The sequence below is a fragment of the Lactuca serriola genome, chromosome 1 (genome assembly GCF_051521515.1).
Source record: "Lactuca serriola cultivar US96UC23 chromosome 1, Lser_US96UC23_V15, whole genome shotgun sequence".
In the NCBI taxonomy this organism is placed as follows: Eukaryota; Viridiplantae; Streptophyta; class Magnoliopsida; order Asterales; family Asteraceae; genus Lactuca; species Lactuca serriola.
Window position 1 is genome coordinate 71827170 of NC_136408.1, and position 72089 is coordinate 71899258.

The 72089-nt window shown below is 37.4% G+C and overlaps 1 protein-coding gene and 2 long non-coding RNA genes across 3 annotated transcripts; 2 read left to right on the forward strand and 1 right to left on the reverse strand.

Moving 5' to 3' along the window:
* Positions 1-25879: 25879 nt before the first annotated feature.
* On the forward strand, positions 25880-27988 carry LOC145069347 (uncharacterized). The gene is made up of 3 exons (XR_013689458.1): positions 25880-26454; positions 26657-26740; positions 26810-27988. It is a non-coding gene; the product is annotated as an uncharacterized LOC145069347 (long non-coding RNA).
* A 2254-nt stretch (positions 27989-30242) lies between these two features.
* LOC145069354 (uncharacterized) lies at positions 30243-31825 on the reverse strand. The gene is made up of 3 exons (XR_013689460.1): positions 31089-31825; positions 30826-30989; positions 30243-30693 (listed from the first exon to the last, which is right to left on the reverse strand). It is a non-coding gene; the product is annotated as an uncharacterized LOC145069354 (long non-coding RNA).
* A 2582-nt stretch (positions 31826-34407) lies between these two features.
* LOC145057058 (uncharacterized) lies at positions 34408-50239 on the forward strand. The gene is made up of 4 exons (XM_079004826.1): positions 34408-34620; positions 34704-34862; positions 34962-35121; positions 50115-50239. Exons 1-4 carry the CDS (start codon positions 34408-34410, stop codon positions 50231-50233), a joined length of 651 nt encoding a protein of 216 aa, XP_078860952.1. The 3' UTR covers positions 50234-50239.
* Positions 50240-72089: the final 21850 nt, after the last annotated feature.

The window sequence follows — 72089 nt, forward strand, 5'->3', positions numbered from 1 at the left end:
GTTTAGCTGATTTGGGGCTGTTATAGACTGGGAGCGTCAGTTGGTGATGATACGAGACCCTAGTGGGGGAGTACTTACGGTGTACGGCGAGGGAACCCGATGTGGGTCAGCGTTAATTTCGGCTGCCAGAACGAGGCAGAGTTTGCAGCAGGGTTGTAGTGGGTTTGTAGCCTATGTGATGGACACACGAGTGGCCGCTGGGAGGCCAAGTTCAATTGATGAGGTTCCGACAGTGCGCGAGTTCCCGAATATTTTTCCTGAGGAGTTGCCGGGTGTGCCTCCCGAGAGGCAGGTAGAGTTCCGTATCGATTTGGTTCTGGGAGCAGCGCCTTATCGCCTTGCACCATCAGAGATGCAGGAGTTATCCTCGCAGCTTCAGGAGCTACTGGGGAAGGAGTTTATTAGACCGAGTAGCTCACCATGGGGAGAGCCGATCCTTTTTGTCAAGAAAAAGGATGGTTCACACCGGATGTGCATTGATTACCGGGAGTTGAACAAGTTGACGGTCAAGAACCGTTATCCTTTACCAAGGATCGACGATCTGTTCAGTCAGTTTCAGGGGGCGTCTTGGTTCTCCAAGATAGACTTGAGGTCGGGATATCATCAGATGAGAGTGCGGGATGAAGATATCCAGAAGACAACATTCAGAACTCGTTATGGGCATTACGAGTTCGTGGTGATGCCTTTTGGGCTCACCAATGCACCGGCAACGTTCATGGATCTCATGAACAGGGTGCGCAAGTCGATGCTGGATCGGTCGGTGATCGTGTTCATTAATGATATTTTGGTGTATTCGAGATCTAGAGATCAGAACGAGGAGCATCTGAGAGAGATTCTAGAGGTATTGAGGTCGGAGAGGCTTTTCACCAAATTCTCCAAGTGTGATTTTTGGTTACGAGAGGTCCAATTCTTGGAACACCTTGTTAACCAGAATGGGATATTGGTCGATCCGGCCAAGATTGAAGTGGTTATGAGATGGGAAGTTTCGAGATCACCCACCGAGATAAGGAGTTTTCTAGGATTGGCCGGCTATTATCGAAGATTTGTCAGGGATTTCTCCAAGATCGTCGTGCCTCTCACTAGGTTGACCCGGAAGGGTGTTGCTTTTTCATGGGGTCCAGAGCAGCAGACCTCATTTTAGATACTTCGCCAGAGATTGTGCGAAGCCCCGGTGCTAGCCCTTCTAGAAGGGATGAAGGATTTTGTGGTGTATTGTGACGCATCGATATCGGGGTTGGGTGCAGTACTTATGCAGAGGGGGCATGTGATAACGTATGCATCGAGGCAGCTGAAGCTTCATGAGACGAGGTATCCCACCCACGATCTGGAGTTGGGGGCAGTGGTGTTCGCCCTCAAGATCTGGCGTCACTATTTGTAAGGGGTTCGATGTACCATCTACACAGACCACAAGAATCTGAAGTATTTGATCGCCCTCAAGATCTTGCTTGGAACTCTTCCATGTCACTGCTCCTCCATTCAGGGTAAAGACCCAGCCCGACTGCGAACGGTGGTTGTCCCTGTCGGTCTGAAAGCTGGCGTCACTATACCCTCGCACCTTCAAGTCATCACTCCCTCCGAGGACTAAGAACCATTCCTTCGTCCTCCGAAGGTACTTAAGGATATTCTTCACTGCAATCCAATGGGCTCTGCCAGGGTTCCCTTGATATCTACTAACCATGCTCAAAGCGAAGGCTACATCAGGGCGAGTACAAGTCATAGCGTACATGATTGAGCCAACTACGGAAGCGTATGGTACTCGGCTCATTTCTGCTATTTCAGCTTTGGTACTCGGACTTTGAGTCTTACTCAACATGGCATTACTTTGTATCGGTAATTCTCCCTTCTTTGAGTTTTCCATACTAAAACGTTTTAGTACCTTCTCTAAGTAAGTGTTCTGACTAAGTCCAATTAGTCTCTTACTTCTTTCTCTTACTATCCTTATTCCCAAAATGTAAGAAGCCTCTCCGAGGTCCTTCATAGCGAAGCACTTACCGAGCCAGGACTTAACTTCCTGCAGAGTCGGGATGTCGTTTCCTATGAGTAATATGTCATCGACATATAGAACGAGGAAGCTTACTATACTCCCACTGGCTTTGACGTATACACATGATTCATCTTCGCTTCGTACAAATCCAAACTCTTTGACTTTCTCATCGAAGCAAAGATTCCATCTGTGAGACGCTTGCTTAAGTCCATAAATGGACTTCTCAAGCTTACACACTCTATTCGGATGCTTCGGATCCACAAACCCTTCTGGCTGAGCCATGTAAACATCCTCAGCCAACTTTCCGTTAAGGAAAGCGGTCTTGACATCCATTTGCCAAATCTCATAATCATGAAATGCGGCAATAGCTAGCATCACTCTAATAGATTTTATCTTCGCAACTGGTGAGAAGGTCTCATCATAGTCAACTCTGGGAGTTTGAGTAAAGCCCTTCGCAACCAATCGCGCTTTATATGTGTGTACGTTTCCATCCACATCGGTCTTCTTCTTGAAGATCCATTTGCACCCAACGGTCTTACGTCCGGGCACATTATGAACCAAATTCCAAACTTGGTTATCATGCATGGATTGGATCTCACTATCCATTGCCTCTTTCCATTTTGCAGACTCCGGGCCTGCCATGGCTTCCTTATAGCTATTAGGTTCATCAAGGTTTATTAGTGTACCATCACTAATATACGTGTCCCCTTCGGTAGTAATATGAAAACCATAAAACTAGGGTAGAACTCTAACTCTATCGGAACATGTAAGAGGTAAGGATTCGTCAATCGGTTCAACCGGAGTTTCCTCCTCGGGTTGAGTGCCAGCGGTAGAGGTTCCTTCATCTATCAACTCTTGAATCTCTTCAAGTTCGATTTGCCTCCCACTGTCTCCTTGGCTTATGAGTTCTCGCTCTCGGAAAACTCCTCTTCTCGCAATGAAGACAACATTGTCCTTCGGTCTATAGAAGAGATATCCAAAGGATTTCTGCGGGTAGCCGATGAAAATACATCTCTCACTATGAGGTTCAAGCTTGTCGTGAGTATCTCGTATTACGAAAGCCTCGCAACCCCAAACCTTGATATGTGCCAACGAGGGAGCTTTCCCTGTCCACATCTCGTGAGGTGTTTTGGCAACCTTCTTTGTAGGGGCTCGGTTAAGGATATGGGTGGCAGTATCTAAGGCATACCCCCAAAAAGAGATAGGTAGTGAAGCACGATTCATCATAGAGGTAACCATATCCAATAGGGTTCGATTACGCCTTTCTGCCGCACCATTCAACTGCGGTGTCCTAGGAGGCGTCAATTGTGAAACTATTCCACACTCCTTGAGATAATCGTGGAATTCAAGACTTAGGTACTCTCCTCCTCGATCGGATCGAAGCATCTTGATTTTCCTGCCCAATTGATTCTCCACTTCATTCTTGAACTCTTTGAACTTTTCAAAGGTTTCTGACTTTTGCTTGATTAAATAGATATACCCATATATACTATAATCATCGGTAAAAGTCACGTAGAAGCGGTTCCCATCCTTCGTGGTTGATCTAAACGGTCCACATACATCAGTATGTATTAGGTCCAATAGTCCCTCACCCCTTTCACACGTACTCGTGAAGGGTGATTTAGTCATCTTTCCAAGCAAACAAGACTCGCATGTGTCATCTTCCCTAAGGTCGAATGACTCCAACACTCCATCCTTTTGGAGTTGGGCTATGCGTTTCTTGTTGACATGTCCAAGACGACAATGCCACAAGGATGCTCTATCCATACTATTGGAAGAATCTATGTTCAAAACATCATTTCCTAAGTTATCAACAATCATAACAGTTTCATAAATTCCATTACATGGTATAGCTTCAAAGTAAAAGACACCATTTAGATAAGCCAAAATAGAACCATTCTCATTATTAAAAGAAAATCTAAAACCTTGTCTATATAAACCATGAAATGAAATGATGTTTCTAGCCATTTCTGGCGAATACCAACAATTGTTCAAATCCAAACATAAATTATTCCTAAGCACTAAAGAATACACTCCAATCTTGGTCACAGGCGACGATCTTCTGTTCCCCATGATTAGATTGATTCTTCCTTGCTCCACATCGCTACTTCTTCTTAGTCCCTGCACATTAAAACAAATGTGGTAACCACAACCGGTATCAAGAACCCAAGAAATAGCATGATTAGAATCGTTAGATTTAATTGTGTATATACCTGTGAAAGATGGCTTGATATTTCCTTCCTTGATGGCTTGCAGGTATTCTGGGCAGCTTCTCATCCAATGTCCTATCTTGTGGTAGTGGTGGCACTCTGCCTCCTTAGGGTTAGGGCAGGGCTTAGCGGGATCAACTTTGGTCCCACTAGAAGAGGCACCATCTCGGGATTTAACCTTGCGATAGTTCTTAGACGAAGCCTTCCTCTTCTTTCCCTTTCCTTGACCAATAGCCAAGACAAGAGCAGCGGGTGGATTAGGAGTTGGTGCAACAGACTTGTCTTTGAAGTTGCTCTCAGCGACTCTCAAGAGACCTTGGAGTTTGCTTAGGGTGACCTCTTCTTTGTTCATGTGGTAGGTCATCCTAAATTTATTGTACATCGGAGGCAAAGAGTGAAGCACCATGTCGATCGCCAAGTCTTCCCCAAAGTCAACATTTAACTTGCGAAGGCGGTCGACATACCTTTGCATCTTTTGTAGGTGCACGGTAAGAGACTCTCCATGACCCATCTTAGCGGAAATCATGTTAGTGAAAATCTCATAACGCTCTTGTCTCGTGTTTTGGTGGTATCTCTCCAATAAGTCTTGATGCATCTCGTACGGGTACATGTCCTCGTAGGACTTTTGGAATTCGGAGTTCATGGTGGCTATCATGATGCAATGTACCTTCGTTGCATCTCGCTCATGAGTTTCAAAAGCGGTAATTTCGGCCGGAGTAGCGATTTCAGGGTTGATCTTCTCGAGCTTCTCATCGAGGACATACTCTTTATCCTCATAGCGAGCAATGGTGCGAATGTATCTTATCCATTCGCTAAAGTTCGTTCCATCGAAGGTGACCTTTTGGCAAAGGCTCATCAACATGAAAGAACTAGCAGCAACGTTGTTTGCGTTCGACATCTACAATTAGAAAAAGGACAATGGTAGATTAGAATATGAATCCCTAATTATCACCCAATAGGAAAAATTAGGGCTAGGATCCAACAACAACATTTACATATTAGAAAAGGGATGCCGTAATCTAACATGCAAATAAATTGAAGGTAAGTGAATGACGATTCACTAATTCTCCACCATAAAAACTAACTTTAAGTCCTAAATATATTGAGAATTCCTAGGTTCGGATGAGATTCATTGAAACTATTCAATGGCATGTTTAAATCTCGATATGCCCCTCTTGTTTGTGACTGGGATACCGAGGATCACAAAGCGGGTGTGAATTACCATGCAAATTCACATGGTGTCTTCATTGTAACGATCACCTATTTGATGTGCCGGTAAACCACACACGCTCCATCGAACTATGATAAACAATGAATCACCCTTTGCCACCTTTGCTTAGAACCAATTAGTGTGCCGGTAAACCACACACGCTCCACTAACTTCTTAGCAAGGGTGCAAAGTGTAATTTCATGGGATTGCATCAATTCACTTTTCCTAAAGTAACTAAGATTGGGAAATTTAAAATATGTGTAGTTACTTTGTATTACTTATTATACTTTTAATGAGAGGATGAGGTTTCCCTATCCTACCCGTTCGGCTAACGACCCTCCACCGATCAAGCAAGCGGTGGGTGTGAATGTACACCCATTAAGCGCCATTTTATAGGCCGCAACCTTATACCCACCTTATAGATCGGCTTCGTGAATGAGGCCTACTAACGGTAAGACTAGCATTTTAGTTATACATACATACATACATATATATATATATATATATATATATATATATATATATATATATATTAATCTTGTAATATTATATTAGTATAGGTTTGTATTTTAAACATTTTAAAATCTAGGGTTTGAAATTCAAATTGTCTAAATTAAAACCTTTAATCACAAAATATAAATTTCAAAGCTTGAGGACAAGTTTTAAACATTTAAAACATGGAGGATCAAATAACAAATAATTTTAATTAACAATTAATTTCCTAATTATCTATATTTGATTTATTCAAGATTTCTTGCAAGATAATTACCAAATTAATCAAAATAATTAATTGATTATCATATAAGGAAATTAAATATTTTATTAGTTGATAAATATCTTTAATTAGATCAAGATAATAGTCATAAATATCAAAAAATCGGATTAGGATTGATCTAATATGATAACGGTAAGTTTCCATAAGATAAGTATGGAAAAATCCCAAATCTGGCCTTTCCTGACGCTTGAACTCGTCGAGTTCCCAACTGGACTCGTCGAGTTAGGCCAACTCGTCGAGTCCACCATGGGACTCGTCGAGTCCACCATGGGACTCGTCGAGTTTACGACTCAGAAACCCAAAATTCGAATTTTGCAAACAAGTTTCAAACAAATAAGCAACAATTTAATGAAAACCAAGCTAGACTCTAATACCACTGATGGGTTTTAGCCATAAGAACTTTCCTATGTGCGCATGCAAAACCCTAATGCTTGGATCTAGGCTTTCTAATTAAACATGCTTTGAATCCAAGACTTCTAATGACTATTTAGGTGTAATAAAAATATTGAAACAGATCTAGAATCATACCTTTGAATTCCTTGTTGATCTTGTTGTCTTGGAGCTTCTAGAGTCACAATTGTCACTCCTCTAATGGCTTACAAACACCAAATAGCAAGGAGGATGATTTGGGAGAGAGGAAAGGGGAGGAATTCGGCCAGGGCTTCTCTACTTTTGGTGAAGTGTTGATTTCCTTATGCCATAGGGTCTATTTATACTTGTAGACTCCTTAAGGGTTACAACCTGAACCCTAATTGGATAATCTTCTCTTAAAGCCATCCAAATCCATTCCTTAGATAACCCCTTGGACGATTTGAAGCTATCCCAAGCTTCTAGAATCCGTCCAATACATATCTATATGGATTTACAGTCTAAAGTTTAACTATCAAACAATTGACAGTTTATACCCTCTTATTTAATTAATCTCTTTAAGTCACCAAATTAATTCCAATTAATTCTATGACTTATATTAATCAAATAACAATATATTATTATTTATATTATTCTCATAATATACTAATAATATTTACTCTCTCTTAATAAATCATCCTATCAAGTTGCTATGGTGAAGCTAACCCAAAAGGACCATGCACAACCGGGTCAAAAATTTGCTTAATATAGTTGCAGCCTTAGACACTATTCCAACAATGCCTCCCTTCGATTTGTTGTATGGGAGGAGGTGTCGGACTCCCATCTGTTGGGGAGAGGTAGGGCAGCGAGTGATGGGCAACACTGAGATAGTGCTTCAGAAAACAGAGCAGATACAGCAGGTTAGGCAGAGGTTGTTGACAGCTCAGAGTCGCCAGAAGAGTTACGCGGATAGGAGACGATCCGAGCTCGAGTTGCAGGTCGGAGACTTCGTACTCCTGAAAGTGTCTCCTTGGAAAGGAGTGATTCGATTCAGGAAAAGGGGCAAGCTGGGGCCCCGGTATATTGGGTCGTTCAGGGTGACCGCGAGGGTGGGCAGGGTAGCATATCGGTTGGAGCTACCCGCGGAATTGGGATAGATACATGATACCTTCCACGTGTCTAGCTAAGGAAATGTATAGCCAATGAGTCGGTGGTAGTACCTCTGGAGGATATTCAGGTGGATGCGGGCCTGAATTATGTAGAGAGACCGATCACAATCTTGGATCGTAAGATCAAGGTTCTGAGAAACAAGGAGGTGCCCCTGGTTCAGGTCCAGTGGCAGCATTGGAGGGGGTCCGAACTGACTTGGGAGCCGGAGACGGAGATGCGGGAGCAGCAACCGGAGTTGTTTTCAGCATGAGACTTCGAGGGCGAAGTCTGGTTCTAGTGGGGGAGGATTGTAACATCACGAAACTCGGGTACAACTATTTAACCCTTCTCTTTTATCAAGTTGTCAAGGTTAGCCCTTGAGTGGGAAAGTGCTGCAAATGAGTACGCTGTGCGTACTCATGCGCTGAAGTTGGACGCGGACTCGCCTAGGTACATTGGGCGTACCGAGGGTTACGCTGCGCGTAGCGGGCCCAGATGCAAACCCTAATTTAAGGCTTGTGCACTATATAAGGAATGCTAAGGCCTTATCCTCAGCCTCCATTTCAGAGAGTGAAACCCTAAGATAGTATTTCCTTCATCCTAAAGCTAGTGTGTGAGTATTTTGAGCTAAAGGTGCCTTGGTGTGTTAGTAAAGAAGGAGGAGAGGAGCTTGTGGAGGCTAGAGTTTGAAGTTCAAGCTTGGATCTGAGTTCTCCAGAGGAAGGAGCTTCACTTTGAGGTAAAAAGCTCAGAACATTCCTCTTTATTTTGGTTTGGTGTTTTATGGTCCGTTTCTAGGGTTTATGTCCCAAAGGTGGAGAATTTATGAGCAAGAGGGGCTCCATGGACCTAGATCTATCCCATTTCAGTGTTATGAGTGATGTTGATTTTCGGTTGATACGCGCAGCGTAAACCTGAGAGTTGACTTTCGGTTAACTTTTAGGGTTTGGTCAATGTTAGGGTCTTTGAGCCTTGAGAGGGCTAAAATGGTCTTTTACCCTTATGATAGTGCTAAGAGAGGGATCTAGTCTAGCCTTTAGAGTTGTATTGATTAGAGTGCTTATTCCATGTGATTAGGCGGAGGCTAGACCAGGTTTTACCGAGTTACCCGAGGTGAGTCTTCTCACTATACTGTACTTGGAAGGGTACCTATGTGTGATCGGATGGTCTTATATTCTATGAGATGTATGTGCTATATACTGATATGTGATATGTATGTGTTATGTCTGCTATGTATGATAAGGACCGGAAGGTCTACCGAGATTTGGGACGGAAGTCCCCTGAGATACTCGGATCGGAAAGTCCCACAGAGTTATGGCCTGGAAAGGCGTATGTGTTGTATGTGGTATTTTGGGGAACTCACTAAGAATTTATGCTTACAGTTGTTGTGTTGTGTATTTCAGGTACTAGCGAGGACCGTGGGAAGGCGTCGGCATGATCTGTACACACTGAGAGAATTTATGTATTTGAGATCTTTTGAGATTCTAGGATTTGTTTGTTATGATGACAGTGGATACATATGTTTGATATTGTTTTGATGATTAAAAATATGATTTAAAAATGAAAAATTGTTTTGAAAATTTACGTCGTTACAGAAATGCTCTACTCTGTCAGCATACTCATCTGACTAAGGTCACTTCCTAGGCCCTTCCTAGGTTCTCACACTTCTCCGTCATCAGCTACTGAGAAACTCCTTATGGTGCCCAGTTATCTACCTCCTGAATATCGTCACATTCACTTAGTAGCTAACTCCCATCATCGGGAGTTCCACAAAGAACGAAGCAAGCAGCATTCAAGCATCGAATAAACATACAAAACCCACTCTAGGTGATAACTCCACTTGCTCTACTTATACTCAAAAGATATCATCGAACTCAGCAACTCTACCCCTCGCAGGTAGCTAACTACTCTCTCAGTAGGCTCCATAAATGCTCATCTAGGTATCTCTCCTAGATTACTCATCTACGCAAAATCCCTCTCTAAAATGATTCATGCTGATACTCTTAGTCAGCACATACTCGAAATCATATCACAGATAACAACAACTCATAGCTAAGGCATCACAAATCAGGCCACTCTAGTCCTAAATATGAATACCTAGCCTACTCTAGCATGCATAATATCTCATACACATAACGTAAGGGTATTTTGGGAAATCACCGTTCGGGCGCTGGCTGATTGTACACACTTGCTCTTTTCCACTTTCTCTTGAAATCTTTTACTCGTTTTGGAAAGAAAAAAATCGTTTCTTTTGAAAACTTTTCTCAAATTCTCAGTTTGAGTCCATATATGCCCGAAGGTGTATCCGAATCCCTCAAACCAAGGCTCTGATACCAACTTGTAACAATGTAAATTTCCAAACAAAATTTTCATTTTAAAACCGCATACTTTTCATAACATATTGTATAAAAATCTTGTTTATTCAATTTCCAAAACACAACTCCATTAATAACCAAGATCCTCAAAACATAACTCTTTCTCTAGTGTGTACAATCAACTCGGTGCCGTCCTGCGATCCTAAGAAACCTACAACACATAACACATAACACGGTAAGCACAAAGCTTAATGAGTTCCCCAAAATACCACATACAACACATATGCCACTCGAGGCTATAACTCGGTATGACCCTCTGGTCAATGTGCCTCAACGGGACCCTCCAAACCCGTAGCTCGTTGGACCCTCCGTTCCGGTCTGATCGAGGACCCTCTGGCCTAATGAGTCGTTGGACCCTCTGGTCCGGTCTATATAACACATAGCATACATATAACAAAATGCACAAAAATCTCAAACATACTCATACACATAAGACCCTCCGATCTGCACATAGATACCACTCTAGGTAACGTATAGTAAGAAGACTCACATGACAAGCACCAAGAAAAGACCTCGCTCCCGAATCTCGAACTAGCCTCCGCTTAACATAAGGAATGAATATCTCTAAGTGATACTCTAATCACAAATCTAATGACCGAAGGCTATTCTTTCTCTCATTAACTCTTTTGAAGTGGATAAAAGTCCATTTTACCCCTCCATGGTCTCTACTACTCATGTTGACCAAAACCCCAAAGTCAACAGAAGTCAAACTCAAGTCAACAGTCTATGTTTGATCTGAATCGCCGAGTGCACCAATACGACTCATCGAGTCCACTTATTTTCCTCAAAAGTCTCGTGACAATCCAACTCGGCTCGTCGGGTTGACCCCCAACTCGTTGAGCTATCGCATGATTCAGCTCTTCGGGACAAACCCTAACCAACTCGTCGAGTCGGCTCATTGACTCGATGAGTTCATTTGGACCAAATGTTCATTCAGATGATCTCAATCAAATCTATCACTCCAAACACTAGATCTATCATCCCAAGGCCCAATAATCACGTAAAGCTTCGATCTTTCCGTTCATACATGAGGTTATTGCTCCAAAATGTTAATACATGCCTTTCATGAATGATTAAGCCCAAAAAACCTCTTAAAGATGAAGAAAGTTGGGACATCTATACTCTAAGGACCTCACAAGGTCCAGATCTGAGGTCTAGTCTTCTTGATAACACATGCTACTCAAGAACCCAATCAAAATGAGAAAAAACCCTAAATCTCCATATATATGAGATCCAACTAAATATATGAGAAAGGTGTGGGCTTTTTACCTTCCAGAGAAGCTCTTAGAGAAGAAATGCTAGATCCCACAGCTTCATCCCACTCCTTGCTTGAAGCTCACTCCTCTTCTTCCAAAAAGATCCATCAAAACACTTGATACAAGCTCAAGGACTCTCTCTTAGCTTCCATGGCCGCCTAGGGTTTCATACAGGAGAGTTGAATAGAAGATGAGCCGCAAATGAGGCTATAAATGCCTTTAAATAGGTCGCAGGCCCGAAAGTTTAGGGTTTCCTTTGCCAGTGCTGACTCGGCGAGTCGAAACACAAAATCATCGAGCCAGCTCATAAATCCTCGTCACCCAACCCGACCCTACTCGATGAGTTGAGGTATCAACTTGTCGAGTCGCCCATGAAACTCATTGTAACTATAGAAATGATATACCCCGGAACCAGGATGTTACACAATTTTAGAGAAGAGAGGAAAGATTTACAACAAATATGAGCCTTAAAATGTGTCTTAATCACTTAAAAAGAGAATTGAGGATTTTCTCGTGAAGAATTTGAAGAAGATACACATTCTGTCATGCTCCAAAGCTCACGATGTGAGAAATATCCTTCACGTCGTGAGCTCGATAAAATCACAATTTAGAAGCTAATTGATCCAAGCTCACGCCGTGGCTCTCTAACTCATGATGTCAGATATCAACATCATGTTTCTGCGCTTTCTTTCAACCATAAAATGTGTTGTAAGATTTCCCACATTATGATGCATTACTTTGAATATTTTATGCACCGCACTTGGTGAAGATGCAAATTTTTTGTTCATATTTTATTCGACACATTTATGAGTAGCTGCCAAAGTCTAGTTCCAGTTAGATATTCAAGATGTTCAGACTTTCCGCCAATGATCAGAATTCGGTCTGACCACTACTACCCTAGGGGAGTCTGTTCATTTTTCTCCCGTTTATTTGTTTTTTTATTGCATTCATTATTTTAACATACAATGAGGGCATTGTATGAGATAAGTGTAGGGCAGGGGTCGAAAAAGGATATCTAGCATATAATTTATTTATAAAAATGTTAGAATTTTAATTTAAAAAAATAATAGACTTGCAACAATAGTCTAATAAATCTAGTCATTTTAAAATTTTGGTATTATTGGATATGGGCTTGTCTGCTAGTATTATGTGAGATGAGTCGATGAGAACCCTAAGATTTAGTAGATCAAATATGTTATAGTGTATTTATGGCTTCCCAGTCCTAGTGAATTCGTGGGACAAAAACGCAAGCCTATTTAGTTTGAGGGACATAAAAAGTTTAGCATCGTGTATCAGAAATGTATCCAGGAGAGCTTATGTAGTCATTGCACTTTAGATTAATGACTTTAACCAATAAGGGTTGAAGTTAAGTTCCCTTGCTTAAACATATGTTTTTATTTTTAGGATTTTTAGTTTATGAGTGAAAAAAGTGAATAAGATTCTACAAAGTCTTGAAGATTAAGAAATATTATGAAGAAAACTTCATAAAATGACCAAAAACGACAAAAATTGGAACTTGGAAGGACTGGAGCTGAAGTCGGGAGCTTAAAAAGAAGAAAAAAACATGAAAATACAAGTCTCACGACGTGGCTTCGGTTTAAATTTGATTAAACATGTCTAAATCTGATGTTTTTGTGTTCTTATTTTCTGCCATGAGTAGCTAAATATTAGACTTTCATTTAGTGTAGATGAACCCTAATACTATGTGCTAGTTTCTTATATTTTGCATTTATGAAGTTGGTTAATGCATGTGTTTTACTATCATTACCTAGCATGTTAAATCTTGCATCTTTGTTGCTTTGATTCAAGTTAAGTGTAGTTTAATGATCATTTGAATTACATGAATTTGTTTATCTAGTAGGTTATGAACATTAAATTGCTAGAGCTAGGATTAATCACATCTTAGATTAAGTAATAAATGTGACAACTTAGTTGTGTTGGAGAACATAATTTGATCATAATTGTGTTTAATTAATTGTCTTGATCATAGATAATTAACTTAGATATATCTTACATATCCCAATTATCTTTAATAATCAATTCTGTGTTTGCTTGTGTATGATCATTACATAGTAGTTCATGAATTGGTGAAAATATTAGGAGATCGAATCAAGACTGCTAATTACATCTAAATTGGTAACCAACTGAATAAATCCATATTAGAAACGACACATAGGAAAAAGGGGGATTCAAAGCTAAACGGGAGTGTTTTCTTAATGTTGTTTACAATCGTTTTTAATTTAGTGTTTAGTTTAAGTTAATATTAACTTAAACTAAATTGGAGTAGGAGTTAATTTAGGAGTTTTGGGATTTTTTTTAGGTTCATTTTTAGTAATTATTTTATTAGCTAAATATGTTCCCTGTGTTCGATATCCAGCTTACCTAAACTATTCTATAAATTAGTACAATACTTAAGTGCAATTAGTTAGTTAAGTAGGTTAGGATTATAAATTTAAAACTATATAGTAAATAAATTGCACATCACTCGTCCTCTAGTGTTCCCTACATTTCCCCTCAACTTTGGACAATTCTTCCTTATATGCCTAACCTCCTTGCACTCAAAACATGCTATACCTTCTGATGTTGTTGTGGTTCCTTGATTTGTTGGAGTTCTACATCTATTGGCAAGCTGACCTTTTCTGCCATAATTTGTACATATCCAACAAGCTCTTGTATGTTGATACCCACACTAATTATATTTTGGACTACCTCATGTGGTAATCCCTGCTAGAGTTGTTGTAAACATATAAGCCTGAACTGCTTCACGTTTCTTAGCCCTTATTTTGGAATCCTTTTGAAAATTTCACTTTTTACCCTCAACCCTTGGGAGATCAGCCTTTTGAACTATTATGCCTCGACAAATCTCTTGATTCTTCAGGCTAAAGGAAAGTCTCTTAGCACTGTCATACATGATTGGTTCTGAGGTGGTAGCTAAACCCTTAATGGGATGAGGCAGACCCCAAATGTATCTTTACACCTTCTTATATTCCAGAGTAACCATACCGGGACATAACGTGGAGAGATTGTTTAAATGGTTCGTTTATAAGTAGCAATATCAACTTCCTTCATCGCCAAATCCCAAAACTCCTACTCTAGCTTCTTTACTTCTTCGCGAGGGCAATATTCTTCGATCATGAGTTGCTTCAACTTGCTCCAAGCGATGGAATTCGCAACACTAACTCCCATGGTCTTCGTATAACTAGTCGACCAGTTCATAGCTGCACCTGTCAACGTACAAGCGACAAATTTTACCTTGCAATCCTCCGCACAAAAAGCTTATCTCAAAGATCGATTCCATCTTCTCTATCCACCTAGTTAAACCGACTATACCTTCATTTCCAAGGATGGATTTCAGATTACAGTTCATAAAATCCTTATGTGAACAAAATCTGGATGGATCTGGGTCTTCTCCATGAGAACTCTCCCCACCATTACCTCCCAAACATTTTTCCTAATGGTTTCTAATTTTACGATTACATCGGCGCTACGTTGGGCAACTAAGGCCTCAATCGCAACCGAGTTCATGGGTTCAGTGTTAGGGTCTTGTGGTCCTGGGTTTCTTCTTGTGCGTAGCATGATTATATATTTAGGGTATGTGTTAGTTATTATAATCCTTATAATTAGTCGAGATTTGTTTGAGAATTAGTTAAATGAGTTAACTGTAACAATAAAATAAATCAAGTACACAACAAATTTCACAATGCAATAGGATCATTTGTGAAATACATATATTTCCATTTATTTTGGTTATATTTTTACATCAAGATTTCAAAAGTATACAAAAGGGGTGGTTTAAATAGGAAAAGTTCCTATGTTACATACAAAAAGACTTAGCAGCATCCTATAATCTGCTAACTTTTCCCTCTTTCAACCCCAAAAAATATAGTTCCCAACTTTCCTAGCTCAAACCATCTACCATATACAAAAATAAACCACTATCAATGTCATTAACAGTGCCATTTGGTGGTGTAGGTAACCAATCATCACCTCCATAGTAACCGCACCGATCTCAAACACTACCACTTGCTACTCCAACTCTCCCACACACTGCTCTAAACTCTCGTTCTCAATTGGTTGAAACTGAACCAGAGAGTGAGTCTCCTCCAAATTATAATAGGCATAGAGGATCCACATCTCCTCTACATCCCCACTCCTCTCTAGCTCCTGCACCCTATCAGTTAACATCCTCGCATCTCCTCAATTATATCAAATACAACTTTGTGTGATGTATAATGTCATCGTGTCGGGCTACCCATGGTACTGATATCGAAATCGCCCTATTAGTAGGATCCTCTGGAATGTGGTCTCATAGTGGTGCCTGTGAGGACTCTTCAACCTCATAAAATTCAATTCTCTCTTCCCTAATCAATTCATCCACTTGCAGTGTCCACATATGATTATGGTAGGGCTTTGATGATGCCCTAGGTGATGATAACGGCGAAGCTGCTCTTTTCCAGGATGGAATGGGGACAAATTTTCTTAGAGTGCAAATCATCCTAGGCCCTGAAGCATGAATACCGAAAGATCGGCTAGCAGATGAGGGTAGTGGAGTCACAATCTCTAGGGATGGATCTTACTCAGCGGTGTCCTCCTCATGAGTCTTAGTACGCTCGACAAGATCATCATGGGATGACGAATCCGAGTAAGGTGAGTTGTTTGCTGGTTCCCCGCCGAACTCCTCATCACATTGTTCTTCCTCCTTAACGGGACCCTCTTCGTCCTCAAACGTCTCATCATCCTCCTTGACTGATACTAGGGTAGAGGGTAAAGACATTGTATGCTCATATTCACTCTCTGTCTCTGGCGTATGTGGCACAACCCAATCCTCTTCCGGTAAAGGATACGACATCCAAGCCCATGTGTCCTCCATATCACTCTGATACCCTGCATAAGACATCAAACATGAAAGATCTTTATGAGAGATAGTATGAGAATCATTGAATACAAATAATTTCTTATTATAAGTATGTAGTAGATAGTACCGTATCTCCTGTGATTCTCTATATGCGGGTATGTCAGATACCTTACTCTAATCCTTTAATCCGGGTATCCTCAAGGTGTATCATTCCACACTAAGTGTTGAATCCTCTAGTAATAGGTCTTGAACTAAGTCTCCAGTCCTCAAGAAGTCGATCTAGGCCACCAATCTGAAAATCTTCAAGCTATAGGTCTTGGTCTAACTCTTAAATCAACTAGTCGAACTAAGCTATTGATCCATAAATCCTTAAGCGCTTAGATTGACAACTACGACATCCAGGTTTAGGTGTGCATCGATCGAACCATAATAAAACTTAGTTGCACATTCTAGGTCTAGTTGTGGTACACCACAATATTGTACTAACCCAAGGATTCATTTTTGACCTAAAATCTTAAGTTTGTGATTTAATTGGATGATCTTTATGATATATAGTTAATATTTATAAGAGTTTATATAACTCTTTATCTTATTATTGTTTGATTAAGGGTATTTTATTAATTCTATGTTTTTGTACTTCAAGATTATCAAGTAAGGATTGGCCAGGTGAGAAGTGCTGGAGGGCATGACCATTTTAGCATATAGTCGTTCTGAAATCCAGCAACCCAAGCGACAGTTCAAACTAGACACCTCTCCCGTAAGTGATCTATCTGTATGGTAATTGATAATAATTCTTTTTATTAGATTAACTAATTTAGAATGTATGCCCTAGATTATAGTCGTAGTTCCTAAGGAATGACTACTTCGCTATAACTTGTAGCTCTGATACCAATCTTTCACATCCCTGACGGCGACGAAAATTTTGGGATGTGTGACATACGGATATTGGATCACGGTGACAGTTATATTGAACAATACACAAAAGTATAACATAAACATTACTTTTATTTATTGTATATTATTCAAGAGTTACATTGTTTGGAGTTCAAACACACATCCTAATCATAACTAAGCATAAGACAAACATAAATGAATTCCAAAAACTTCCTTGATGACTTCCCTCTTTCCACAATCACTATCCACACCCATCTTCCTAAGAATACATGCATTTTGAAAACGTCAACATAAAGTTGGTGAGTTCACAGATTTTTATATTTTTCTACTTTATCGTTTTATTTGATCGAAAACTATTTATGTTTTAAAAATCTTTCTTTTAGGATGTTTACTTAACTTGGTCATTATAATTTTTATCAAATCGAATAATACAACTACTTGAAGGCGTCACTCTTGGGAGTTTAATTTAAGATTTTCCAAACAACAACCATGAGCCCTTAAAATCGACGTCGTGGACCGATAACAATAATATTTTTTACAAAAGTCATAATACTTCCGATCGGAGTTGGATTTTTACCAATTTTATATCCTTCGAATCATGTCAACGAGTATTTTCCGAATATATTAACCATATTTAAAGACGGTAGAACTTTTTGGATGCTTATTCTTTAGTGTCTATACGCCGAATTATTTCTAAATGTTTCTAAATGTAACAACATATTTGATTATATTTATTCATAAAATCAAAAAGTTGTTACATTCATCTCTCCCTATTATTTCCTACCGGTGGTTGGTGAGTTTTTTTTTATTGGTTGTAACAAGAGGGGGGGGGGGGGGGGGGGGGGGAGGGAGGGGGAGAGGAGAGGGGAGTTAAGCGTAAATTAACGTTTGATATTTATATTGTGTGTTAAAAGCTTCATTGTGCACTAAGAAAAAGCATTTTTAGAAAAAGCAACAAATTCATTCATATGACCTCTAGTATCAAACTAGACCTCTAGTATGAAACTAAAGGAAACAAAGTTACATATTTGTTTTAACACAATATGACTTTCTCACTTTGTCCGTCCAAGAAATATACGAATCAAGTTTCTAAATGAAATCACATAAACAACTAAAACACAATTAAATAAAAGTGTTGACAAATTGACATCCAGTAGACACTTTATGGACATATTTTTTAAAAGTCAACATATAATTAATTATTTATAAGTAACCTTTTCGAAAAATAATACAATTTCAACCGATACAAATACTTTAAAAACTAAGTATGATGCCTATATGGTAAATTGGAATGTCTTTTTAGCTAACTAATAAACAAAAAAAAGCTCCCGAAACTTAGTCTTGTACCCATAAAAAAGGAGCTTGTTTCTAACATTTCAGATGAACCGGTAGCAATAACCCATAACCACATTCATGAACTTTGAAGCTGCAACAACATCTTAGGAAGGAATGAGTCATTCCCTCTCAACTCACTCAACCCACTACCATATCAATTTTTCTCTCTTTTTTTTCTTCATTTTTTCTAACCCACAACACACGAAAACCCTATATTTCTGAACACACTCAACCCATTCAATTAAAAAAATATAAAAAGCTAAGGTACAAGTCTTAATTAGCAATAGAGCTACCGACGGTACCTCCAAGATACCACTCCCTCTTCAGTTTCACTAACCTATTTCATTCTCTCTCTCTCTCTCTCTACTTTCTCTCTCTTTCTCTCCTTTTCTCTTGTACCATGTGTTTTAAGACTTGTAGTTGTGTTTATATTTTTTTTAATTGAGTGGGTTGAAAAAGATAGGATTTTAATGTGTGTAGGTTGAGAAAGATAAAGAAAAAAGAGAGAAAAAAATGATATGAAAGTGGGTTGAGCGGGTTGGGAGGGAATGACTCCATCTTTCCTTAGGGAGGAGGGAATCATTCCCTCCCAACCCACAGAACCCACTGTTACATTAATTTTTTTCTCTTATTTTGCTTCATCTTTCCCAACCCACAACATACGAAAATCCTATCTTTCTCAACCCACTCAATTAAAAAAAATACAAAACAACGAAGGTACAAATTTTAAAACGCATGGTACAAGAGAAAATAAGAGAGAGAAAGTAGAGAGAGAAGATGAAGTGGGTTAGTAAAACCAATTAAACAACCCGATGAAGAAGGAGTGGTACTGACGGTAACTCTATTGCTAATTAAGATTTTACCTTGATTGTTTTTGTATTTTTTTAATTGAATGGGTTGAGTGAGTTGAAAAAGATAGGGTTTCCGTGTGTTGTGGTTTCAGAAAGATGAAGAAATATTAAAAAGAAAAACTGATGTGGCAGTAGGTTCAGTGGGTTGGGAGGGAATGACTCCCTCCTCCCTTAGGGAGGAGGGAGTCATTCCCTCCCAACCCACTGAACTCACTGTTACATCAATTTTTGTCTCTACTTTTTCTTCATCTTTCCCAACCCACAACACATGAAAATCCTATCTTTCTCAACCCACTCAATTAAAAAAACAAAACAATTAAGGTACAAGTTTTAAAACACATTGTATAAGAGAAAATGAGAGAGAGAAAATAGAGAGAGAGAGAGAGAGGATGAAGTGAGTTAGTAAAATCAATTAAACATCCCGCTGAATAAGGAATGGTAAGGGAAGAGGGAGTCATTCTCTCCCAACCCACTGAACCCACTGCCACATCAGTTATTCTTTTTCATTTTACTTCATCTTTCCCAACCCACAACACACGGAAACCTTATCTTTTTCAACTCACTCAACCCATTCAATTAAAAAAAAAATACAAAACAATCAAGGTAAAATCTTAATTAGCAATAGAGTTACCATCGGTACCACTCCCTCATTTAATTGGTTTCACGAACCCACTTCATCCTCTCTCTCTACTTTATCTTTCTCATTTTCTCTTGTATCATGTTTTTTAAAACTTGTACCTTAGTTGTTTTGAATTTTTTTAAACTAAGTGAGATGAGAAAGATAGTATTTTCGTGTGTCGTGGGTTGAGAAAGATGAAGAAAAAGAAGAGACAAAAATTGATGTGACAGTGGGTTCAGTGGGTTGGGAGGGAATGATTCCCACTACCACATCAACTTTTCTCTTTCATTTTTCTTCATCTTTCCCAACCCACAATACACGAAAATTCTATCTTTCTCAACTCACTCAATTAAAAAAAAAATACAAAATAATCAAGGTAAAATCTTAAGTAGCAATAGAGTTACCGCCGATACCACTCCCTCTTCAGCAGGTTGTTTAATTGGTTTCACTAACTCACTTCGTCCTCTCTCACTCATTTTCTCTTGTACCAAGTTTTTTAAGACTTGTACCTTAGTTGTTTAGTATTTTTTTTTAATTGAGTGGGTTGAGAAAGATAGAATTTTCGTGTGTTGTGGGTTTGAAGAGATGAAGAAAAATGATAGAGAAAAATTAATGTGACAACAGGTTCAGTGGGTTGAGAGGGAATGACTCCCTCCTCATTTAGGGAGAAGAGATGATCCAAAGGAACGACATTGTCTAGAAATTGAGATTCCACTAAATCGCCACTCCCCGGGTAATTTGAAAAGCATTACCACATGTATCAAAAAAAATGATCAACAGTTTAAGGAGCTTTATTGCACAAAGTGTATATGATAGAACAGTGGCGAATCTAGAACCAAAATCAACATGGTTCCTTATATAAATGAAATGGAAAAAAATATGAAAATGTAGGTCTTTTGGCAAAAATAAGGTAGTTCCTTATGTTTTTTTATATAGAATTGTTGTATTAAAAAAGAAAAAAATAGATCCTAGGACCCACCTTCACATAGTGTAGCTACGCCCCTGTGATAGAAGGAATATCAATACATCTCTTATCCAAATGGGCTTTTGTTTCGTACTTAATTTTTATTGGTCTAAGTATACTCTCAATGGTCACTACCTATACAACTGAACCATCCAAATTATATCTAACGACCAAAATTTTATTTTCTTTTCAATACTTTGGTCTTAAAATACATGAGACACACAAATATGTATACATTATATAATAGTATTATATACCAAGAATCTTGTATTTAGTTTCATAGACATTGTTCCATTTATACTTAAAAATCTTCTTTAATAAATAAAAGTTTTTTTGCCACATGTCATATTCTCCTTTATTTTGGCACTTGTCATTTTGTGAGAATTTTAGAAATTTTATTTTCAACTTGTCATTTTTTAGGGATTTCTATTTTCTTAAAATAAAATTCCATAAAATTATAATGGGTTTTATAAGGAAATAAAATCATCCTATTAATTTGGTAATAAATCCTCATAAATACTTCAAATGATTTAATTTTTTTTGTAAATTTTCAAAAGATTACATTCTGTTATATAAAGTATTACATTATAAAATATTTCATATTTATATATTGATATTAAATTTTTATTTTTAATAAACTCGTGTAATACACGGATCTCACATCTAGTGTTTTATATATGATAAAAATAGGAAATTTCATGGCTGAAGCAAAATGGAGAACGTAGAGTTTAAAAGAGCTAAAAAATGATGGGAAAAAATTGATAAGATACACCACACCCTTAAAAAAATTTAGAAAAAGATTTTGACAATGAAAAGATCGCCACCAAGAGGTTAGAAGGTATTCTAATCATCGGAAACCCTTTTGACCCAATCCCTAGATTTTAATTAGTATTTAAATATATTTTATCTCTTTTGTTTCTAAATATACTCTTTGTTTTTAATTAACTTTACTTGAATTGAATCAAAACTCCCGATTTATTGTTACTACGATAGATTAGATTTGTAAATTTAAAATCTTCTAATTTATACATATAAAAAATTTACATGTTTGGAAATCGAGACGTCCAATCCCTAGATTTTGACTAGGCTTATGGCAAAGATTTTTCCTCTTGGGAAAAATATTAGCTTGAATAATATATTATTGAGTAAATAAAGTTTTGGCCAAGTCATGAATATATTTATCTAGATTTGATATACGATATGATTGATAGGACATGAGTTTTTCGTATATGAGTTTTAGAAATTCGTGTTTCATACCTATTAGTGTCAACTTCATGTTCTTATGCTTGTCAAACATGAATTTATATGTTTAAACATACATAGACACAAATTAAAATTTTGTTGACACGTATAAACATGTGTAAACAAACAACACATGGCATGTATATGCACAAACTAAATTCGTGTAAATTCATGTTAATCTATGTTTACATGTGACGTGGTTAAAATGTGTCTATTTGTGTTGTGTTACGTGTGATACAGGTTAATTACGTGATGTGTTCGTGTTTGATACCCGATAAATGTTTTACAATTTGCGTTGTGTTCGTCAAATTCTATCATATAAATTTATGTTTGACAATAAACACACGGATTGCCAAATCTATATTTATCTAGCAAAAAGATTGCCAAATCTATATTTTATCTAGCAAAAATGCAACTTTGATAAGTTGAATTCATTAGATTATATATTTTTTTTTATCAAAGATATAAATGTGTGTACAAAATATATTGCTTTTTCTTGAATGAAAATGATGAAAGAAATTATAATACAATACACATTTTACATAGGATTTCTCTAGTAAACGATATGTGTTGCGTGAATATACTACTAGTTGATAACATCAAAAAATTAATTTAATTAATATAAAGTATAAACAGTAAAGGACTTAAACTACAAAAATATAATAAAAGATAACACAATTGAAAATTTGCATCAAAATACCAGCTTTCAAAGCAAAACCAAAAATAATATCGATTCGTATTCGTACAATGTACCAATTAGAATATTAATAAAGATTTATAAAATAATTGGCAATCAACATAATAATCTATAATGTACATTTTTGGCGACATACTTTTGATTTGTAATGTTGTATTGGTGTTGAACTTGGTTCATTTTATAAAGATTTAAGGGAAAATGAGTAAAAACTTAAAACCCATGGCTTTAAACACTCCTATGTTTTACCAATCTTGTATGTACTTCTCTTTGCCAATATAAATATTCTTTCTGTTAGATGGTTTTTTTATTTACAATCATTAATAAATGGAATGATATTAATTATGACCCCCGCACATCGCAAAAGTTCAACAAAAATGTCGTTTGATCTAGATGATTTAGGTTAACATTTTTTTATTAATTAGAAATTTCCCCTTCCCTATTTCGACTGTGATGCAAGTTAGGAGTCTACTTATGTTCGTTTTGTAAGGGTGTAATATGTAAATTTTCTATTAGATATTATTTTTCTAATTTTTAAACACATGGACCAAGAGGTATATTGTTTAAACACATGGACCATTTCTGTAAATAAAATATATATGGAACTTTTCCGTAAACTACAAGAAGAGCTTTTGTAACTTACTATCTACATAGGGACCATGTGGTTCAAATGAGAACCCAAAAATGTTAAGAATCCTAAGAACCATGTTTTTAAATGTTTTATTAAGGGCATTTTGGATAAATTTAATATTTATATCATGTTAAGTAAACTTTTCCATTCCGTATATTACAAAGTACTTGCCACTTGTCGTTAGACCACCGTCGGACCGTCGTTAGGCTGTCACCGGACTGACATTAAATTCAATGACATGTTTCAGGTCATATTTACAGCTTAATAGAACAAACATTGTAGCTCTCATTTATTTGATAATATTTTTTTTACTTTTCCAACAAAAATATTAAAATTATTAATAATAAATAGAATTGTCTTGAAAACTTCAATTTTTTTTTCTAAATTGTAGATTTCTTTAAAAAGATATTTCGTGTATAAAGAATATTCACAGTTTAATAAACATAATAATTCACTAATACATAATTTAATATTTTCATACATACCTTCATTTATATTTTAACACAAAACTTATATAAAATATGCAACTTAATATTGTCCATTTTTAGTACATAAAATTCACAGCATAACATAATAAAATCCAATATACATTAATTCATATATTTAACGGAATTAAAGTCAAACTTTACCACCACCACCAACTATCACATGCCTCCACTAATGACTTGTGTCACTGTCGCAAACATTCTTCATTCCAAATCAGATATGTATATTAAATCATTAATTGATAGCTTAAATATTATAGTCACAATTTAATAAACCAGTTAAATCACTTATTCAAAGTTTAATACAAAATAATTATAAAAACTAATACATTTTTACATATTTATACAACATAAAAAATAAATATATTAATAGAAAAATTAATACAAACATTCATACATAAATCATCATATTTTAATAAAATTCATTAAAAATTCACAGTTTAATACAGTTAATTTATAGTTCAATATACAAAATTCACAGTTTAATATAATGAATTCACAGTTTAATACTCACAAATTATCATATTCTCAACTTAAAACTTACATGCATACCTTCATATCTATAAGATAATGTTTCTTTCAAATTTTGTTTACACAAATATTTGTGTAAATAAACTAATACATTTATACCTCACTATCGTATCCTCCGTTGACTTCCTTTCACAGTATAATATATGCAAAATAGTTATAATAACTAGTACATTCTTATATATTTATACAACACAAAAAATAAATATATTCACAATAAATTAATACAAACATTTATGCATAAATTATTCATATTTTAACAAAAAAATCATAAAAAATTAACAACTTAATACAGTCAATATACAATGTATAGTTTAATGAGGCATAACTAGAAATAAATTAATTGCGATTTTCCAATAGATCAATCTCTGTTATTACGCCTTCGTCAAAATCTTTATGTTGTTGTTCCTTAACTTGCTGAAGATCTATATCAACGTCGACGTTTTAAACTTACTGGAGACAACGATGCAATAGATGTGGAGGAAACAATGGTTTGAGGCGGTGGTAGAACATCGGTATGGTGGTCGACGATTTGGTGAGTTTCGAAAGTGATGGCGGATGTAGAGGCGGTAATAGGCCGACGTCGGTGGTAGTGACAGATGTTTGGCGGTGATGTCGGTGACAAATGTGGTGGTTCAACAATGTTTTCATCAGATTTGTGTTTTCGTTAGCGGTTGGGTAGCGATAGGGGAGAGGTGAGACGAAGGTGGGGGAAGCCACCGGATAAAACGATAGTAAGGATGTCGCTAACGGAGGTACACATCATCAGCGATCTTGTTGTCTTTGATGGCTAGAAAAAATAGAAAAGGAATAAATGAGCTTGTTAATAGAGAGAGAGAGATCTGATTTTGAATCAAATGCTATGTGTTTATGAAAGTGGGTCTTGATTTCATAGTATTTACTATCATGCCATTTCTCTTTTATGTTTATGAAAATGGCCTAAGATTTATATATATTTAGGATCATACAATTTTTTTTATGTAAATATGTATGCAAGAAATTAAAAATATATCCTTAATTATAAACTTAAAATAAAGGTTATTAGGGTTCTTAATTTTTTTTGGTTCTCATTTGATATTTTAACTATATATATATATATATATATATATATATATATATATATATATATATATATATATATATATATATATATATATAGTGTTGGGTTCAACAAGGAACTATTTTAAACCTTAGAACCAAGGAACCAATCATTTCTCAACTTTTAGAAAAAAAAATTCATCAAAAAAGTAATATATATATATATATATATATATATATATATATATATATATATATATATATATATATATATATATAGTCATATTAATCATTTTCATTTCAATTATAGTCATATTAATTTTAGGTTCTTTACGGAACAGTTCCATCCTCCTATTGGTTAATTATTTATTTATTTATTATTTATTTTTAATCTGTTCTTGATAGCGTCTCTTCACCGACTTTGCTTTTATTACGTTTCCTCCATCGCCACCATCGTCCAATACCTACACACCGCCATTCAGTCTTCCAGGGTTAAAATCCATCCACCGATCATCCACCGCATCCTCCTTCTTCCAGTTCCTTCCATGTAGTTCCTCCCATCGAACGCTTTCAACCAAATATCCTCAATCTCCTTTTCCTATTTTCAATCCGCTTCAATCCCGTCATCGGTTCTGATTTTATGAACAAACACACACTAACTAAATGAGTTTAACTCGGTAGATATTTCAAATCGATACTTGGAGCAATAAGCCCTAAATCGATTGTTGCAGATGGATGGGAAGTCAAAGCCGAAGTTCCATGTAGGTGAAATTAAATTTTACGGTTTCTGAAGTTCAAGCCCTATATCGATTCTCATGCTTCACTGGTGGTCATCTGCATCAATGAATTCCAAAAATCAATTTCTCCTTCCCATGCTTCAAAAACTTGGAAATTTTCGCAACATAATGTTCTTTTTTTACAACTCATGAATGCAATTGATACAAAGGAAAAGACGACTTGGCGGGAGTGTCCATATTTTCTTTGGCAAACACAAAAATTGTTCATCATCAGGTAAAGTATTATATCTTGCTTTTGCTCATGATTTCGTTTAGACACACGTTCATATTCCCGTGGCCTTCAAATTGAGTTAAGTCTTAATGCCCAATTCGTTGTAGTTGTAAATTATTATAAGATTTTGGGTTTTTTGTACAAAAATCCAAAATCTAAGTCACATATATTGGGGCTTCATACTAAGATACAAGATTGCTTTCAGGTGAAATCTACTGAACAAAATTTAAACCTTAATTTCACTCTGCTATGCCATTTTTGCCATATTTATGATCAAATTGGGTTTCTGGTAAGCAATTTCATTTAGTCTATAGCTTCATTATACGCTTTCTTTGCTAAAAGTCCTTTCTTTCTATAGGCACCAGGGATTCTAATTTGTCATAGTTACGAAGCAACTTCTCATGGGAGAACCCAAGTTCGTTTCACTCGGGGCTGACTCTCTTGGGACGGTATTTTGTTTTCTTTATTATGGTTGAAAATAACTGACAACATATGTAAGTGTAAAGTCTATTTGTTGAATTTTATTGCAATCTACCTTCTACTTCATTCACATAAAGAAAGTCATCTATGGTATTGTTTAGAACAAATCTGTTAGGATAGCCATAGAAAGACAAACTTTTAGTGATATTTTTGTTTTACTTAATCACTACATAACTTTATCCACCACTACAGACTTTCCAATTACATATGTTGCTTTATATTTTATCTTTTTCCTTTCTTTTAAGTTTATGCTTGACTTTTTTTTTATCGAATGGATTATCTAGATAGAACAGAATACCATATACAAAATGACATTTTTTTGTTAGGAGTGTTTTGGGCAAAATTGCAATTTTTGGTGTAATACTCGATTAAGAACCACTACTCACAAAAACACCGCTTCGTCTTTGTCTTGGTAAAATAGTCGATTTTTTTACCCTACATCTCATTTCATAAAGACCTAACATGTAATATTTTATATTTTCACTGCATCTTTTGTGATTGTGAATTCCATTTGACCGGTTGAGAATTTCCCCTGTTGTTTGACAAGTATTGAGCCTTATTGTAATGTGTTAGATGAAGAAGATGTAACTGAGTTAATTCGAGTGTCATGTGTTATGCATATGGATCCTATAAGAAGTAGTCATGCTAGCTTGAAAAGTGTTATGCAAATGTACGTATAGCAGAAAGATTAAGTAAGTTATATCTGTTTGAAATTGGAGGAAAGACTAATGTATATTTTTACTATTATTGGCAACGTGCTTTACAATTACACCCCTCATCGTTTTGTAACCCATTATGTCTCATTGTGTTGGTGTTTTTTATTCTTTTTACATGTAGAATAGAGGTTTGAACATTGAAATAGTAAAGATTGTAACTATGGTACTCCGTATGAGTGGTAACTATACATATATGCATCAAACTCCATTTAATCAATACTTTTGTTATTTATCTATTTATGTTTTAATTTCTTCATTTTTTTTCAATGCATAAAGAACATTGAATGGATATTATGGGATTTCATAGGTTTACTACAAGGATAGACACGGTGACTTGTACATTCTGGTGACTTTTTTGTTTTTGAGAATATATATATATATATATATATATATATATATATATATATATATATATATATATATATATATATATATATATATATTATGTTGACCTTGATATAACATATGATAAAAAGATTGAATCTTTACACAGTTTTTGGATATGGTTGGACCAAAATTTGGAAATACAAATAATAAAAAAATACATAATACACAATACCATCACGACTTCTTTTTTCGATATTTGAGCTCTAACACTAATGTTGATGTGTGTGTGTAAATTTTGTTAATGTATGCTTAGTCCTTTAGTAAAATTTGATCTTTATTTTTAATATTTTTTCAATAAAAGAGTAGCATTAGTGCATCCTTTTACGAAATTTGATCTCTTATTTCTGATGTGTTCTTAACATACTTTATTATTATTATTATTATTATTATTATTATTATTATTATTATTATTATTATTATTTTGTCATTTGTAGCCCAAATATAGCAGTAATCTTACTAATGAACTGCACCAGATCTTGAAGGAAACTGGAGAAGATTTGTCTAGATTACATGTTCTTGTGAATCTGGCAGTTAAGTTACTTTCTATATATAATGATCCATGATTCATGTGATGTATATGTTTTGACATTGGCTTTGCATGTATACATCGAAGTCCAGATGAGAAGACCACCATTAGTATGGTGAGTTTGAATCAAATGCTGGAAGAGCATGAAAAAAAAAAGTTTTGTTGCATCCTTTCATATTTCCATGTACTTTGATTTATGATTAAAAATGACATTTTTCCCGTTTGCTATGCGAAAAAGTAGGTTTCTAATATGTGGTTTCGGCAACAAAATTAGATTTGTATTATGTTATTGTCTTTTTCTATTTTATTTGTGGCTACCTAATACACTTTTTAAATGTAATTTGTTTTCTAGCAGAATTAGCAACACAAATCCAAACCCTCCAACCCATGCAAAGTATAGGAAACTTCTCTGGTATTTAAATATATTCTTAAAGGGCTTTCTAAGCTTTTTTTCTTTCTTTTATTATATATATATATATATATATATATATATATATATATATATATATATATATATATATATATATATATATATATATTGGAAAAGTTAATATACCTTAAGTGTATATAAACTTAAATACCCAAATTTATCATACAACGTTGTTTTGTATCATAATATAATATATTTTAATTGTCCAATGTTCTCGTAATTTAACTTCTAACTTGATTTATTTCTATGATTTTTATGAATTACACATTTATCTTCCTCTTACATAATTTTCATTTTCAACTAAAATATGTAGCCTTGTAGGTGTTCGGCAAAAGGATGTGATGTAAGAGAAAAATTATAGTGAAATTTCGAAAAATTTGAAATTAAATCAAGTTGAGGGTTGAAGTTTAAAAACATTATAATGAATATATCAAACAAAACAACGTATTATAGTGTGTTTGGGTATATATAACCTTAAAAGTATATTCTTTTTTCCCATATATATATATATATATATATATATATATATATATATATATATATATATATATATATATATATATATATATATATATAGGGAAATGATCAAATAAGAACACTTAAAAGGTTGAGAACGCGAGAACAGTTCTGGACCAATCAATATATAAGGGTATATTAGTAATTGTATATTTTTATTAAATAAAAATAAAATAAAATTCAATCACATACCTTAAATTTAGGATCAGTTACCAAAAACAAATTTATATTCAATTTTTTATTTTTCTTATTAATAGAATATAAAAAACATTTTTACCAAAATTTACTTTAAAACTGAAAAAAAAATTAATTTTTTTTCTTAAAAAAATCAAAACTTTCTTGTATTTCACATTTTTTTTTTCAAAAAATGAATAGAAATCCAATCCCAAATGAATACACTTGTATTCAAAAATGAAAATTTTATTCAAAAAACCTAATATGACTCCAATCACAAATGAATAAACTTCAATTTTCAAATTATCAAATTTACAAATAATCCAATGCCTTTTTTCATCAAATAAAAATAAAAATAGTATAAAAATTATCATTTCTTAAAAAGGTGAATACCTTTAATCATAAATAGATACACTTATTCACACATGCATACAATGTTATTCAGAAATAAATACAGTCAGTCATTCACATATGAATAGACTGATATTCACAAATAAATATGCTGCTATTCATAAATAAATACAAAGTAAAAATAGTGTAAAAATTAATATTCCTTCATAAAATGAATATATCTGATGATAAATGAATACATCCAATTATATATCATCCAGCAACCAAATCACTAAATATACACACCAATTGGCTAACACAACCTTGCACTCTTTCTTATGCTTGGACTATTTCTTCACCCAAATTTACACACAAGCATCATTTCAATTCACAATAAATTTGGTACAATCAAAATCACGTCCTTCACATCTAAAAATTGATATGTCCAGATTTTCTTTGATCTTCAAGAACAAATAAACGTACATCGAAATATAAACTGAATTCGTTTAACTCTTCCCTTGGCTTCTTCCTTCCTTTTCCAAACAAATCAACCAAACACCCCATTGAATATTGTAACAGTAGCCGGCAACACAGTTGCCTTCCTCTTTCTTCTCCCCTCGACAGCAAGAGCACAAATGGTGCTTCTTTCCACCCATTAATCAACCAAGAATTGGATCCAACCACTTGTTTGGACCATTTAAACAAATCAGCCTCAACCCAAACATTCATCAATTTTCAATCAAAACAATCAAAAGAAAACATCCCAGTTCATTATCGATACAAGTCGACACAAAAAAATGAAACAAGAAGGTTACCTGTTAGCCGGCTGCTTCTGTTTATCTTTGTCCCTTCAATCAGGACAATACCCAATCAAATTCACTAAGTTGGGATGATGTAAAAGGCTATGAATAAGAACTTCAATAAGAAATTCACGGTTACCCTGAAGCCCGTTTCTATCTAATTGTTTCACAGCTACAACCTATTATAAAAGATTATATAATTTTGTAAGTTATAAGATTATATATACTTTGTAACAATAGATAAAGATTGTAGAATCAGAAAAACAGAATGATTATACCTGACCATTACCCTGAAGACGTCCTCTATAGACATGGCTGAAGCCTCCCACCCCTAAAAACCAATCATGGCTGAAATTGTTGGAAGGGGCAGATGGGTGAACTTCAGGACGATCAACCCCAACTTTTTGATGATTCGATTTTTCCTCCACCCTCGAATCAACGCAAGAAAAACAACCCATTAATCCCCCTTGCGCTTTCTCACACACACTCTCTCTCTCTCTCTCTCTCTCTCTCCTCAAATCAGAAAAGAAAGGAAATTAATTTAGAATCGAATCAGTTGGCTTCTAGATTTTCAAATACATAACGAGTAATCTTGATGTAAACCCAGATGAAGAACCTAATCTTGAATCCGACCGATCAAAGATTTGGAAGAAAAGAACATGCGGGGAACGTAGAAAAGAAGGGGTCGTTGTTTAGAACCAAAAAATTACATGGGAATGTGTATCAAATCGAGTAAAAGATGATACGAATGTAATGATTCTTGGATGTTCGATCTACGAGGTTTCGATTGATAGAAACATGAACTCAAGAAGATGATTCCTCCATAAAGAATACACTATGGGGTATTCAACATCTTATGATGCACCTTTCATTCACGACACATCCTCTCTCTCTCCTCTCTCTCTGTCTCTCTCTCATTCACATTCGATTTTGACCAAATTAATGGAGTACATATGCAAGAAACCGAAGACCCATCCGCTCATCTTCTTCACGCCCAACGGCGGCTGGAATAAGAGGAGGCCCTAGGGTTGTGAAAAATGCAGAAGCAGGGCTATAGAGGGAGAGATACGAGAGAGAGAGAGAAAGAGAGAAAGAGAGAGATAGAGAGTGATTGTAGGAATTGCTAAACATAGGTAAACAATCAATTACCATTTTACCCTTATGACAGTTTTAAAGTTACACTTTAATTCCTGTAATTTTAAGAATTTACATAAATGGCCCATTCGATAATAGCCTTAGATTTAGTTTTTTAAATGGTTCAGATGTGTTCTCGCGTTCTCAACCTTTTAGGTGTTCTCATTTGATCCTACTCCTATATATATATATATATATATATATATATATATATATATATATATATATATATATATATATATGTAAGTAATTTTTTTGTGTTTACACTAGGACTAAAATAAATCAGGACCAACACTAAATAGGGACCAAACCTATCAACATACAAAATTATTGTGTCAAAGTTTAATTTCAAACATTAAAAAAAATACACTGTGATATTTTTTTTTGTAAATTCCAAGGATATTTTGTAATTTATTTTCTATATAAAGATTAAATCTACCGACATACAAAACTATTATATCCAAAGTCTAATACCCAAAAATACACCGATTATAAACCAATTAATTTTCATTATATACCCTTTTCCTTTTTATTTCTTTAGAATATTTAATGGTATCTATTTTGGGTTATTGTCATTATAGTCCAACAAACTTTAGTATGTTGGTTTAAATGGTCTCTCATAACTATTTTTTGCATTTGAAGGGCACGAACTTGTGTTTTATCGTTTTAAAAGGTCATTATAAAAAATATGAAGGGGTCACCCGGTGAACCCCTTCCTAATCATCAATTTTTATATGCCACGTGACATTTGGTCAACAATAATGGTCCAAACTACCCCTAATGTTACTGCAGTTCATCTCGTGAGATTGAGTTTGAAGACATTCGTTCCTGTAATTGACCTCTGTTAAATCAAAATCAAAACAAACACACAAAAAATATTACATATTAACGAAGAAAACAGACAGAAGTGGGAGTCATATAGGTTACCTCTAAGTCGAAAATTTTCAGGAAGAATCATTTGGGAAGAGAAAGAGCTTGGAGCTAAGAATCTCAGCAATTGCAACACTTAGTTTCTTGTTTACATCAAGATTTAAATCTTTGATGGACATCGGCTCACCATACGATGTTGACTACTCGCTACCTCTAAAAGTCATCAGCACAAATCCCTTGTGTAACTCTGACTCTATAATCACTACATTCATTTTCCAATCTACCCTAAGGAAATTGAAATTCACTCATGAACACTTAAACATTAACCATTCGTAAAAACAAGTCATGGATTGATTAGAAAAGGAGGGGGGGGGGGGTTGTTTTCCTTGGATAATTTTTGAAGCTATCAAGTCATCAGGCTATCGATTGCATTATTATCGAATAGAAAAAGATGATTCATGGGAACAATTTAACATTTGAAACCCCAAACGAATTGCAAAGTTCATCACCTGTACTTGATGACAAAAATCGAGAATATCCAAAATATCCAGAAAATCAAGAGGATCGATGACGACTCAATAAAAAGAATTCTGATGTCGTGAAAATCAATAAAATTGAGAAGAACGATGATAACCCAATCAATTTCGATTAAGAAGAATTTCGATTGATTTAGAGATAGATCGTTCCATTTAACTACCTTTGCCCTGGTGATGTTGAAACTCCAGTGTCTTCATCGCCGATCACCACCGATTCACAAACGTTGTCCGAGAGAAAAGTAATCTCGGTCGATAAGAAACCATCGCTTCCGTTAAATCCATGACCGCCGACGAAACCAATTCTGACGGAAGAAAGCAAACAGGTTGCTTCAAACAATCCACCATTGTTTATCTTTGCGGGCTTTCTGGTAGTGGTCGTGGTTCTATGGAAGATTTATGCGCCCATTGCCAATGGGTCTTCGAATATTGCTATCGCCAGAGACTAGACGATGGTTTTCGAAGAGTGTGTCGGGATAGTAAGTGTTTACCGTCACAGTACTAGTCACCAGAATGTAGCAGGAGGGGGAATACGATGAAGAAGCACAACGAAGTGACGACTATGAAGATAAATATCACTTTGTCGGTGGCCATTCTTCATTTAGGTAGTGAGAAGTCAACAAAAGTATAACAAAGGAAAATGTGAGGCCATAAGGTTTTAGAAAGGAAAATAAAAAGCCAAATAAGCTTATTGTAACCGGTAAAACCTTCTTAAAATATGGTCTATCCCTTTATTAGCAATAAAACACAAGTTCGTGTATTTCAAATACAAAAGATAGTTAGGAAGGACCATTTAAACTACTATATTAAAGTTTATTGGGCTGAAAATAACTCATCTATTTTTTAGTTTTAGTTTGTATATAAACTTTTTATTTGTCCCTGCTGACATGTCGTAGGTGAAACAAATGAGAAGGGCCCACAAGTTTCCAACGTGGCAATTGAGTCATCAATCACGTGACTTCCTCAATCCCACTGTAATCACCTTAATCACACACTTCTCTTCGTCTCTCTCCTATAAAATGAACTCCGCGTGCTTTCACCACCCAAAATCGCCCAAAAAATGTCCGATCCGCTCTCCGACAACCGCAACAAACAACCGTGGCTCCGCCACTTCTCCGATCAAAATGACTACACCCAATCACCTTCTCCTTTCAACCGCCGCAACTACTACCCCGATCATTCCGCCATTAACGGCCCTGGGGAACATCCTCCCCTCCACCCTCACCAACCCATCAACAATTTTGCTAAACCGCCACCCACCACCACCAATTTGGTACGATAAATTTCTGAAATTTTAAGATTTCTTCTTATTCTTCTTTGCATGGCTTTTTATCAATTAGTTTCTTGATCAACCAGCGTTTCGGCATGTGGGGTCGCGGCGGTGCAAAAGCTTACTTCCGTTTTCACGGCGGAATTGGTGACGGTTGTGGAGGTGTTGGTTGCCGGTCTACGAATGAGAACACCATAGCTCGGCCGCTGCAACTCTTTGAAGCCCTCAATCCGGCTCATTTGCAGGTATATCTTTATCATTTTGCGTGCCAACTTTCTTTGTTTTTTTCTCCCGAAAATTAAGTTTTCATCTTCCTTTTGTTGTTTTGGCTTTTTGGGTTTCAGATTGACGTACTAAAGAAAGCATGTGAGGGTGGTTTTGCGAATCCGGCGATCGGAAAGTGGTTTCCGCCGACGGAAACAAGCGCCGGGACCGGAGTGTTCTTACCTGCGTATCAAAAGAGGATCGGTGTCATTAAAGTTGATGATTGCAAAACCAATGCAAGTAAGTTTAACTACAAATGCAGTTAATTTTTAAGTTTATTTAATTTATTATCAAAAAAAAATTCAAGAAAAAAACGCGATTTTGAGGAGAAAGGGAATGAATTTGCTTGCACGTTTTAAAAAACTAATTTTGAGTTTTGAATGTTAATATCTGAATATTGTATTCTTAGTATAAGTTAAGGTGATTTTTTATGAATCGGCAAAATAATATAAAAATAATAATAAAGTAATTTCAATTTGTTTTAAAATTTACATTTGAAATTAACTAAAACTAATAACTACTTTTATTGTTTCTAACTTTACAATATTCAATTTATACATGCAAAATTATAAAAAGAAACTACACATGACAAAATTAACATATTTTTTTTAGTTGGATTATAACACAACCATTTTTTTTTTACAAACATTCATGTTTTTAAAGTAAATATTGTAATGTAAAAAGATTTGTAGCTGCATTTATTTAGGTTGTTTTTAGCGTGTTTATTTTTTGAGTTTTTTAAGTTGTAATGTTTAACAAAACAAAATGTAGCTCATAAACTAGCTTTTTTAAAAGCTATTTAGACTAGTTTTTCATAAGCTTTTTGAAAAAAAAATTCCAAATATAACCTAAACTAATTGTAAAAACATATTCTTGTAAATGTCTTTTTATTTCATTTTATATCTTTCAACTATCTTATCAACTAATTTTTACCAAACAACATTTTTTGTTAGCTAGCTTATAAGCTAACACTTAACTTTTCAGCTACCAACTAATTTTTCAGCTACTTTACCAAACATTACTTTATTTTCGAAAACCGATACAAAAATACAATAGAAACAAATATTTCCTTCAACATCCCCGAAATATGTATTTTGAACCAAGTTTATTTTAGACAAAAAAAATATATCTTTTTCAAATTTTGATGGTCATTATGTCACTTAATTAAATTTAGTATACGTCATTGATCAGTATATAGTATATTATGGTTTATATTCGTCATATTATACGTTACAATATGTATATTTGTCATATTATACGTTACAATATGTATATTCGTCATATTATGCGTTAAATTTAGAAAATTTACTTTATAACGTATATCTTATGTATGAGTAATAACCGAAAGATACTTGTTATATATATGCACATCTGTCATCTGGTAGCATAACCATGAATTAAGGAAGACATTACAGTTGATAAAGACCAACAACAATGGGCAAAATAGAAATTTCTTATTTTGTCTTCAATGGTAGATATGAGAGTAAAAAGACAGCATTGTAATGGAATAACAATGAAAACAAAAAGAAACAAAAGTAAAAGAGCAATTCCCTTATGGGTATCACAATGGTCAAAGTCATATCGACTTTATCTATACTTATTTACACTATTATCCATGGACTAGGAATAAGAGTCACAATGATTTGGCAATATCCATCTAGAGTCTTGACAAACATATTAAGTGTACTCGAACTTCTAATTACCAAAAGCATCTAAACATAACCAAACAACTATTTGTCGAACTTGAACATGAGAGCTTTGACAGGCAATACAAAACCAACACCTTTCAAAGGAGACTAAGAAACTTTTTATGAGTGTGATTACACAATTAACCGGAAATAAGTAGTTGATAGTTGAAAACCAACACCTTTCTAAGGGATCCAACTACGAGACCCCTGGAATCTTTAAGATCCACCATTTTTTCCATGAAACCCAATTTATTTTACTTTTATTCTCCCCTCCGCCCCGTAAGAATTTTCTTTGCATTTTCTCTAGTTCGTTTACGACCCACATCGGAGCCACAAAAGATAGAAGAAATACGAGAGAAGATTTCCCAAAGCAGCCTTTAAAAGTGTTAGAGTCCCACGGAATGATAGAATCTTAGCCTTCCATGCTAAGAGTTTTAAGTGAAATCTATCGATTATTGGTTTCCAATGTCTTTTTTGGTTAATATTTGCCCCCATCTGAATGCCGAGATTAGTGAAAGGGAGATTTTCTAATTTTCAACCAAGAGGGATTGCCCATCCCGAGACTTCTTGCATATTCGCCCCAATACTAAAGACACGGGGCTTATGAAAGTTGACTTTTAAACCAGAGGTGACATGAAAGCATCTAAGAATTCAGCACTGTTCATTATGTTTGCTCTACACCATTCTCCAATAAAGAGAGCGACATCTGCATAGAACACGTGTGAAATAGTCGTTCCTCCATGTGGAATTTTTACCCCATGAAAATATCCATTTTCACCCGCCGACTGCATTGCTATATTTAGCCCTTCCATTTCTATTACAAAAAGAAATGGGGAAAAAGGTCACTTTGCCTGACACATTTACCCATAGAGAACTCTTCCGTTGGGGATCCGTTGACTAGAATTGATGCTCTAGTAGATTTCAAACCTTCGTTTATCCATAATCTCCATTTTATCGCGAAATCCATCTACTCAAGTACCGAATCGAGGTATTCCCAATTAATAGAATCAAACGTCTTGTTAAACTCAACTTTGAAAAGGAGAAGTGTCTTTATTGATTTTTTTCCCAAGAGCACAATTCAATAACTACCAGAAGGCCATCAAGAATAATCTGATCTTCCACAAAGGCTATGACCTTCTTGAGGCAAATAGCAAGAGATTTGGAAATAATCTTGCACAGGCATCCGATTAGGCTAATTGGCCTATAATTGCCAAGTTTGAGAGGGTCTTTTACTTTAGGGACTAAAGTAATAAAAGACAAGTTACATCCTCTCTCGAGCTTACCATATTTCTTAAAATGTTTAACAACATTGAAGATAACTCCCGTTAGTAGATCCCAATGTCTTTTAAAGAATTTAAACTAAAAACCATTTGGCCCCAGTGCCTTTTCGTTCCCGCAAGCCCAAACTGCAAACTTGGTTTTCTCCAAAAAGAAAGGAAATTCCAAGTATGTTGAATTGCAGTATCAATCTGACAGAACTTATAGCTGATAAGCTTTGGTTGAGATTGCTACTTCTCAAAGAACTTTTGTTGATAAAAGTTAAACACCTCCTTTTTTATGATGAGGGAGTCGGTATTCCAGACTCCATCAATAGCTAGACCATCTATATGATTCTTGCGGTTCTTGTTGTTGATATACCCGTGGAAGGAGCAAGTATTTTCATCACCATCCATTGCCCATTTAATTTGAGAGTTTTGTTTGAGATCAAGTGCATCTAATTTTTCTAATTCTGATATCCTTTTAAACCCCGATCTTCTTTCATTCCTCTCATGTTCATAAAGTGATCAAGATTTTGTCACCAATTCCAGTTCGTGTATTTTACTTTTAAGACCCTTTAGTTCTATTGCCTCCTTTGTGTAATTTGTTTTGACCACTCCTATAATTAGCCTTGATGAATCTCAATTTGGTAGAAAAATAGGAGTCAGGAGTTTTGTACCCAACAAAATTTGACCATGAGTCAATAACTAACTGACAAATACATCCCTATTCATCTAAGAATTGAAGAAACTGAAAGGTGTTTTACTAATATCTAGTTTAGAAGTGCATAATAGGATGGAACAGTGGTTGGATAGTTCACGAAGGAGAGTAGTAACATTGACATGGGGAAAAATGATTAATATTAGAGCATACAAGGAACCGGTCCAACTTGCTAAGTTTGAAAGAGGTTTGATATAGGTATGTGAATTAGTGACCACCCATTCTAATGTCATGGAAGTTAGCTTCCCTAATGAATCAATTAAACTTAACTATTGTAAAGGAACATAATTGAGAGTTGTACCTTTCTTCTAGTCTCCTAGTTGTGTTAAAATCACCAAACATAATTCATGTGCCACTTTTATCCTTTTTATTTGCAATAATTCCTCCCTAACCTTATTTTTTTCTGATTGAGCTTAAAGAACATAAACGTTTGCAAAGATTGTATCCCCTTGAATACCCACCCAACTTCCACCTGTGATAAGGAAATGCTTGGACTTGATAACTTCCTTTACTTTATATAATCTATTATCATTCTTGATTAGTAGACCACCAGATCTACCCGTTGCATGGGGTGTTGCGTGATCAAAATCCCTTGAGTCCCAACATCCTTCAACGTTTATGACATCAACATCAGAAAGTTGTGATTCCTACAAACCCAAATATGTAAGTATGTGTTGAGCTTTAATCCTCCTGACCCAAAAAAAACTTTATTGTCTTCTCTAATACCACTAATATTCAAGCTTAAATAGTTCATTCACGGAACATTTATCTCACCAGTATTTCCAAACACATCTAATAGGATGGCATTTACGACCTAAATTTCAAAACCCAACTCCATGCCAAGCTCGACCGATTTTTTAATCTCCAAACTGTCAAAAGTATTTTGACTACCTTCCACATTCTCATCATCAATCTGAACATTTATGTTGAAGTCAAAAGTTGGATTTCCCATACCCACATCGATGCCAATAATCAGGAGAGGATCGGAGGAGGGGGGGTGAGAGTCTCTTCTTCATCAAGACATGTCATTATAGGAACCAACTAGGAAGAGAAATTATATTCCACACATTAAATTCGACATCTTTAACTAGCAATCCACCAGATTAATGGGCTCCAGGATCCGACTTTCCAAATCCGGTCTAGGATGATAAAGGCCTAAAGCAAGTAAGCAACCAGTTGAGGCCAAATTTTTAAGCATCATGTTTGGAGGTGGTGTGGGTAAGGTGGGGACAAAAGTTGAGGGCCCACTCTAAAGGATGTTCCCAATTAATTTCGTATGAGGAATATTTTCTGCATTTATTGTATCTAGATTCTGAGGAGCATTAACGTCGTTTGACCATGGCATCTCCACATTCTTCGGAACTCGAACGATCAAAGATGATAGGAATTTTGTATCCTTTCTAATGCTCATCGGTGAGTCGGTTCCGACTGATGGGTTTTGGTCATAAGACATCCTATGTGCTCATACAAACCCTAATGCTTGGATCTATGTTTCTCTATTGTACATGCTTTGAATCCAAGACTATAAACCCTAATTCTAGCATATGGAAATCGATATTAACATATAATTAGGTTTATGATATTACCTTGATTGTTATGTAGCAATAACAATCCCAATTCCTCCTTGAATTGACTTTGGAAGGCTTAGAGTCACAAGTGTCACTCCTCTAATGGCTTACAAACACCAAGAGCAAATGGAGAAGGTATAAGGAGAGAGGGGAGGTATTAGAATTCGTCTCTAGGACCTCTTGGGAAGGCATAGCCGAATTCATGAGCCTTAGGGGTCTTTATATAGGTGTAGAGATTATGGTTTCAGTCCTTATCCTTATCTAGTTACTTGCCCATCAAGCAACCATAAGATAAGCCTTGAAAATTCCTATCTCTTGGACCTTGGATGATTTTAAGGATATCCTTATCCTTGAATTCGTCCGTCCTTTAACAAGGATAACCATTGCCCTATTTTGCAACTATCACATAATTACAATTCAGCCCCTCTAATTTAATTAATTACATTTGATCACAAAATTAATTCTTAATTAATTATTGACCAATATTAATTAAACAAATATGATTTCTCCTTTAATATATTATTCTTATAACATATTAATAAATCATAATAACCTCTCTCTTTAATTATTTCTCCAATCAAGTTGCTTTGGTGAAGGCAACCCAAAAGGACCATGCATCATCGGGTCAAGTACATACCAAAATAGTTATGGACTTAGACACTAATCCAACAGTCTCCCACTTGAATAAGTCTAATAACTATTATGCGTATGACTTTAGATCATGATATGCAATCGTAGCTTTCCAAAGCCGCTGTCAACTCTGATCATATCAGATACGCGTGTCCTTAGATAAGGGATCATATATTCCTCCATTCTAGATATCGTATGAGACATGATTTCAAATCAATCTCTTTGTACTATATCTCGATTTCCGATTTATGACGACTGACTAACTGAACAAATCAAATTAGCCCTAGCCCGGCCGAGCATTTACATTTGTCATCACTAAATCATCGAGGGGCCCAAAGATATCGCTTTTATCCTACTTTGGATAAAAGGAACGGATAAACTTTGATACAATGCTTGCTTGCACTCACTCACCGAATCACACACAACAATATGTTTTATAACACCAAGTTACTAGTGCGTTTACATATTATCAATGTGCAACCGATTTGCAAGATACAACTCACACATCTCGGTTTCAAGAATATAAGATGTTATCGTCTCACTAATCACTCATGATACAATTCACGGAGTGATCCAAGTGAGCGTGGGTTTAATCCAATGCTCAAATCATATTCATAAGCACTCATGAACGTTGCAACTAACATTTGATTATGTCTAATACTCTTTTAGACAATCCACACACCAATTCACAACAGTCTTCATTCATATCTACTTCCAACATATGAATGACTGTGGCCCATTCGAATAATTTGAATGTTCTCAACAAATTAAATTATTCAGGAAGTCAAAACATGCAAATGTGAAACACAATAATAATACTAATCCCATATGGCCTCAACCCTTTGAGCATAAATAAAACACCTTTTATTTATCACCATATCGATTACTCATTATTTGTCGTTTCGGGTAATCAACTTCTTACTTGAATTATTACACTTGTCCCATGCTCTTATCATGCACACAATGTTTACCTATGGTTCTTACTTTTGTGAAATAGACCAAATTGAGCACATTTCCAATCATTCTCATTTCACAACTCCAAATCATTTTTCCATAAGTGTAAGAATATCAAATTCTTGTTACTTACAGAATATGCTAGATTCTAACATTTTATGCAATTTATTCTTTCGTAATGTCACTGTACCAAAGTCACAAAGACTATTGCCAATGATATTACAAAGTCTTTTATCGGGGATTGTTACAAGACAATTCCTTAGATATGATGTCTCTCACTCAAAGTACATTCCTTTGAGCATCCTTTTGCATAAAGGTTTCTAATCTAGACATAGATTTTCAATATTCAATTCCCAACATGGATACGCTTCCATATTTTCCATATGACAACTCATTCTTAATAGAATCTTTTCTATTCATGATAATGTCGATATTGTCCATCCAATATGGAAATATTTCCATATTTTCCATTACTATACTTCCAACTACTCACAAGCGATCAATCCTCGTCGAACTTTGGATTGTCCTTTGATAGTTGTTTAATTATTTTAGTCAAAACCGATTCTAGTCCTTTTTCCCTCTAAATGCGCTAGACATTTGGAAAATTTTTAGAATGGTCAAATATTATAGCATTTGCAATCGATCCTATACCCGAAGCGTATGGGACACGACACATAATGTTTTATTTGCTATGTTCTCAAAATTCGAATTGTGAAGAGGAATGTCGTAATCATAATCGAAATTTTAAGAAAACACTATGTAACCTTGACTAAGTTTATTAACATTCTCAACCTAATCCTTTAGATTTGAAATGAAGCATAATATTCTCTCCCTTAATTATAGCAAAACAACTTTACAACCCTTGCAAGGTATAACTCTTGTTTTCTATAATTAATATTGCCAACTTGCAATACGTGCCTTAATAATCATACAATCATAACTTTTATGCTCCCACTATCATGATGATTATTATAAAACATAACACTTATGCTCCCACTAGCTTTGACATGTATTTAGAAACAACTTAACTTTCAGAAAACCAATGCTTATTGAATTTCTTAAGTTCATGTTTCTAATACTTAGTGCTTTGATAATCTTTTATCAAGGCTTCTTGAACTTATACACCTTTGCCTTAGATAGTTCATATGTGTGTGTAAACAATTGCCAAGCCTCACAATTCAAATTATGGAAAGGGATACCGTAACCATAATCGAATTCGAGAATGCAATTTTACAATCACTATCTTCTTAATATCTTTCTTAGTGAAAGCATTTCCTCACAATCATTTTCATGAAGGAGGAAATCTTATGACACTTAGATTTAAACGGTGTATGTGTTCCTATCCATATGAATTTGTTAAAACCAAGGTTTACGACAAATTCAAACTCATATGGACCGAACTTTCTTAATCTCGATTTCTTGCCTTATGGTAGCACAACTGCCCACCATGTCTTCCAAGTAGTTAAGCAGCTCACCTTTTCTTATCAATGTACTTTCCATTGATCAAGGTCCTTGCCTTTTATGCATTCAAAATGAGAACTCATAGAACTCACATGCATAATTAACTCGATTGGATTGGCACAGAAACAAAATAATGTCAACACGATAGGTTGTAAACCTCAACTCGTGTGCTAGTGATGACCGATAAGGTTTATTTGATTTGTTCTTGAAACCTTTCAAGACCATTAAGACTCCCACTTACTCCTTGACATATAAGATTCTCTTGTCAATAACCATTTCTTTACAAACAAATATCCAAGAGTTAGTGTAGCTCATATCAAAATACTTCATAAATTGGTCCTAGTTGGTCTTTGTCTTATCCAAGACATCACAACTTTCCACATTTGATGAATGTTATAAACCTTACTTTTTCACTCAATGTCACAATCTTAACTTTAAGACTTGTTATTGGAACGAAGTATGATTGACTTATTGATTTAACCATTTCTTCAATTCTTGATTCCTCTTCTTAGACATACAATTGTACTAAGACTCATTTAGAGGATCAATAGAGATATGGTTTTTAATCATTAAGACCTATCATAAAGCATAAAAGGTACTCTCCCATCTTCTTAGAATGGAGAAACTTTTATCTTTCTGCCTACTTGATTCTTCTTATTCGTTCTGCTATTGATCTAAACCCTTTAATCAATTCAGAATGACACTTAATCTTGTAAGTATAATCATATTTACTAAACCTTTAGTAAATCATGACGAATATCTTTGTTACTCTTATGGTGGACTTGATCAACACGTAACTTTGTGTATTCGATCTCTAAGTCCTTCACTTGACACTTTGTCAATGAATTAGTCTAATTTCCAAATATAAAATTTCTCATCCATCGTGCAACCAAGTTGCATGATTCCAAATTTCTGTCCAATTGAAACTTGGGCGATGAGAAACTCTCTCTATTTGGTAAATTCTCGACTTTTCCATAAACACCATAGATAAGAATCATATCCATTTGTTGTAGAAATATGCAAACACCAATTTTCATAACAATTTCATTGCAAGGAAATAAACAAATAAATAAATAAGTCAAACGAAAATTTATTTTATTTATAAAAGCAGCGGAAAACATTTGTCCTTATAATGCAAAATCCATTGAAAACTATGTATTTCAAAAGAAAATTTTCTGACAACTCTATCATAACCATCTAAGCTCAAAATCTAATCTTCAAGTCCATGCGATCAAGATCCATTCCTTGTGATTAGATTCATCTTGCTCTTTCACTAAGCTTCCTTTCTTTTCACCGATCCTGTAAAACATTCAAATGCAATCTTATTACATTATGTATTAAGAATTAATGAATAGGAACTTAATGGAGTTAGATAGTGGATTTTACCTGAAGCGCAGCCATACTCTTTGACTCTCCCATCTTCTGGACTCTTCAGGCTCTTTGGGCAGACTTGTATCCAACGCCCTTTCTTTTGGCAGTAAACGCAGGCCGGTTCTCCTAGAACATCCTCGGAAGCATGGTCGGTTGACTTTTCCAACAAATATGCTCCATTGCTTCGCCAAATCATTTCTGATTTAGCAGCAATGAGCATGTAAGTTAGGTCAATGAGCTTGTCGTCATGATCCATCATATAATACTTTCTTTTGAACTCATTATATGATTTAGGAAGTGACTGCAAAACCCAATTTACAGCCAACTCATCTGGGAATGACACACCCAACATTATCAACCTATCAATGTGTGATTTCATTCCTAGAACGTGGGCACACACGGGTTTACCATCTTCATGTTTCATATCCAATAGGGCCTTAGTGATATTGAACCTTTCAATTCTTCGATCTTGTGGGTCAGGGAGAATAATTGGAGTAGGAGGAGGAAGTGAAGTATGATCTCTTGTTCCTCGATCGAATCGTGGAATATCATCTTCATGTGGAATGCTTGTTCCATGGGATTTGGGAAGACCATAGTTGTCGAACTTTGACATCTACAAAATGGGAGAAAAACCAATTCAAGTTAGTTGATAGATTGAGTCCTTAGTAAATCACCCAAATGAGATACTAAGGCTAGGACCCAACACAATATTCTACAACTCGGGAGAGGGATGCCGTAACCCTAATTGCAGAATATTTGAAGGTAAGTGAATGACAATTCACTAATTTCCACCACGAAAAACAAAAAAGAAATTTAAATTTTAAATCTATGAAAACTCCTAGATCCTTTGAGATTCATTGAACTTTCAATGACATGTTTAAATCTCGATATGCCCCTCTTGTTTGTGACTGGGATGCCGAGGATCACAAAGCGGGTGTGAATAACCATGCAAACTTACATGGTGCCCTCACATATTACAGTCATCTATTCGATGTGCCGGTAAACCACACACGCTCCACCGAACTATGACAAACATTGAGTCACCCTTTGCTACCTTTGCTTAGAACCATTTAGTGTGCCGGTAAACCACACGCGCTCCACTAACGTCTTTGCAAGGGTACAAAGTGTAATTTGATGGAATTGCATCAATTCACTTTGCCTAAGTAACTAAGATTGGGAATTTGAAAAACATTTAGTTACTTTAGTAATTCATTATACTTATAATGGAAGGTTTCGTCCTATCCTACCCGTTCGGCTAACGACCCTCCACTAGTCAAGAGTGCGGTGGGTAAGAGTGGATACCCATTCAATTGCCATTTTATAGGCAATTTCCTTAAACACCCCTTATAGACCAGCTTCGTGAATGAGGCCTACTAACGGTAAGACTGACTTTTACTCATACATATATATAATGTTAGACTTTTAATGTTATATATATAGTATAGGGTGTATTTTACACTTTTAAAATATTAGGTGGTCAAATTTGACAATTATACTTTTAATTCAATTAAATTTTAAACCAAAAGCTTTATGGATTTACTAAACCTCTTTTAATTATACACCTTAATTAATTAATAACACCATAAGGGTGTGATTTGAACTTTTTCAAAACAATACTAGGGTTTTAGAATTTAACATTCCTAATTAAACTTTTAATTAACTTTTAAATTCCAAAACTTGAGGGCAAGTTTTTGAAACATTTCAAAACATTAGGGTTTAGAATTTAAATATACATCAAAATTAAACTATTAATCAAAATTTAAATTCCAAAACTTGAGGGCAAGTTTTGAAACCTTTTTCAAAACATTAGGGTTTCAACTATTTAAATTTCAAAACAACAAAACTTTTGAGGTCAAATTTAAACTATAAAACCTAAAGGGGAAAATATGAAACATTTCATAACATAAGGATCAAATAACAAATAATCTAAATTAACATTTAATCACATAATTATCCATATTTGATTTATTTAATGATTTCTTGCAAAACAATTTACCAATTAAGTCAAAATAATTAATTAATTATCACATAAGGAAACAATTATCTTATTAATTGATAAATATCTTCAATTAGATCAAGAATATAGTCAAATATATCATAAAATCGGATTAATATTGATCTAATATGATAAGGTAACTATCCTTAAGCAAAAACAGCAAGAAATCCCAGTTTTCCCTCACTCTGACCAGCCGACTCGTCGAGTCAGGAATGGACTCGTCGAGTTCATCATGAAAACTCGACGAGTTCAGCCTCCAGAAACACAAAAATCGAATTTTTCAATCATATCAAGCATCAATACAATAGAAACCAATCTAGTCTCTGATACCACTGATGGGTTTTGGTCATAAGACATCCTATGTGCTCATACAAACCCTAATGCTTGGATCTAGGTTTCTCTATTGTACATGCTTTGAATCCAAGACTATAAACCCTAATTCTAGCATATGGAAATCGATATTAACATATAATTAGGTTTATGATATTACCTTGATTGTTATGTAGCAATAACAATCCCAATTCCTCCTTGAATTGACTTTGGAAGGCTTAGAGTCACAAGTGTCACTCCTCTAATGGCTTACAAACACCAAGAGCAAATGGAGAAGGTATAAGGAGAGAGGGGAGGTATTAGAATTCGTCTCTAGGACCTCTTGGGAAGGCATAGCCGAATTCATGAGCCTTAGGGGTCTTTATATAGGTGTAGAGATTAGGGTTTCAGTCCTTATCCTTATCTAGTTACTTGCCCATCAAGCAACCATAAGATAAGCCTTGAAAATCCCTATCTCTTGGACCTTGGACGATTTTAAGGATATCCTTATCCTTGAATTCGTCCATCCTTTAACAAGGATAACCATTGCCCTATTTTGCAACTATCACATAATTACAATTCAGCCCCTCTAATTTAATTAATTACATTTGATCACAAAATTAATTCTTAATTAATTATTGACCAATATTAATTAAACAAATATGATTTCTCCTTTAATATATTATTCTTATAACATATTAATAAATCATAATAACCTCTTTCTTTAATTATTTCTCCAATCAAGTTGCTTTGGTGAAGGCAACCCAAAAGGACCATGCACCATCGGGTCAAGTACATACCAAAATAGTTATGGACTTAGACACTAATCCAACACCGACAACATCACAACCAACCTCATCATTGAATCACGCGACATCGTCCCCTTCAACGTTTGCATCTATGTCGAATTTTCTTATTGGACTTAATTCACCTTCTTCTTTCTTGTTATCATCATCCTTCATCCAGGTATCTGAAACCCCGTCTACGTTGTCTTCTTCTTCTCTCTCGTGGATGGGTGGCACCCAAGGGAAACCATTCATCGTCAAATTCTACTACCCCCACATTGAATTCCTTTTCTTCAGTTGCCATATTTACTTCCTCATTGATCCTACATTGCCTCATCGCGAGGATTCCAATTTTTAGGAAAGAAAGATCAATCATGTTTTGTACGTAATCAAAGGGATCTATAATTTTCCCAAACTTACTAGATATTGCTTTAAAATTTCTATATCCCCATAAACTTAAAGGTTCCTTCAATCTAGATCCATGCAACTCTCTCAAAGTGCGTCTCCATATTCCTAAAGTTCACCCATTTCAAGTGATCCTTCCATCTATTGGTGTTTTCCAGGAAGGCTTTAGCATGTAACGAGCAACCAAAGTCATTTAATACGTAGAGACCACCAATGTATTTGACAACAAATATTGGTTCCTCCTTCATGGTTAGGAGGTTCGGCAAGTGACATAGATGAGTAAACGATGTTTCTTTTCCTATCAGAGTTGATTTGTTCAGTCGGTTATGGGTACTAGGTTCTGCGTGCAAGGAGACGAGACGGGGGAGGAGGGTGAGACGAGTATTGCCTAGAGTTGGGGTTAGCCACATCCACAAAGTAGCGGTGATCTCGTAAATTCGATCTTGGAATTGCATTATGGGGTGGTGGTGGTCTTTGAATATGAGTTTTAAGTTCTGCATAGGTTGGACCCTTCCTTCGATACTTGGCTAAGTTGACCTCTAAAATCATTCCTTTCATTTTATTTCCTTTAAGCCTTCGTTTGAGATTCTTCACGACATGTACTCCTTTGAACTTGATGAATACGTAGTTCTTACCATTCTTGCCTTTCTTCTGCCCTATAAACACATTTTTCAATATCCCATATATTTCAAACACAACCCTGATCTCGTTTTTCCTTGCTAGATCTGATACATTTGATACAAGGAACCTAGCCACTTCCTTCTCAGATGTATTTTACTGGCGGACCCTCAGTCCACTCGTTCACCTTCCTGTTCATGAAAACAATTCACCAAAATATTTAGAATAATAAGTATTTTATTCTTTTGAAACTGGTAAGTTTAAATTTAATAGAGTTTCCTATGTACGGACAACTTGAGTTTAGGGCTTACTTATTACTTTTTTTTTTACTTATAATGATAAAGAAAATATTAATTTCAAAATGAAGACCATGGTTAAAACTTAATATCATATTACATGTTAAAAGTAATGTATAACTTGCTTTAAAAACTAAATAACTAAATATGTTATTGGTGAACATTCGGATCAGTGGATCGGACTGGATTGAGACTTGAATCTAGTTCGGGAATGGTTTTATACTATCGTGTCGGTTCTCGGTATATGAAATCACACTCAATTGACTCTAGGGTTTTTAATGGTTCGGTACACTGGTTCTGGTATTGGGAATTTTACTGGTTCTCGTATTGGTGAAAATTCATATCGGTGGATCAGACTGTATTGAGACTTGCATCTAGTTTGGGGATGATTTTATACTATCGGGTCGATTCTTAGTGTATGAAATCACACTCAACCGGTTCTGGGATTTTTATTGGTTCAATACACCGATTTTCGGTTTTTATGTGTATTCTATTAAATTTTAAAAAATGCATGAGATCAAAGCTAAAAGTTTTTCAGCTTTTATGTTTTCTCAATTTTTGCATTATGATTAATCATAATTCATTGTTTATGCAACATCAAAACCTTATGTATTTCTTTTAAGCATCATAATACTATTATCCCCAAAAATATTAACTTTACCATAAAAAAACTAACTTTTGTTACCGCTTCAACACTTGGTATTATACACAATTAATGTTCGTATCGATCTAACCGGTCCAAGAACCGAAAAACCGACACCGACACACGATATGTCTCAATAGGTTCGGTGCAAAAAATCCTTACAAACCAGTCCAGTCAAAATGCTCACCCACGTATGCATTCCTATATTTTGTAACTCCTTAATGAACGAAATTTTTTATTATTGTGTCATTGCAAACAATACCGTAGGGTTGACAATTTTTGTGATGACCCATTTTTACCTAATTTGTTTTTGCATGTAAAAATATTTCTTGTGTCGTCTTTCGAAAATATAAATATAAACATTTATCTATTGATATGTAATCTTTAATACCTTATTTAAATTATGTATAAAGTAGGCGAATCAAATAAAAATAAGTGGGGAACAACATGGTAAAAATTTGTGAAACGGCTATTTACCTTTTGTTTGTGTTTTCCTTTATTAATCTTTCTTCTAATGTTCTATATATTATAGGCATGTATGTTGGACAGATGAAGCAAGATGAAGAGAACCATTTTGGGGTGAAGGAAGAGGGTAATGAATTTGATGAAATCCCAATAGAAAGTCTTTTACCTCCGGAATGGACATACTAAAATTTATGGTGTAAATAAGACCTTGTCTACAATGGTCGTTTCCTATATAATAAATAAATAAATCACCTTCATTTTGTGTTGTAGGTGCCTTGTCTTTTATACACACCATATATTTTTGTTTATTAATTAAATAATTGAGAGAATCGTTTATCAAAAAAAAAAAAAAAAAACCATTTTAACGGTTTTGTAACATAAACAAATAAACATAATTAAAATTATTTGATTATTTTAATTTAGCCCCCTAAATTAGTACAATTTGTTTTTAAAAATTTTAGTATAGTCCGAAGTGGCAAATTTAGAACTGAAAACCGCATTGTTCCTAATTAAAAGTAATTGATAAAAATAAAAGAACTAACAATACTTGTGGCAGATTGGTCATACACATTAAAACACTTGGTTGGACACTTGACCAACCAGTTCAACCGAAAACCAATCAGGTCATCGATTTACAAATAATAAAAAGTTAGCTGCAATTAAATCTGAAAAAAAATCATTTAGTAAATAATATTGTTTTTTTAAGAAATATAACTTTTGAACTAAAACTCAAACTTATTACTGGTAGCACAATCCCAATTGACTAAAGGCTTTTAAACAAATTATGAATTTATTGTATATTATTCAAGGTTCTAAATGGCGTGAGGCGTGGCGTGGCGGCATGATCAAGCCTCAAGCTTAACGAGTCATGGCGAGCCATGACGTTTTTCAAGGCGTGATGTAAGGTGACGATTTTGTATTAATTTAAAATTATATTACCACATAAATATAAATTTATATTAAATATAACTACTTTTTATAAGTGTTAGATCAATAACTAGTAACAAAAATTTAACAAAAACCACAATATTTGTATCTCCGATTAGAAAAGACATAACAAAGAGCAAAAAACCGTGTCTCAAACGAAAAAACACGCGCCATAACACGCCATAACGCGCCATGGCGCGCCATATCACGCATTGCCACGCGTCATGCCTAACAGCAACGTTATGAGACTTTGTTTAACAACTTATGACTAAGAGCTTTTCCAACATAACATAAAAATAATGATTATTTAACATAAAATAATGATTGTTTAACATTAGAATATTGATTTAACTCCTGACCTCTAAAATAGTGTTTTCAAACTATCTTTATATTTGGTCGTTCATATTTGATCTTTAAAAATTGCTAATACAAAAATTATGTTGAATTTGAAGATTGATCGAAGAATTCTTAGCCTCCAAAACACAAAAATGATGATAAATAAAGTATAGTTTGAGTTGCTCTAATAACATCAACTCGCTTGATATAAGAAGATATACATAGACTTTTTTCTACCGCGTCGATATGCGACACTTTGAAAGATTGGTCCTAAAATTTATTCTATACAAATTATATAACTATAATAAAAGCAACTTGATGAATAATATTTGTTCTATACAACTTCCATCACCTCATCTCTTATTTTTCTTTTTTTATAATTTTAAACTAACCTTTAAAATTTTAAAACAAATTTGGTCCTTCATATTTATTTGACAAATTTGCAAGAATGATCTTGTGTTATGTCACAACTCTCAAGTTTTGACTAAAATGTTTTAGACTAGCACCAGAGGTCCAAACATTTCATTTTGTTGCGAGTTTGATCCAATTTGTTATGGACTTTTTATTATAATAACGATTTTGCCCTTACCTTTTTCTTTTTCAGTTGATAAAATTGCAAAAATGGTCTCTATTGTTGACAAAATTATGTGGTTTTGGTCCAGAAAGTTTTGATGGTGCACTAGTGGTCAAATTTTGGATCTTTTTAGTGATTTTGGTCCCTATTAGCTTCAAAAGACGATTATACCCTTTATATTTGTTTTTTTTCTTAATTTTTATATCTAAATTGATATTTTTAATTAATTAAAAACAAAAAAGCCCACCATCCTCTCTCTCTCGCTCTCTCTCTCTCTCTCTCTCTCTCTCTCTCCTCCTCCTCCTCCTCCTACTACTACTACTACTACTACTACCGCTAAGATCATCTTCTTTCTAACACTTTTCAAAACACATACGTAACACTATCGAAGATCACATACACACAATCTCAAGAACACCTCCAGCTTGAAAAGACGATTCACCGCCACCACTATCCGTCGCCAACCACATCCATCTTCTCCACCCTTGAAACATCCCAAAAATACAGTCTGAAAATTTCGTTTGAAATTAGTAATAAAACCATATTCATCAATTGTCATATAAGAATCATAAAGAATGTATCTCAAAATATCTTAACAACTGTCAAATATATCAGAGTATAGACATCCCAGGCTGAACAAATGATGTGTGCACTGCAATCTTTCCGAGCTCCTCTTTTGAAAACTGAGTACCTGAAACCAAAACTGAAAACCATAAGCACGAAGCTTAGTGAGCTCCCCCAAACTACCACATACCATACAATAACATATAAAGCATCTACTGGGCCTTGCCCACTACATTGGACCGAAATCCGAAAACTAACTAGGGCCTTGCCCTCTGCATCGGACCGAAGTCCGGAAACTGCATCGGACAGGAGTCCGAAACTAACCAGGGCATTGCCCTCTGCATCGGACTGAAGTCCAGAACTAACTGCATCGGACTGAAGTCCGGAACTGACTGCATCGGATCGAAGTCCGGAACTGATTGGGACCTTTGTCCCCTGCATCGGACCGAATTCCGGAACTGATTGGCACCTTGTCCCCTGCATCGGACCGAAGTCCGGAACAGACTAAACATAACATGACATAGACATATCAACTAGCATGAATACATATACTGCATACTGCATCAGAACAGTGTCCGGAACACATAACACAAAACATGCTTGAATCATAAAGACATCAAGCACTCTAACTACTGCATTAGACCGAGGTCCGGAACTAACTGAACATAGCATAACATAATCGTAGCATATAATATAAACACGTATACTGCATACAGCATCGGACCATAGTCCGGAACACATAACTCATTTGTATCACAAAGACACCAAGCATATACTGAACTACTGCATCGGACTGAAGTCCGAAACTACTGCTAACTAAACGGGCCGACATTGTGGCCGTAGACCCGTTCCTACTGGAAGGAAACTCACCTCACACTGCTGAAGTCCCGTAGACACAACCCCACACTGCTGAAGTCCTGCAGACTCAACCCTAGCTACTGGATGACAGATTCCCGAACTGTCAACACCAAAATAACACCCAATTAATAATTGGGTTCTAACACATAACTATAAATACATGCCTTAGATAATTACTACATTACCCAAAGCTTGGCTTACCCGAGCCCAAGGCCCAATCCATAGGCCCAAAGTCAACTAGGGATCAAAGCCCAACATATGGCCCAATTTTCCAAATTTGGCCCAAACCTCTACATGGACTTCCCTTAAGGCCCAATTGTTCCATCCAGCCCAACATGTCTCATTCTAGGGGCCCAATATCATACAACCACCTAGGCCCCAACTATGGCCCATTTTTCCAAATTGGGCCCAATCCTTCATATGGGCCTTAACCTAAAGCCCAACTAATTACTCTGGTCCATTTAATTATTCTTGGATGGCCCAACACAAAGCCCAAGTGAAATTAGGGTTTCACATAAAATGACAATTAGGGTTAAGCGTTTCTCACTTAACCCATTAAGGGCTTAACCCACTAAGGACTTAATCCACTAAGGACTTAATCCATTAAGTCCATTATTGCTTAGATTAATTTCTGCCAATGATTGTTATTTAATATTTCACTTATTAAATAATTCTCGTGTGTGTCTTGATAATTTCTCAATTATTAGGATTTTCTCAATTATTAGCCCATTAAGGACTTAATCCATTAAGTCCTTTACTCTACTAGATAAGTTATATGGAATAGTTGGGATCAATACACAATCCAATCCCGATGGCCCAAAAGTGGGTCCAAATAAGTCCAAGGCCCAAATACTCATAATTAGGGTTTTCCACCCAAACATGGCCCAATAGGCCCAAAACTAATCTCTAAGCCCATTACGGTTTGCTAGCGAGGCACCACCCACTACCACCTCGGGTAGTGGTGGTCAATGGCGGCTCACGGTGGCGGCCACCACCTTACGGTGGTGGTTTGAGTTTCTTATCATTAATCTTTGATAATTACAATTATAATGCTTAAACCACAACTAAACACACACACACACTACTAACACAAATACACACACAATAAAATACGTCTCTTGCTCGGGAAAGCACACGACCACCCACTTCACGGTGGCGTACGGAGGTCTGATAGCAACAACAGCAGCAAAGCGGCGGCAACCACCATTTCCAATGGTGGTGGTGGTTCCTGTTCATAATTCACACATACTACGTCATAATTAATAAACACACACACACACAGCCACCTCTTACAGTGGCTGGTGGCGGCAAATGGGCAGAAAACGATGGCAGGGGGCGGCAGCCACCATGGTTGGCTGCCATGGTGGTTGCTTGCGATTTCCGGCGGCCTAAACACACTCCCACTTGACTGGACATGCGATCCTTCGTCACTCTAAGCTGAGCATGCGCCGAAACATACCTCGACACACATACTAAGCCTCCATCCTTATGGCGGAAGATGGCAGCCAAAGGATTCAACGGAAGGGAAACTGTTCGGAGCAACAATGGAGACGGGGCTCAAGAAAATGACGAGGGAGAAGAGGAGAATGCATTACCGGCGGAAGAGATGCAACAGCTACACGAGCTCGTCGGTCTTCTTAGCCCCCGATGGCGGCAGCGCGTGAGATTTGGCTTCGAAATATGGCTTCTCCCCTGCACCTCCGGCAGTAAAGCATGTGGTGGTGGTGCTCAACGGCGTGGCAACCGACGACCCTATCTGATCGGAATAATGAACAACGGAGAGGTGGTGGCGGCTGGAGAGAGAGGGAGTCATAAGGTTGGCGGCTGCATCATTTAGGGTTAGGGTTCGCATGGGTGGAGTAGGGTGACGGGTTTAATACCCGATCACACAACTTTGAAATCAATTAACATCTTTGGTCCCTCTAATCCGATTTCTTTTCAATCTTGCTCCTTTATTTACACTTTAGACCCCAGCTCCTAAATTCTTTTCAATATAATCCCAAAAGTTACTAAAAAGCCCCTCCTCCACAATTTATTCTCAATTTGAATCCCACACTTACACTTTTAGTCCATGACTCCATAAAATCTTTTCAATTTAAATCTATTAATTACTAAATGTACCCTTGCTTCTAGAATTCTTCCCGAAACAACTCCGGAACTTACTAAACAACCCTCCACTATTAAAATTCTTCACAAATTAATCTGGGGATTACATTTATTAATTTATTTAAATAAACGGAGCGTTACAACTCTCCCCACTTAAATTAGATTTCGTCCTCGAAATCATTCCTTACCATCTCTTACATGCCAACCTACTCTAGTAAAATGGTCACCATCCTGGGCACACCCTAGCTCTACTAGGGTAGCCATGACCAATATTCGCAAAGCCCTAAAACCCTCAGGTGAACGAATTCCTCGCAACTAGATTACATGTACTCTGTCTGACGTTTGCTACCTCTAGATGATCTGAATCCCTAACAGACCACTCATACTGAATCATTATAGTTGAACCCCACCGGGGGGGGTGACTAAGAATTACTCAGGAATCTTTTACGCTTATGATACATGAGATCCTCAAATACCATTACTGATGGAGACCCAAAACTGTCTGAATCCCTGATATGCCTGAAAACACTGAACTGCCTGAAACACTGAACTTCCTGAACACTGGACTGCCTGAAACACTGAACTGCCTAAACACTGAACTGCCTGAAACACTAAACTGCCTGAAACAACATGCTGCTACATGGCTGCTTTCCAAAATCTATCGAGACCCTCCTGGTCTCAACTCATTCGTCTGTCATCTGAAATATCAATTTCTGGCCCGGTTGCGGAGCCAAAGGACTCCCACTTAGTCGCCTCGCACGATTTCTGAACGAAATCCTTCTCTAGAACTAGTTGCCACTAGTTATCTTGTCACTGTGTCCCTAACGGCCTTCTGCTCTAACTGATTGGTTCCATGCGTCGAATCCTGACGTCACCAAACTCAAAGCTAAACGCGATTGCTACATCACCACTTGTAGCCTTATGTCATAAATGACCTTAAGCAGTCCACTGCTTCCTTGCTCTCATCTCTATAGCGGCGCTTCTACAATCTTATCACTGGCTTAACCAGGTCTAACCCGTCTGGGAAATTCCGAAATCCAATCCTTGGATTTCCATTTCCTCACTGCTACACCCGAACTGGTGGGTACTACTGCTCTTTCCACGTCCTAACAACGCACTCACGCTATCTATCAACCTAGTGAAGGCTACGGCTACACCCACAGACTCACATCACTCTAGTACTATCCGCTAATCTTGTGAATGCTACGACTACACCCGCAGACTTACAACACTCTAATACTATCTGGCTGCTAGTGAATGCTACGGCTACACCCGCAGACTTACAACACTCGGATACTATCTGACTGCTAGTGAATGCTACGGCTATACCCGCAGACTTACAACACTCAGCTGAACTCATGTATAGACCGGAAGCCCAAACCTGATTCCCTAAGGCTTACTAGCAAACATTACAGGAACGCGATCTCACCATTGGCAAGTTTTTTCTGAACTTCCATATCACACTCCTCGAACCATACAGCCACATGGGTTGTCTTCCTTTCAGATGAGGATGTAAAACTTATCCTAGTCTCAAAACTGCTCCCGCTTCTGAATCCTTGGGCGATTCTCCCCCACTTTGATTCAACTAATGCCTTACCACATACAAAACTGGAAGAATTCCCAATCCTTCTCACCACCCATGACCAATCTGCTAGAACCACACTTACCATTGCTAGTGTTTTCAACACCAACTAATCCAAAAGATCACACAACTTCTAAAAGTCCGAATAAATCTCTGGTAATAACCCGCTAGACCCACGAAGCTCCGAGTCTCAATTGGAGACCTCGGAATCTCCCACTGCATCACGACCTCTATCTTGCCCGGATTGACTAGAATACCCTTCTGATTGACATGGTGCCCAAGAAATTGCTCCCCGTGCAACCAAAACTCACAATTAGAGAACCTTGCGAAAATTCTCTCCCTCCTCAAAGTCTCTAGCACCTCCCTCAGGTGCTTCTCGTGCTGCTCCTCAATCTTGGAATAAACCAAGATGATGCTGTACTTTCCCAATCCCGTAATCTGGGGAATTGCTCTTTCACTATTCGCAAATGCTTCTCAGTATGTAATTGGCATATGACATCTTTTAAAAATACACTTCAGACACAAACGGAGGATAAATCAGGGTTACACTTACTCAAACCCTTGAAACGAAAGGCTCCTTTATGCAGTTTCCTGCACATGTTGTACTGAATCTGACCCTGCTGGCCTCTCAAAAGTTGATCTGAAATCTACGGTCTCCTCCCGAGACCCTTCACTATAAGTAACTGATCTGGTTCCCTCTTCCTAGTGTGCTCTAAGTCAATATCCCGCTCTTGAGCTCTAGAAGTCATATCATTCAGGGTCTTGCACCCCCGAGATACTCACAATCTCCCTGCTATCATTCTACAGTATGTTCTAATAACTTACCTTCTTCATTTCCTCATCTGCTGCATACTGCGGTACCATATAAGCTCTTTCCCGAGACTTAGCAGTGATCTCTGCCACAATCTCAGTCGTCTGGTGGAGATTTAACAACTCTTGCGCCAGCTGCTGCGCCTCAATCGCCTGAGCACACTCTGCCCAGAATCTAGTCTAAAAGCCATCACATGACATAACATTAACCGCATCATCACACAACTCACTACCGACCTCTTCCTATCAATCTCGTGCTCTATCCCGGAGACAGGAAGTAATTCAGAACTTGTCTCCTTTCGAGACGTCTGGTATCAAAAGTGTTGGCAACATCTTCCAACCATCTGCTGCTAACAATGAGGTCCCTAACTCCCATGTCAATCTGAAGCCTCACAAACTCTGAATTCCCGAAACACCAACGTACGAGTCTCTATCATGACTGTTATCTCAATGCATAATGCACTCGGCCTCTCGCTACCAATCTCTATAATGTCCTCCTTGATCACACTGAGGATCACATGAGTCTGGTCAATGATACTGCGCATAATCTCATATGGAATAAACTCCCTCATCTGATCATCGAGCTGCCCGGCTACAAAGTCCGAGCCTGATCCCTCTTCGACGCCAGAACTACCATCTAGTCTATCACGTAGCGTCACTGTACACGGTAATATACCGCCACTAACATCACAATGCTCATCAAAACTCGAGGGATCTCACACACTACAAGTTCCCTGGATTCATCTCAGCCTTCCTTGATTCAAGTATGGGTCCTCTGCTTTCAGTAGTACAGGCCCACACTACCTTCCGCATCTATCCGTACTTTCCTCAAGTACTGCCTCGACTCCACCAAGTCACTTCTACTGCTACTGATCTCTGCTACTCTCATCCTAGGCTTGCCCTAGGGAAATCTCTGACTCCACCAACTCACTCCCTGCCATCAGCTGCATAAGAAGTTCCTTCTTTCTTCCCCTAACTAGCTCGCAAATACTATTACATATTACTCAGACTAGATAATTCTTTGAATGAGAGACCCTACCCTACAACGGTTGGACTCAGACAAGAGCTACGAAATAGGGCTAGACCTAACCTTCTGAAATTATTTAGTCCTTGCAATATGTAACTTATCATATTCGTTTACTAGTTAGTGAAATACAACTAGAACTCCTAGGAGCACAAAGCAAGCAGCATTCGGGCGTTGAGTACACATACTAAAGCATATACTACTCTGGCTATCATACTGGCTAATCTGTACTAGCATGCATCTCTCAATAAGTTGGTACACATATAACAGGCACATAAGGCATCCTCCCTAGATCCTCAGCCCTAACTAACATGCAATCCTCATAAAGCTGATACACATATAATAGGCACATAAGACATCCTTCCTAGATCCATAGCCCTATTCTAGCATGCTGTTCTACTGAAACTGAAACTGATATTCATAACATAACCTTGTATGGGTAATTTGGGAGTACTTACTTGAGCTCAGCTGATTGCATGCACCACACCCTTTTTCTCTTTTCAAAGTTCTTTTCTTTCTAAAAATTCTTTTTGCTTTTCTAAAACTCTTTCCTTTATATTTTTTTTTCTAAAATTGTTTTCTTTTCTCAAAATTCTTTTGTAACCATGGTTTTTCTCTTGAAAACTTTGTACCACTTCCTTAGTTTGAGTTCAGAGACCCGAAAGTGTGCCCGAATCCCTCAAACCAAGGCTCTTATACCAACTTGAAACATCCGAAAAATACAGTCTGAAAATTTCGTTTGAAATTAGTAATAAAACGATATTCATCAATTGTCATATAAGAATCATAAAGAATGTATCTCAAAATATCTTAACAACTGTCAAATATATATCAGAGTATAGACATCCCAGGCTGAACAAATGGTGTGTGCACTGCAATCTTTCCGAGCTCCTCTTTTGAAAACTGAGTACCCGAAACCAAAACTGAAAACCATAAGCACGAAGCTTAGTGAGCTCCCCCAAACTACCACATACCATACAATAACATATAAAGCATCTACTGGGCCTTGCCCACTACATTGGACCGAAATCCGAAAACTAACCAGGGCCTTGCCCTCTGCATCAGACCGAAGTCCGGAAAATGCATCGGACCGGAGTCCGAAACTAACCAGGGCATTGCCCTCTGCATCGGACCGAAGTCCGGAACTAACTGCATCGGATTGAAGTCCGGAACTGACTGCATCGGATCGAAGTCCGGAACTGATTGGGACCTTTGTCCCCTGCATCGGACCGAAGTCCGGAACTGATTGGCACCTTGTCCCCTGCATCGGACTGAAGTCCGGAACAGACTGAACATAACATGGCATAAACATATCAACTAGCATGAATACATATACTGCATACTGCATCAGAACAGAGTCTGGAACACATAACACAAAACATGATTGAATCACAAAGACATCAAACACTCTAACTACTGCATTAGACCGAGGTCCGGAACTAACAGAACATAGCATAACATAATCGTAGCATATAATATAAACACATATACTGCATACTGCATCGGACCATAGTCCGGAACACATAACTCATTTGTATCACAAAGACACCAAGCATATACTGAACTACTGCATCGGACTGAAGTCCGGAACTACTGCTAACTAAACGGGCCGACATTGTGGCCGTAGACCCGTTCCTACTGGAAGGAAACTCACCTCACACTGCTGAAGTCCCGTAGACACAACCCCACACTGCTGAAGTCCTGCAGACTCAACCCTAGCTGCTGGATGACAGATTCCCGAACTGTCAACACCAAAATAACACCCAATTAATAATTGGGTTCTAACACATAACTATAAATACATGCTTTGGATAATTACTACATTACCCATAGCTTGGCTTACCTGAGCCCAAGGCCCAATCCATAGGCCCAAAGTCAACTAGGGATCAAAGCCCAACATATGGCCCAATTTTCCAAATTTGGCCCAAACCTATACATGGACTTCCCTTAAGGCCCAATTGTTCCATCGAGTCCAACATGTATCATTCTAGGGGCCCAATATCATACAACCATCTAGGCCCCAACTATGGCCCAATTTTCCAAATTGGGCCCAATCCTTCATATGGGCCTTAACCTAAAGCCCAACTAATTACTCTAGTCCATTTAATTATTCTTGGATGGCCCAACACAAAGCCCAAGTGAAATTAGGGTTTCACATAAAATGACAATTAGGGTTAAGCGTTTCTCACTTAACCCATTAAGGGCTTAACCCACTAAGGACTTAATCCACTAAGGACTTAATCCATTAAGTCCATTATTTCTTAGATTAATTTATGCCAATGATTGTTATTTAATATTTCACTTATTAAATAATTCTCGTGTGTGTCTTGATAATTTCTCAATTATTAGGATTTTCTTAATTATTAGCCCATTAAGGACTTAATCCATTAAGTCCTTTACTCTACTAGATAAGTTATATGGAATAGTTGGGATCAATACACAATCCAAACCCGATGACCCAAAAGTGGGTCCAAATAAGTCCAAGGCCCAAATACTCATAATTAGGGTTTTCCACCCAAACATGGCCCAATAGGCCCAAAACTAATCTCTAAGCCTATTACGGTTTGCTAGCGAGGCACCACCCACTACCACCTCGGGTAGTGGTGGTCAATGGCAGCTTGCGGCGGCTGCCACCACCTTACGGTGGTGGTTTGAGTTTCTTATCATTAATCTTTGATAATTACAATTACAATGCTTAAACCACAACTAAACACACACACTACTAACACAAATACACACATAATAAAATACGTCTCTTGCTCGGGAATGCACACGACCACCCACTTCACGGTGGCGTACGGAGGTCCGATAGCAACAGCAGCGGCAAAGCAGCGGCAGCCACCATTTCCAATGGTGGTGGTGGTTCCTGTTCATAATTCACACATACTACGTCATAATTAATAAACACACACACACACACACAACCACCTCCTACAGTGGCTGGTGGCGGCAAATGGGCAGAAAAAGATGGCAGGGGGCGGCAGCCACCATGGTTGGCTGCCATGGTGGTTGCTTGCGATTTCCGGCGGCCTAAACACACTCCCACTTGACTGGACATGCGATCCTTCGTCACTCTAAGCTGAGCATGCACCGAAACATACCTCGACACACATACTAAGCCTCCATCCTTATAGCGGAAGATGGTAACCAAAGGATTGAACGGAAGGGAAACTGTTCGGAGCAACAATGGAGACGGGGCTCGAGAAAATGACGAGGGAGAAGAGGAGAATGCATTACCGGCGGAAGATATGCAGCAGCTACACGAGCTCGTTGGTCTTCTTAGCCCCCGATGGCGGTAACGCGTGAGATTTGGCTCCGAAATCAGGCTTCTCCCTGCACCTCCGGCAACAAAGCATGTGGTGGTGGTGCTCAACGACGTGGCAACCGACGACCCTATCTGATCGGAATAATGAACAACGGAGAGGTGGTGGCGGCTGGAGAGAGAGTGAGTCATAAGGTTGGCGGCTGCATCATTTAGGGTTAGGGTTCGCATGGGTGGAGTAGGGTGACGGGTTTAATACCCGATCACACAACTTTGAAATCAATTAACATCTTTGGTCCCTCTAATCCGATTTTTTTCAATCTTGCTCCTTTATTTACACTTTAGACCCCAGCTCCTAAATTCTTTTCAATATAATCCCAAAAGTTACTAAAAAGCCCCTCCTCCACAATTTATTCTCAATTTGAATCCCACACTTACACTTTTAGTCCATGACTCCATAAAATCTTTTCAATTTAAATCTATTAATTACTAAACGTACCCTCGCTTCTAGAATTCTTCCCAAAACAACTCCAGAACTTACTAAACAACCCTCCACTATTAAAATTCTTCACAAAATTAATCTGGGGATTACATTTATTAATTTATTTAAATAAACGGGGCGTTACAAACCTAATCCCCCATATCTCCTTACTTAACATGGTGCACAATCGATTTTTCGGGTGTGCTCTTCAAGAACAGTCGAATTTCTGGGTTTGTTTCTAGAACTTAAATTGATTTCTAAATCTAAAAAAGCTTATGGGTAATAGGTTTTCAAGAACAACATATTTCTGGAAAATCAATTTTGCCTGTGTATTTTCATCTCCTTTCTAGGTTTAGGTTTAGGGATTGAGTTAGAAGAATGGTGGAGGAACATATCATTTTGGTTTATCGGAGGCACTAGTGCTTATTTGGCTGATGTTCTTCAAAGATTTATGAAAGTGGTCACCAGAATCAAAATCTCGTTCACATTGAAAGGGGTATGTACGGTCACTCTCTATCCCTCTCAGTCAAATACGAAGTCGTAGTCATACCTTTGGTGCCAATCTCTTATAGTCTCATCTGCTCCCTACGTCATCTCTCACTGCTCAAGTCGCACCATCTCTTTGTCTTTCTACTCCGACTGATAGCTCCAGGGGGCGACGATCTTCTGCTCCTCCGTGCCTCTAACCTCCATCCGTTACTCACACACAATAAGCCTGCTTAGAATTTGATTTGTTCAGATCAGTTTTACAATTATGCTTTAATGTTTTGGTTATTCTCTCGTTCCAATGTGGTTGTGTTACTGTGTGTTAATTGCTAGCTTGTTGTGTGCTTTTGGTCAGCTGGGTTCATCGATTTGCTTTGCTTGTTTCGATTTGTTTAAGTTTCATTAATTTGAATGTGGGTTATTACAAGGATACTGTTAATGAGAGAGAGAGAGAGGTATTTTTTTTCTTTTATTAAATAAAACAATAAGAAATTAACTAAAAGAAAATAAAAAAGAATTGTCTAATGGTATATTCGTCATTTTAGATTGTGTATGGATCAAAAACACACAAATATATCAATCATAGGGACCAAAACTGCACAAGGTATCCAAAATTGGACCAATGATGCACCACCAATACTTTTTAGACCAAAACTACATAATTTTACCAACCATAGGGACTATTTTTGCAATTTTGTCTTTTCATTTTTTTATTTATTTAAATACATTTCTAATTAAAAGAAAAATAAAAAAGAAAATTCTCTCTCTCCTTTCCTCATTGCGATACCTAACTCCAATTTTGAAAGTGTATCAGATGAAAATGATGAAGATCCAAATATTACCCAAAATCAAAATCCTATTTCAACACTCCACATATTTGGGGATTTTTCTTCCCATTTCTTTTGGTGAAAATATAAGGAAAAGGAAAACATAAAGAAATCATCATCAGTAAAGACGGGTGTTTTTTTATCCATATTTTAACACTCCACAAATTTGGGGATTTTTCATTTTCTGATTAAAATCCTCACCAGTCCCAACAATGAAGTTCGGGAAATAATTTGCTTCATATTTGATTCTAGAAAAGACGAAGAAGGATAAAGATGCGGGTTCTTCGGATCCACAGCAAACCCGAGCTCCGATTAGGGTTTCGTCGTCATTTCTATGAAGATCCGATTAGGGTTTCGTCACTGCTTCAGATCTATATCTCTCACCTTTAATCTAAAAGCCCTCGTTGTTGCTGCTATAAAGATCTACTATGAAACCCTCATTCCTACATACGAGACCAGATTTTCCTCTACTTCTATTGTTGTTTCTTCTTCGTCGTCGTTGGGTTCATTGCAGTGATGGTAGCGAGTGGATACGACGTTGTTAAAGTAGATATGTCGATGGTGAAGCTAGTGTTGTTATAGGGATGAGAATTTGGCCCGAAAACCCAAACCGAACCGAAAACCGAACTGGACTAAACCGAATTAGACCCGAATAAGCAATTCGATTCGACTTTCGGGTATCTATATAAGGCTTATTCGGTTTTCGGGTTACCTGAATAAGGGATTATTCGGTCCAAAAGGACCGAACCAAATATGAAAAGTCACATTTTTTTTCCTAACATGATTGCTTATTCAATCTTCTTTTCTATCGATTGTTACCCAACAAAACCCACGTAATACACCAAAAGAATCAACGTAATCGAATTCGATCATCCATATTACACCAAATCGACAAGTCGACGACATTACTCTTTGATCGATTGAGGTTTTCCTCATCCTTGCGACATTACTCTTTGATCGACAGTTGCGTCTACTGCCCTTGCGACTTACAATAACCTGGAGTCATTGATCGATCATCACCGGTTCAAAGTTCAAACTTCAAAGTCCATTCACGATAAGAAAAAAAAAAAGTCGGCCCTTGCCTCTGGAAAAAATAATCGTCTCATCATCGTTGTTTTTCTAGTTTCTACTATGATCAATCTCCATTCAAGTCATACAAAATACAATATTTATAATCACATTGTAAATGTTATTTGTAAATGTTATTCGGTTTATTCGGGTTATTTGGCTCCTTAATCATCTTCTACATGTTATTTGGGTTATTCGGGTCGGAACCGAACCGAACTAAATAATACCCGAACCGAACCGAACCCGTATTGCTTATTTGGTTCGGTTTTCGGTTCATACAATTACCCTTATTCGATTTTCGGTTTATTCGGGTTCGGTTCGGTTCCGACCCGAATAACATCCCTATGTTGTTAAGCCAGCATGGAATGTTGGAATTAGAGAGTTGTAGATGATTTATTGGTTCATAGGTTGTAGTGGGGTTTTCGTTTTGGTGTGGGTTTCTTTCCTCACAGATAGAGGAAGGGTAGAGAATGGTGATTCATGTGTGTGTAGGTTGTAGTGGGGTTTTCGTTTTGGTGTGGGTTTCTTTTGTCACAGATAGAGGAAGGGTAGAGAATGGTGATTCGTGTGTGTGTGTGTGTGTTTCTTTTTTTTTTGTCTTTTCTTTTTAATTAGAAAATGACCAAGTAATTAAAAAAGTGAAAAAAAATACCAAGGGCAAATATGTTTTTATAAAAGGTTTTGAAAATTTTCGACCAAACTCGCAACAAAATCTAACTTTTGGATCATTCTTTCACTTTTATCTATTTACTTTTTGGTCCCTTAGTTTTTTTTGACAAAAGTGACAAAATGGTCCCTATGGAATGTCAAAAATTGTCATTTTGGTCCAAAAAGTTTTGGATTGACATTACTGGATTGACTTTGTTGCAAGTTTGGTCAAATTTGTTTTGAACTTTTTTATAATGCCGATTTTACTCTTACTTTTTTTTAGATTTTTATTTACTTGATTAAAAATAATAAAAAAGAAAATATCAACCCTCAACCCACCTCCTACTAATCTCCAACCCAACCTATTTCTTCTAAAATACTAAATCGTCTCTCTCTTTCTCTTCATTAGTTGCCCGACCACCACCATCAGTGGTCACCAGAGCTGCACCTTTTCGCCGAAGCACCACCAATTTGAAGCCAGATCTTTCGCTGGAGGGTTTGTACTTCGTCGCCCGAACATCTTTGTTTTCACAGTAACCCTCTCCGAAGACGTAGTTTTTGACCGTCGATCTAATCTGAGATTTTCGTTTGTCGGAGATAACCACTGCTGGCGCCACCCTCTCCGATGACGTAGATATAGAAAAACTAGATTTGCAAACATTTTCGTCGGACCACCATCCAGTCGATCGCTATTTCTTCAAAGATCTTAGTTCCATCGCTAAGAACCTAAATGTCACCACCCTTCTCGTCGAACCACTATCTTTTTGCCAAAACCGACTCTTCGTATCAAGGAGGTGGATTTTTAGGGTTTGCAGATATGAGAGTGAGAGGGACAGAAAGGTTAGCAGATCTGAGAGAGGGGGAAAGAAGGGTGGTGATCTGAGATTACTATCCTATATCACCGAAGCTAGGGTTTATGACAGATCTTGACAACGGCAACAAAGTTAACAGTTTCAAATCCAGTGATGATGACGACGTTCCAAATCAGAGAATGTAGATGGTGGTGTTCTAGATATGTCAACGACGAAAATAGGGAACGAAGATGAAGATGATGGTCGTGTTCTAGAAGGGTGGTTGATGGTAGTTGTTGTAGAGATGACTACGACGGTGGCTGATGGTGGTGACAATAACGGCTGACGGTGGTGTGACAACGTTCATATCTTTTGGAAAGATGGAGTTGATAAATTCCTTATATGAAAAATGGAAGAATATAGGCATTAAGAGAGAGAGAGAGAGAAAAAGAGAGAGAGAGAAAGAGAGAGAGAGAGATGAATGAGGGGGTTAGGGGTATTTTATTTTTATATTAAACAATAATAATAATGACTAAATAGTCATTATAAAAAGGTTCAAATTAAATTAAACTAAACTCACAACAAAAATCAAAATTTTGAACTAATTTTATACCGTTAGTGATAGTCCAAAAATTTTTGGCTTAAAGTTACAATTTTCGAGTATCATACGGACTATTTTTAAATTTAAGTCATTTTTTTTTAGATTGGACCAAAAGTTTTAATAGTAACTACCAATTTGATCACTTATTTTTCTTGTATGGCCCTTATTCTTTTTGTATAATACTTAAATTCTAGGTAGATCATAAGACCCACTTTAAGCCTTATTAACTTCCTTCCTAAATATAACATGCAATAAAAAGTTTTACAATCATCTTGTATCTAGAATCCAACCCAACCAATAATCTATTAAAAAACTATTTAGTTTCTTGTTTACAAATATAACTAAATTCTAACCAAATTCTGTAGTTTATGTAGTTTATTAGCAACATAGCGCAACCTACATTTTTGTAGCACCCGGTTCCTGGTTTTGAGGAAGAAGGGGAAGTAGATCAAGCGGAAGGAAAGGAATCCAGGCATCTTTGCACTCTTTCAGCAGTTCCTTTGAGCCGGAGGATTTCCAGAGCAGCAGCAGCATCAGTAGGCAGTTAGTTCCCGATCAGATCAGCAGCTACTTCGAAGTGAGTTACCTTCCAGTAGCGGTGGGTCTAAGGCCACAACGCCGACCCACCAGTAGGAGACGTATGGTAGATGATTGTCTTTGTGATATCATCTAGGTTTACTACTACCTGATATGTTATATGCTAGCATGATACGTTGTATGTGATAGCAGTCGAGTTCGGTTGTTAGGACCGAAGGGTAGTCAGACACCCCAGATACGTCTGACAGTATATGATGATATGTTTGCATGCTGGCTTGTTATGTTATATGCGATAGGGGTAGTATGAGGGGACCAGTCCCTGTGGTCGGTTGTTAGGACCGACGGGTAGTCAGCACCCTAGAATGGCTTGACATGGGTAGTCAGCACCCCAGAATGGCTTGACACGGGTAGGACGGCACCCCAGAACGGCCGTACCGGGTAGTCAGGCACCCCAGAATAGCCTGGCAGTATGTATGTTACGTGTTTGTATGGTATGTGGTACGACGGGGGAACTCACTAAGCTTTGTGCTTACAGTCTTCAGTTTTGGTTTCAGGTACCTCCTCAACCAGGGGAAAGGAGCCGGCGCGGTAGCAGCATGTCACACACACACTCTCTGGTTTCCGCATTTACGAGCTTCACTGGGATTTCTACTCTGATATTTTGATTGAATGTATGAATTGACTTTTAGACATGGTTCACTTGTGTTATGATTTGATAAGACAATGTTTTTAATTTTTAATATTTTCTAAAGTAATGTTTTTAAAACGAAATTTTTGGTCATGAAAATTGGGTCGTTACAAGTTGGTATCAGAGCCCTGGTTTGAGGGATTCGGACACACCTTCGGGAGTGTCTGAACTCAAATCGAGGGATTAAAAGATTTTCTAAAAGAAAATGTTTTCTAAAATTGAGAAAAGAGTTTTGAGAAAGAACAAAGTGTGTGATGTGCGCGACCGACCGAGCTCAAGTAAGTATCCCCAAAGTACCCGTACAAGTTTATGTTATGTTTATCAGCTTTTGTAGAACAACATGCTAGAATAGGACTAAGGATCTAGGAGTGATGCCTTATGTGCCTGCTTTATGTGTTCCAGTTGTATGGGAACTTGCATGCTAGTAGTTGAGTAAACAGTAAGTAGGATAGCCTGCTTAGGTTATGCCTGGTAGTATGAGCTTAGCACTTTATGCTAGCTCAATTCCTGAGAGTAGATAGAGTTAATTGAGATTGTTACCCTTATCTGAATGCTGCTTGCTTCGTGCTACATGGGACTCTGAATAATGGGAGTTAGCCATTAGGCGAATGCGTCACGTCACATGTGATCAGGGTTGAATAATCTTAGAGTGTCGGATTTGATCCTACTGCGCAGCTCTTGTTTGAGTCCAACCGTTGTAGGGACGAGTCGGGTACTCGAAGGATTATCTGAGCCTCGTCACATGTGATGGTATTCGGGTAATGGCTAATTGGCATTACAAGGAGGCCTGCAGCAGCTGAGGACTGGTTAGAGTGGAACTAGAGATTTCCCTAGGGCAAGCCTAGGATGAGTATAACAGTAATCAGCAGTAGTGAAAGGGATCTGGTGGAGTCGAGGCATTCCTTGAAGAAGGTACGGATAGACGTGGAAGGTAGTATGGGCCCGTACTACTGAAAACAGAGGATCCGTACCCGAACCAAGGATGGCCAAGATAAGACCAGGGAACTTGTAAGTAGATGTGATCCCTCAGGGAGTATCAGTATCACTAATGATTGTTGTGATGTATTGCAGAATGGTGGTACTTCGATCGAGGCCGGTAGATGGCGGTTCAGGAGAGGGGTCAGGTTCGGGATCAGGATCCGAGCCGGTGGATGAGGGACTACGCGAGTTCATCGCGTCAGAGATCACCAGGGGTATCCTTGAGTCGACTCCCATTATCTTTGGGTCGATCAAGGAAGGGATTATCGAGTTGATGGAGGATCGCCTCAGGGCGTTCAGGAGCGACATGACATCTGGCCAGTCGGGATCTCGCACACTGTCCTTTAAGGACTTCAGGGGCAGTGGTGCGCCGGATTTCCATGGGGTGAAAGACCCCATTGCTGCCAGGCGATGGATTGCAGACATCGAGTCTGCCCAGTTGACTAGCTTCTGCCCCGAGGGGTCGAAGGTGAGGTATGCAGCAGGATGTTTACGGGACCGAGCCCGGGATTGGTGGGAGTCAGTGGGTGACTCGTTGGGAGCCTCAGCTATCGAGGCTATGACCTGGTCGGACTTTGTGACCAGGTTCAGGGCAGAGTTTGCGCCGGCGGTCGAGCTTCAGCAGCTGGCCAGGGAGTTTCTTGACATGAGACAGACGACGGAGACTGTGGCGGAGATCACCGCCAAGTTCCGGGAGAGGGCTTTGTTAGTGCCCCAGTATGCCGGTGACAAGGACATGAGGAGGACTCGTTACCATGATATGCTATGAGCTGACATCCGGGAGCATGTTAGTTTTTCGGCTTGCCCTACCTTGGACTCTATGATTGCCAGGGCGAGGGAGAGGGAGATAGATTTGGAGCACATCCGGAAACAGAAATTAGAGGAGGGACAGGCAGGGGGGGCTTCGGGGAAGAAGCCCAAGGGATCAGATGGTAGGCCGAAAGGCCAGTCAGGACCGAGCCGCTGTAGGAAATGCGGCAGGCCGCACGAGGGGGCGTGCAGGATGGGATCATCAGGCTGCTACAAGTGCGGCAAGTCCGGGCACATCAGCAGGGATTGCACTGCTCCGGCAGCAGTTATTCAGACATCAGAGTTGCTGTGTTTTCACTGTAACCAGAGGGGCCACAAGAAGGCCAATTGCCCCCAGTTGACAGTTTCAGCGCCGGTGAAGGCGCCAGCTCCAGCGACCCTGCGGATCACGGATGGCCGGCAGGGCAAGTCAGAGGCTTCAGTGGTGAGGAGCCGAGCATTTCAGCTGACTACCGAGGAGGCACGCGCCGCAACCGATGTGGTGACGGGTATGATTCTTTCCCTCTATCTTATTTTTATAATGTTATGTTATTGATATGTGCTCTGTATGTATACGTATGCATTAGGATCGTTCCATGTGAACGGCCTCCCAGTTCAGGTGTTATTTGATTCGGGTGCGTCCCGATCATTCGTTTCCCTTGCGCTTAGCAAGAAGTTTCATGAGCCATCAGGCGAGTTAGATTGCCCTTTGGAGGTGGAGATTGCTGATGATCGATCGGTGCGAGCATCGATGGTATTTCGAGATTGCGTGCTGCATTTGTTCGAGGAGCGCTATTTGGTAGATTTGGTTCCCATACCGTTGTGTGGGAACAAGGCGATTATAGGCATGGATTGGCTGAGCCCTAATGGGGTTGTGATAGATTGCGCGCAGAAGCTAGTGCGGGTCAGGACCCCAAGTGGGGGAGAGTTAGTGATTCATGGAGAGAGGCCCCAGTGTGGACCCGCTGTATGTTCAGCAGCGAGGGCTAGGCGCTACTTTCAGCAGGGATGCGCAGGATATGTCGCGTATGTGATGGATACCCGGGAGGCGGGTAAGTCGACAGTGAGCGAGGTTCCGGTGGTCCGAGACTTTGCAGATGTTTTCCCAGAGGAGCTTCCTGGGATACCTCCGGAGCGACAGGTGGAGTTCAGGATTGACCTTGTTCCTGGTGCGGCTCCGATAGCCAAGGCACTGTATCGGTTGGCTCCTCCCGAGATGCAGGAGTTGTGTACGCAGCTGCAGGAGCTGCTAGACAAGGGATTTATTCGTCCGAGCAGTTCGCCCTGGGGAGCCTCGATTCTGTTTGTGAAGAAGAAGGACGGGTCGCATCGGATGTGTATAGATTATCGGGAGCTGAACAAGGTAACAGTGAAGAACCGTTACTCGCTTCCGAGGATTGATGACCTCTTTGACCAGCTTCAGGGAGCATCTTGGTTCTCCAAGATTGATTTGCGTTCGGTTTATCATCAGATGAGGGTCAGGGAGGAGGATATGCAGAAGACCGCGTTTCGGACGCGCTATGGCCATTATGAGTTCGTGGTGATGCCGTTTGGACTCACCAATGCTCCTGCCGCGTTCATGGACCTCATGAACCGCGTATGCAAACCGATGTTGGACCGGTCTGTGATAGTCTTTATCGATGATATCTTGGTTTATTCCAAGACTCGGGAGGAACATGAGGAGAATCTGAGAGAGGTGTTAGAGACCCTGAGGAGGGAGAGCTTGTATGCCAAGTTCTCCAAGTGTGAGTTTTGGTTGCGCGAGGTGCAATTTCTTGGACACCTCGTCAATCAGAACGGGATTCTGGTCGATCCGGCCAAGGTCGAGGCCGTGATGAGATGGGAGGTTCCGAAGTCTCCATCTGAGATTTGGAGTTTCCTGGGATTGGCAGGCTACTATCGGAGATTTATCCAGGATTTCTCCAAGATAGTCGTACCCCTGACGCGGCTGACGAAGAAAGTCGTGGTCTTTCGGTGGGGACCCGAGCAGCAGGCTGCATTTGAGACGCTGAGACAAAGATTGTGTGAGGCGCCGATCTTAGCCCTGCCAGAGGGCGTAGAGGATTTTGTGGTTTATTGTGATGCGTCCATTTCTGGGTTGGGCG

Excerpts from the sequence above, each read along its gene's own strand:
- LOC145057058 (XM_079004826.1), top strand. The coding sequence starts at position 34,408 with ATGTCCGATCCGCTCTCCGACAACCGCAACAAACAACCGTGGCTCCGC. Across the intron at positions 34,863-34,961 it reads TCAATCCGGCTCATTTGCAG|ATTGACGTACTAAAGAAAGC; the intron begins GTATATCTTTAT and ends TTTGGGTTTCAG. Across the intron at positions 35,122-50,114 it reads TGATTGCAAAACCAATGCAA|GCATGTATGTTGGACAGATG; the intron begins GTAAGTTTAACT and ends TATATATTATAG.